This window comes from Arachis ipaensis, chromosome B1 (assembly GCF_059453495.1).
Source record: "Arachis ipaensis isolate K30076 ecotype BB chromosome B1, ASM5945349v1, whole genome shotgun sequence".
In the NCBI taxonomy this organism is placed as follows: Eukaryota; Viridiplantae; Streptophyta; class Magnoliopsida; order Fabales; family Fabaceae; genus Arachis; species Arachis ipaensis.
This window is the reverse complement of record NC_142436.1, coordinates 11,161,457-11,233,545: the sequence shown is the minus strand read 5'-3', so window position 1 is coordinate 11,233,545 and position 72,089 is coordinate 11,161,457. Positions and strand designations below refer to the sequence as shown.

Sequence of the window (72,089 nt, the reverse complement as noted above, 5' to 3'; positions counted from 1 at the left end):
TGGTGAGAGTGTATTAGAAAGGGAAAGAAGGGTGGTGGCTGGGTGAAGAAGGTTAGGGTTAGAAAGGGGTTTGGGTGAAGGAGGTGGTGTGGTGGTGAAGATAAGAGTATTTTGGGGTTTTTAGATAATTTTTTAGGGTTTGGATAATTTTGCTTGTAAAAATCATTTTTCATGGGTACAAATGGTAATTTCTTTTTTCTATGGGTAGATATGTCAGCGTTTTCAACTTTCGTGGGTACAAATGGTAGTTTACTCTTATTTTAAATCTTATTGTTTAACTTAGTTGAACTCTGTTCCTAAAAAAACATAGATGTATAACATTACTCATAATAAAATATTGTAATCGAAAAAATATAATTAAAAATTTTTTTTATTTATTTTGTATTCTTAAAACACATATTAATAAAGATTATAAAATTAAAATTTTTATATTAAAAATATATAAAATTTTTCACTAATAATAAACTTATTGTGTGTCTTTATAACACGTATTAACTAAACCCATAAATAAAATATATTATTTTAGTATGTCTAACTTAGTAACTCCACTTCTTTTTTCTTGTCATTCTCTATTTCTAATAATTTTATATTTTTTTCATAATTTCTGAAATTAAAATTATTTGACATTATTTTTGCTTACAATCAATATATTTTTTTAAAAAAATATTATTACTACTCTGAACTTGTTCTACTTATAATCTCTTAGGTAGCGTTTGTTTGCGAGACAGAGACCAAAAGACAGAGACAGAGAGATATAAATAAGTATTAGTGTAAACCCCGTTAAATTAGTAAATAATTAGCCGATAAATTAGTTTTAATAAAGAAGATTAGAAATGCAAATATTATATTAAATTAGGATAGAGCTCATCGAAACCAAAATTTTGACACTAATTTCGAAGAAATCGAGCAGACCGAACCGGTTGAACCGGGTCCAAATTAGACCGTCGGTCCAATCGGACCAACCTATTAAGTGAACCCAAGCCTTTCTTCTCCCTCATTTCAGCAGAAACGCAGCTGAAGCATTCATAGGGGAGAAGAGAAAGAAAAGCCTCCCGAACACTTATGGTGATTTTCAAATCCCGTAACTTCTTCGTCCGAGCTCCTATCGCCGTACCGTTTGCGGCCACGTGATAAATCATAATTTTGTGGTTTATCTTGTGTTGAATTTAGGGGAGTTTTATCAACTTTTTCCACATTTATTCACTAAAATAGCATGGTTTTGTAAATTCTCCTTAAATTGTGCTTAAGAGTGAGAACATGCTTTTTAGGCCCAAAAATTAATAAATTTAATTCACTTTAATTTCATTCGATGCCTTGATATGTTGTTAAGTGATTTCAGGTTTAGAAGACAAATATTGGATTGAGAAAATGAAGAAAAAAAGCATGTAAAAATGGAGAACTCATGAAGAAATGAAGGAATTGCAAAGCTGTCAATCCTAACATCTTCGTACTTAATCGATCATAACTTGAGCTACAGAGGTCCAAATGAGGCGGTTCTAGTTGCGTTGGAAATATAGCATCCGAGGCTTCAAAATGATATACAATTTGCCATAGTTACCAAGACATTTGGTGACGCGTATGCGTCGTTCCACGCTCACGCATCGCAGGATCAGCGTGGGCCATTTTAAGCAACTCGTGGCCAGCAATTTCTAGCTTATTTTGGCCCAATCCAACTCATTTCTGATGCTATTGAACCCCAAGGATTGAAGGGGGATGAACCAAGTAGTGTTAGTTTGAGTTTTCATCATGTTTTGGGTTAGAATTCTAGAGAGAGAAGCTCTCTCTTCTCTCTAGAATTAGGTTAGATTAGATTCAAATCTCTTCTTAGATCTAGATTTTAATTCTTGTTTTCATCTACTTTTCCTTTCAATTTCTTGTTGCTACATCTTTGTTCTCTTAGTTCTTCTTGTTAATTTCTTCTATTTTGCTACCTTCAAATCTATGAGCACCTTGTTGATTTTAATTTCCTTTAATGTAATTTCATGTTTTATATTCCTTTATTGTTTAATTGCTTTGTTATTGTTATTTCCTTACATTTGGTAGTGTTAGATTTTATATTTCTTGTCATTTTATTATGCTTTCCTTTTATGCCTTCCAAGTGTTTGATAAAATGCTTGGTTAGATTTTAAAGTAGATTTTTTCTCCTCTTGGCTTGAGTTGAGTAATTGGAGACTCTTGAGTTATCAAACTCTTTTGTTGATTGATAATTGGAAGTTTCTAGTTGACTAGAATGCCATTAAAGCTAGTCTTTCCTTAGTATTTGACTAGGACTTTTGGACTCAAGTTGACTATATCCACTTGACTTTTCTTCATAGTTAGATGTTAACTAAGTGGAGCAATGGACAATTCTTATCACAATTGATGATGATAACGAGGATAGGACTTCTAATTCTCATTCCTTGCCAAGAGATTTCTTAGTATTTAGCTTATTTCTTTTGCTATTTACATTTCTTGCCCCTTATTATAAAAACCCAAAACATTCCTTCATAGCCAATAATAAAGCACTTCATTGTAATTCCTAAGGAGAACGACCCGGGATTAATACTCTCGGTTATTTTATTAGAGTTGAACTAGTGACAACCATATTAAATTGATGTGAGGATTCATTGTTGGTTTAGAACTATACTTGCAACGAGAATTTATTGTGAAATTCTTCACCGACAAAAATCCCTCAGCACCACGCGTCCACCGCGTTGAGCTCTATGTTTCTACCGGAACAATTTCATAGGTAAGTCATTAAATACACCTAGCCACTCCTTTCCCCCAATTCTTGAAAGTATGGTACGGGTATTAAATTTCTTTACTTTTTGATGTTTTAGGATCCAATTAGCTTGAGAAAAACGTTCACTCTTGCTTATGTGAAGCTTGGGTAGCGTGAGGAAACTATAATTCTATTTTAATTTCATTGAATTTGAACTTTGAATATTAAATTAGGTATATATGTGTTATAAATGTGTATTAGGTTGTGAATAAATAATTGGAGCTTGAAATTGTGGACGTTGGAATTTTTGGTAAAGGTTGGGCATTAGTATTTTGTTGGGCTTTGGAGCTGTGTTTATTGTGAGTAAATTGTTTTGGTCGCTACGTGAGAATGGGCCAAGGTATGGTTTAGGTTTCTTGTATTTAATATATAATGTCCAGTGAAAACTTAGGTTAGATGACCATAGGATAAGTTGAAATGTACGAAATGGTACAATGCTTAGTATACTTGATATCTATGATGTGATTTGATTATGTAATAGAGATCATTATTATATTGACATTTCAATGAGATATGAGCAATGAGATATGAGTAAGTTGATGATTATAGGTTATAAGCATATTGAATGAAGGCTTGATGGATTTGTTAAAATGTATAATATTGATGAATGGTGGTTGATAAATAGTGTAAAGTTTTGTTGAGTTTTGTTACTAGCATATGGCGTTGGGTTTGGAAAGTTTACCAAGGAATGGAATGGAGATTTTGGAATGTAAATGAGTTTTAAAAGGTTTTTGTAAAGTTGGTTTTTGGCCGAATTTCGGCGAGGTATAACTTAGCTTTCGGACCCTCAATTTGCTTCTAACTTATTTTGAAATGAAAATTCGGTTCGCCATGTTTATGCCATTCGAAGAACGGGTGAAAAATATTTTAAATCGAAAAAGTTATGGGTGCTAGAAGATTTGAACTCAAAACTGGTTTTTGGTTGCAACTTTGCAGCTTTGCAGCTTTGCTACTGATTCTGTTTTTTCTTTTTTAAAACGCAAGCCCACGCGTATGCGTGGCATGGAATTTTGGTGATGCGTACGCGACTAGTCCCATGCGCACGCATGACATGAAGCCTTCACCCACGCGTACACATGACAAAGGGACGCGCACGCGAGTTGCAGTTTCGCACTCCCACGCGCACGCATGAGCCACGAGTACGCGTGGCCCCTGTTTAAGCAGATATGATTTTCAATGTTTTAAACTATAGTTTAAACCTCTAAACCTCTATTTTCATTCCTTTAGCCATGAATAGTAGTATTACACCTGATAATCAGATGAGGTTAGGAAATGGGGATGACTTGGAGGTGAAGTAAAGTTGAAAAGTGATGAATTGATTATGAAATGTTACGGATGATCATGTATGATACTTGATTTGATAATCAAATGAATGATCATGTATGAAACTTGGCTTGAATGATTAAATGATCTGAGAAACGAGATCCCCTGGATAAAGTGCCGTGGCTTATCACCACGTGTACCAGGTTGAAAACTCGATACTCTGTTGACCCTACGATGTAAGGGTGACCAGGCACTTATAAATTCCTGGGAATATTAACCCCCATTGAGAAATATTGATTATTTGAGAAAAAGCTATGTATAGGCTCTTGGGGATGCACGTCGAGGGATAGTCTAAGGTTTTCAGACTTGTCGAGTTGGCTGGATAACCGACAGATGAGCCTCATTAGCCATAGGACATGCATGCATCATATGCATACTACTTGAATTACTTGTTTATGTATTAACTGGGTGTGCCTAAGTGTATTTGCCATGCTAAATGTATATTTGTTACCTGCAGTATTTGTAACCCTCCTGTGTTTGCCTTTATCTGTTTATTTGTCTGTGAAACGCTAACAGAGATGGAGGTATGGAGGAATAGCAGTACGGGACTTAGATTTAAAATTAAGTTAGGTTAGGTTTAGATTCTTTTAGTAAACCACCTTTTATGGCTTCTGTTAAATACTCTAAGCTCTATAATCTGAGTGTCGGCGTTCTAGGATTGCCTCTGGCATTCCCAGGACCTTATATATTATGTGTGTGGCACCTTTACCATACTGAGAACCTCTGGTTCTCACCCTATACTATGTTGTTATTTTTCATATGCAGGTCGGGAGGCATCTCGTTAGGCGTCTGGATCCCTGAAGCAAAGTGGTCACTGGGTTATTTTGTTATACAGTGATGTGTGTATATATACTTAGCTTTCTCTCCACATAACTTATTCTTTTGATCCTCTTAGGGGTTTATGGAGAGACAGGATTTTGCTTATGTATGTTTGGGATTTTGGATATGTATGAATATATGTGTAAATATTCTCTGGCCAGCCTTGGCTTTGCGGGCTGAGTTAGGAGCTTGTTATTTTGTGTCTTTAGCACTCTGTTCCTACTTTTGTTATCTTATGTTCAATAGTTATAGTTTTCTTAACACACAAGTTAACTCGTTTCTTAAGCATTGCGCTTTTATCTCGCGACTTTTGTTTCATCTATCCTTCAAGGCTTCTAGTGTATTATAATCTTTCTGCTATTACATGTACATATTTTATTTTAGAGGTCGTAATACCACACCACCACCTCTGTTTTATGACTTAAGCGTAAAGCTCAGTGTGGTAGGGTGTTACATTTAGTATTGTGTTTGGTGTGAAAGTGTACAAGACTGATTTATGTTTCAGTATCCTGTTTTGTTTGAAATAAAAAATGGAGACTAAAAATTTAAAATTACTAAAATGCCCTTAATTTTAATAATAAACCCTAACCCCTAAATACAATTTCATTTTCATCAGCATCCAACCCTAACCCCTTTTTTCGTCTCCTCTATGTAACACCCTACTACACAGTGTTTTATGCTTAAGTCATAGAACAGAGGTAGTGTGGTATTACAGACCTTTAATAGTAAGGATATACATATAATACTGAAAGAAATAATATACTAGGAGCCTTGAAACAGAGCGGGTAAACAAAAATCGCAAAATAAAAAAGCGCAACGCTCAAGGAATAGGATTACTTGCGTGCTAAGAAACCTAATAGGAACATGATAAAACAATAAACGAAGGGATAAAGAAAAGCCAAAGAACAGCATAACTAGCCTCTGACTCAGCCTGCGAAGCTAAGGCTGGCCGGAGGATACATATATACATATAAACATACATGAGTGTCCCCAAAATATACCAAAATACCAAAGTAAACTCCTATCTCTCCCTCAACCTCTAAGAGAAGCAGCATACATAAGTTACTTGGAGAGTAAGCTACACATATATATACATATATACAAATAGAAACCAAAATACACCCAAGGACTACTTCGCTTTCCAGAATCCAGACGCTTAGCGAGGAGCCTCTCGACCTGCATCTGAAAAACAACAATACAATATGGAATGAGAACCGGAGGTTCTCAGCATGGTAAAAGTGCCACGCGTATAAGAAATACGGTCCTGAGAATGCCATAGGCAATCCTAGAACTCCGTTATTCAATTATCCAACTTAAGTACTAAACAGAAGCCATAAACAGGGGTAGGTATTCTAAATCTGCCTAACTTACTCAAGTTCAAGCTTAACCTAACACCAAACCATTTCCTCCGTTTCCTCCATCCTTTCATCATTCAGAATGCAACAGAAACAAGCAACCAAACAAGTTCACGCACAAGTAATGATCAAATAGTACAAATAGCAAGTATAACAAATAGCAGGTAATATATATCAATTAGGTATACCCAGGAAATGCATAGCAATCAATACAAACAAATGCATATGATGCATGTCTGTCCTATGGCTGATGGGGCCCATCTGTCGGTTATCCAGCCAACCCGACAAGTCCGAAAACCTTAGACTGTCCCCCGTCGCGCATCCCCAAGAGTCTATGCATAGAGTTCACATTCAATAATCATATAATCACTCAATGGGGGCTATCCATACCCGGGAATTTATACGTGCCCGGTCACCCTTACGACGTAGGGTCAACAGAGTATCGAGATTCAACCTGGAACACGTGGTGGCGAGCCACAGTTCTTACCCAGGGAAACTCGTATCTCAGGTATCATTATTCATAAGCCATGGCAATTATCATCAATACATCATCAAGTATCAAACCTTAACATTAAACTTCATTAACATCCTTATTTTCTTCATAAAAGCCACTATTTACAACTTTCTTCACCTTCAAGTTATCTTATTTTCCTAGCTTCTTTTACCTACTGGACCTAGAACCATGCTTTAAGCCTTAAAAGGAAGAAAATGGAGGTTTAGAAGTGGAAAATTTGTTTAAAAACATTCAAAACCGGTTTGGTCACCCTGAACTCAGATTTAAACACTAAACTTGCAACGTCCATAACTTTCTCCACAAAATTCCGTTTTCCACAAAGTTGATATCAATCAAAAGCTCTTGAAACTATCTTTTATTTGCAACAAACCACAACCCAATCCAAAATTTGAGGAGAATATTATGGATGTCTAAAGTTCATCAAAATTTGGTTTTAACCACTTTCAACAAAACCTCTTTTTCTCCAACTTAAGTTTCTTACCATTTAAAACTTGCATTGTAAAACCATATCAACTCAATTCATCAACAACCATCACCAATATAAGCTTTAATCAACTCAACCAACCTAGAACATCAAAATTATCCACTTTTACCTCATACATCAATAACTTTTCCTTTGTTCACATCAATTCTTCACCTATACCAATTCTCATCATATATTTATCAACCTCCCATCAACATATACTAATTAAATGCCATTAACATAAGTCAATTCTTCATACATGTTAATCCATCAACTTGACATAACAACCATTTATTAACAATCACCAACCATAATTCATCAATATCAACTTCAATATAACCCATTATAAGCAAGTCCAAAAGCATGAAATTAATAACATCAATACCTCAAAATTCCAATCTATGTTCATCAACAATTTACTCCAACAACATTACAAACTACTCATTAAATGCAATTAACAGTTCAACTTATCCTATGGTTCCTCTAACCTAAGTTTTCACAACACCGTAAATATTAAACGTGCGAAACTTAAACCATACCTTGGCCGATCACTTAGTTCACCCAAGGCAGCCTCACAACTCAAAATTACAGCCCCTCCAAACTCAAACAAACAGCCCCAAACCAAGCTTGATCACCAACAAGCCTCCAACAAGAATCAACATTCACATACACACTACCTAAACCACAATTAACACATCCAAACATAACAACTCAATACCCAAATTCCTAAATTCAGAAATTTTATTAGGGTTTGAGATCTCTTACCTTTACCCACTGATCCTTGGGCAATACCCACAAGAAATCAAGTCTAGTGGACCCCTAAAACATAGAAATCATAAAGGAATTGAGTTTCTCAAATCTTAAACTCGAAATTCATATACCAGCAGAAATGGGGCTAGGAAAAACCGATTCACTTACTGTTTTGTTTGGATAGAATTGAAGAGCTCGACGAGCCCGACGCGTGGCCGCAAACGGTGCGGCGATCGGAGCCCGGATGAGGAAGTTATGGTAGTTGGAAGGAATGGTGAGGGTTTGTGAATCTCCTCTCCCTCCCTTGCTGTAATGGCGTCGCAGCAGCTTATGAGGAAGAAAAGAGCTGCTGCCTCATTTAAGTGTTTGGGTCCGGTTGAACCCACGGGCCCGGTTTGGGTCCCGGTTCAACCGGTTTGGCCTTTCCGGTCTGTTTTTGGGCCAAATTTTCGAAATTGGTATCAAAATTTTTGTTTCGACGAGCTCTATCCTATTTTGATATTATTTTTGTATTTTTAGCTTTCCTAATTAAAATTCAATTTATTAACTAATAATTTACCGATTTTTGCGAGGTTTACACTCTACCCTTTCTCCTCTCCTCTGCCGTGAACGAATCGTGGAGCCTGACCTGCCGCCGGTAGCACCTCCAAGGGTCAGAACCACGACGGCGCCTCTCCAGCTCTCCTTGGTTCATCTTTGTGGCCCTAGTTGTCACCCTCGGTTTGTGATGCTGCTGCTGTATCCACGCCGGTGGGTGTGCGTCGCCACCGTCTCGGAGCTGTGCGTTCGGTCTCCGCTGTTTCTCTGTCAACGGAGCTGGTATGTTCTTTCAATTAACCTTATTTGCTTGTTAATTTTGTGAAGTTCAAGAGGGATTTTTTATTACCCCATTTTCTGATTTGTGAAACCCTCACCTTCTGATTTGTCCTCATGTTGATGAGAATGTTTAAATCCCTCGTTGGATGATTTGAGATTTGCCCTGATTTGCTTAAAATTGCTGATTTGTGCTTCTTCAAATGTTGAAGATTTCTGAAGTTGTTATATCCAAGTTCTTATTTGCCCTCATTTACATATTTATGAATTCTATGTCATCTTTTTAAAAGATTTCGGAATGTGTGATTACTGTTTGTTGATTCCATTGTTTGTGTATCATATAATTTTTTTTAGCTTACTTGTGCTTGTTAATTGCTGATTTGTAAATCTGTGATTGCTATTTTTTTAAATTTATCTATGATGATTACTGTATAGAAAATAAAAGAAGATGATTTGAGAACTGTTTATCATAATTATGTTCCTGTTGTCACTCTTTTTTGTTAGCAAAATTAGTACTCACTGGTGTGCTATATTGATTTGGGAATGTATTTTTATTTTTTACTACTGTCTAACATATTAGGAGTGTGAAAATTTATTGAAAAAGCTAGAGGCACCAACATTTGATTTTAAATACGACAAAGAATCTCTTCCTTGGAGATATCTTGAATTGGAAAATTTGTTTTGATTAGATTCATTGGTGCATTTTATTTCAACTAGTTGATTCATTCTTGTCTTGTGTTACTATTTGTTGTTAACTTGGTAATTGATTTTTGCTTACTGTTAACGGTATAGCCTGGTTAACAATGGCTTCCACAAGTAGAAGATCTACAAGTGGTTCGTACGGCAGTGGCAACGTAACGGGAGAATGTTTTTGTGAGTGTGGTTTAAGAGCACCGTTACAAGTTTCGAATAGCATGGCCAACCCGGGTAGAAAGTATTACGCATGTCCTACAAGGCGATGTGGATGGCTTAGATGGGCAAGTCTAAGTATCCAATATTCTGACATTGGAGATGATCACTCTTGTCAACTGAATTCTAATTTGAAGACGAGCGAACGAGTGGAAAAACTTCATACTGATATTGTGTATCTGAAATTGTTAGCATTCCTTCAACTTCTTGTTTCTGTAGTCTGTGTTTTCCTAGTTATTTTATTGTTGTGTAAGTTGTAGTATGACCTTTGAACTTAAATAGGCAAATGAGAAATTGTAATAACTAGTTTGAGAACATATTTCAATATTTTTTATTGTTAATTATAAAATGAGTACAGGTTCAACATCTCTTCTTCTCTTTGTCACTGTAGTCCTTTTTACTTCACTACTGCATATATTAAAGTTTATCAAACTTAAGAATCTAGGTCTAATCATATATATTGAAGTTTATCAAACTTAAGAATCTGATGCTCTTCTTTGGAACCTTAATTCAAAAAACCTAGTGGATTTAATTGGAAACTTAAAATGAATGAATTAATTAAGCATCCACAATTACCATATCAGATGCAAGTTCCTGCTACAAGGTTAGCTGATTATTAGAAGAGGCAAATTAAAGTAAGGGCACCACTCACATATAAATTATTAAAATTGGAGTGTCTAATAGAAGCATTATATATAGGGATTCAAATTTTTGTCACACGTGACCATAAATTTATGTCATAATAGAGTATGTATATAAAGAGAGTATGATATAATAATTAATAAACCGAATTAATCCTGTACTGAACAAAACTGCTGCTGTAGTGCTGTATGAAATTATCAAATATGTCAAAATTATAGTTTATGAAGTTTAGGCTTATCCTTCACTCCTTTAATTTGCCAGTATATTTGATATCATCTCAGCTTTCTTGGCAGTCACTAAAGATGGCAATAGGTAGAATAAGGTGAGTTTTGACCCAACCTGACTATATCCCACACACTTTTAAACAAATCTCAATATCCACCCAAGACATCTTGCAGGTCCTAAATGCAAAATCCTCACACCTTATAAACCAAGATAGAACTTAAGCAACACCGACATTAGAAGGCAAATCTCTATAAATGGAAAGTTATGGCTAGCATTTCATTATTTGCAAACTGATCATGCATTGATCATTCTTGATAATTGCGGAGCAAGATTGAATTTTAAATCAGTACATCTCATTATTATTTTGCATCAGAATACTATTATTTTGGCCTATGCCATTGAAGGAAAACTTCAAAACATAAAGTACAATATAATGTTTTAATACACAGAAGCTAAGGAGATGCAGATACTTATTATTATCACAGTGGAAGTCTCATAGAACTCTGGTATTGTAGGAACCACAATAAGGGCATTTGTGGTAACGCCAGTGAAAGGGAGCTACTCCTTGTTTCTACTAAAGTTTACTTCTCAATTTTTAAGTTAGTTTCAAGAAAATCAAAGTCTACCAAAAGATGGAGTGCCACTACTCTTTAAACTTCAACTAACCTAACAAATTCCTCTTCAATACGATTTCAGAGATCACAGTGAGTGCACTGGTTATAGCCACAACAATCATAGATTTCACAAAACAATTTATACATTAGGCAAACAGAGCATCCCAGATTTCAGAATCAAAAGATGTATAAGAATGAAAACCAAAATAACCAAGCATGACCAAAACCAAATCATAAGAAGCACATCACAAACAAAATTAAAGAAACAAGGCACGAAAACATGTACGTATATATACATCAGAACAAAGAACCAAATCGAAATGAAGAGAGAAAAACCCAGATTCTTTCTATGCATCTAGTTGAACAACGAACGAAATCCACGGAGCATAACTCGCGACATAAAAAATCAACCCAAACCAGTAATAAAATTTGACCTCAACTAACCTAGGTTGCACAAACAGTGATGACAACAACGAAGTTTGATGAACTCGACAGCAATAGCGGAGACTCTCTCAACTGGGTTCCTCGTACATTATCTTGTGAAGGAGCAAATGAAGACATGAGAACTCGCGGCCTAGGAAGAGGAACTTCAACTACGACTCACTTACCTTGCGGTGGTTACGACAGCGGCGACGACGGGGCTGTGCTGACACTGGCGACGTAGAGGCTAGAACCCACACTTTGAAGCACGAATGAGAAGATGGAGTGAGGGGCTTCTCACACTGAAGCCCTAATCTGATTTCAAGAAAGGGTAAAGTTGGCATTAGTTAATTACAATAGGGGTATTTTAGGTACAAAAATATTATTAAAGTTTCTGTCTCTGTCTTTAAAAATCTCAGTCTCCAGTGTCCCTATTTTTTGGAGGTACTGAAATACTGAAATTTTTGAGACAGAGACACAAATTTAAGTGCCAGTCTCTACCTCAACAAACATAATACTGAGTTCTTGTCCCCCAGTCTCAGTTCCAGTCTCTGCAAACAAACGCTACCTTAGATATTAGAATTAATATTTATTTTTCTCAATAAATACTATTTCTATTTTGAATTCATGCTAGTAGAATCACTAAATCTTATAATTATTAATATTCATTCTATTATATTTATTTTTCTAATTTTTTACAGAAATACACAAAAAATAAATATCTTTTTTTTGTTCTTAATTACTGTATATTACAACAACATCACAAACAATGTTATACTTAAATATTAATATTTTTATCTCTCAAAAAAATAATTTAACTGCCCTTTTTTAAAATTTTGGTCTACTTCGACAAAAAGAGTATAAACTAAAAACTTTAGTTGATCAATTAAATGACTCTTTTAAAAAATATTCTCAAACTAATAATATATTTTATTGATCTAAACTTAGTTCGTAAAATAATTTTATTCTTATATCATATTTGTAAATTTTTACTATGATATAATAAGTAATAATATATACCTGATGACCATCATAGATGATCTTACTATTATCAATAATATTTTTTTGTTGGTATTAAAAACAATATTTAATTTAAAAGAATATTTTCAGTTCTTTTTTCTTTGTATGGGTCAACAAAATGCATTTTCAATCGATAATGTTATTGGTTGGCTCACCCCTTTAAAGTAACACATACACATTATGCCAATCTATCAGACAAAAGACCACAGTGACATGCTTACCTCTACAAAACCTCCTACATCACGCTGTGGTTGCAACTCTTCCATGCAACTCCTTTTGTGCATATCAACATAATTCATATTTCCTTACATCTGAATCGATAACTTTTTTTATATTAAATCTGAATGACTCATGGTATACCTGAAATGCTTCCTAATTTATAACCCATCCTCCTTTAATGTCAAATCATAGAATTTCTCTTTATTATTCTTCACCGTGTTGTTCTTGCTCATTGTTGCAACACAATTTTATAACTATGAAAGCGTGATTAGTTATGATGAGAGTCAGGTACCAAGGAGCTCAATTCGGTCAACCATGAGGACCTCAATCACAGTAGGGTTATGAGAGTGAAGTGATGGTGTGGTTGTCTTCTTGTTCTTTGTTGGTTGTACAAACTTAACACCTGATACTGATGTTTCAATTCCAATGTTATTTTGAGTCCATTTTCATTATCTTTCTTCTTTCCCATATGCTCCGACAAACTCAAGAATTTATGCTAGAGTCAGCTTCCATGATTATTCCTATTCTAAAATATTTGTTCATAAATACCTTAAAGAGTAGAGAATTTTTTTTGGTCAATAATTTGATCTCTAACACTATTTTGCAAGCATTGCCTAACATTTTGATCTTTGAACCCATTCTACCATTTAATTTTGGTTTGTTTAAAATATTCTATCTCATTTAGTGAATTTTTCTCCTCTTTAAAATTTTTTTCCACCATTAAAAAAGATCTAGCATTATGTTTTTGCTACTCACAACCTAAGAGCTTAATAAATTTTTCCACATTTGATTTCATTTTAGAAAAAAAAAATTTTAAACAAAGTTCAACTCCACCTTTTTATGCGTTTTTTAGCCATGTCAACCATTACCTCAAAATCTATCACCTCATCGATCTCAAAAGTCACCTTCACCATAACCTGTTATCACTATTCATCCCACTCAATTCACACGAATAATGTTAGGTAATCAATTTTTTTCAGCTAATATTAATTAACATTTTTAAAATTATTTTGCTTATTTTAAATTTTAAACCTAAAATCACAAATTTTTAATACTATATCCTAAACCTTAAAATTGGTTAATATATTATTAGATAACTAAAAGTTAGTTTTCTATGCTTTCTCATCCATTATACCATCATTGCCACCACACACATGTCAAATCTTCTCACATTCACCTTAACCACATAACTCAGCCATCTTAGATTCCTTCTCTGATATGCATATCTATATATGAGCCTCTAATAACCTTTATCCTCCCCAAATAGTTGAATAATTTTTTTAAAAAAAGAGAGAATTGATAGACTTAAACCCGCCAACCCGCCAATCCACCGTTAGACGGGACGGTGTTAAAATTTGGGATCATCTCATTAGGTAGGGTAAGACGGACTAGCCTGTCAAATGACGAAATTTTGGCGGGTCGAGATGGGATAGGACAGGCTAGCTTGCCTGCCACCCCTATCTGTTATTTCTGACACTACAATAGTTGGTTAAGGTGGCAAATGAACTTTAGTAACTCAAGGTTGTCCATCTCCCCTTTAATTTATAACCCATCCTCCTTTAATGTCAAATCATAGAATTTCTCTTCATCATTCTTCACTGTGTTGTTCTTGCTCATTGTTGCAACACCATTTCATAACTATGGAAGCGTGATTAGTTATGAGAGTCAGGCACCAAAGAGCTCAATTCGGTCAACCATGAGGACCTCAATCACAACAGGGTCGTGAGGATGAAGTGATGGTGTGGTTGTCTTCTTGTTCTTTGTTGATTGTACAAACTTAACACCTGATACTGATGTCTCAATTCCAATATTATTTTGAGTCCATTTTCATTATCTTTCTTCTTTCCAATATGCTCCGACAAACTCAAGAATTTTCGTTAGAGTCAGCTTCCATGATTATTTCTATTCTAAAATATTTGTTCATGAATACCTTAAAGAGTAGAGAATTCTTTTTGGTCAATAATTTGATCTCTAACACTATTTTGCAAGCATTGCCTAACATTTTGATCTTTAAAATTCATTCTACCATTTAATTTTGGTTTGTTTAAAATATTCTATCTTATTTAGTGAATTTTTCTCCTGTTTAAAATTTTTTTCCACCATTAAAATAAGATCTAGCATTAAGTTTTTGCTACTCACAACCTAAGAGCTTAATAAACTTTTTCACATTTGATTTCATTTTAGAAAAAAATTTCTAAACAAAGTTCAACTCCACCTTTTTATGCGTTTTCTAACCATGTCAATCATTACCTCAAAATCTATTGCCTCATCGACCTCAAAGGTCACCTTCACCATAACCTGTTATCAGTATTCATCCTATTCAATTCACACGAATAGTGTTAGATAATCAATTTTTTCTAGCTAATATTAATTAACATTTTTTAAATTATTTTGCTTATTTTAAATTTTAAACCTAAAATCACAAATTTTTAATACTATACCCTAAACCTTAAAATTGGTTAATTTTTTAGATTGAGCAAACAGTGGCAACACTTAATTTTCATTATGAGATGACACAAGCTTATTCATCAAGTTCTGCATAGCACTTTCATAAATTCAAAATCTTCATGTTAAATTGCTTATGTTGATAAGAAACCAAAAAATTTTCTATTAAAGTTAATGAATTTAGACAAAAGAATCAAGTTCAGATAAATGTTATAAGAGAAAATCTAAGAGAGCATTAACAGACTGATGGATATTCTATAAGCTCATAGAAAACTTTGTACTCAGATTAAAGTTATAACCCAATATATACAATAAATCCTGTGATTTATATTACAGAAAATTTTGTACTCAAAGTTGTAAATAGATCTAATCGTGATCACTGCTTAGTTTGAGAAGGCTTAAAAAAATAATATATTTAAGGTTCTTAAATCTTTGTGATATGAGTCATTGGCTAGTCTGAAAAAGCTTTAGAAAATAATAGGTTTAATTATTCTGTTGGTCTTTATAGTTTTACAAAATTTTTAATTAGGTCCCTATATTTTTTTTAATTGGGTCCTTACACCAAATTTTTTTTAATTAAGTCCCTCTTAGTAGTAATTGACTTCATTATATAGGGACCCAACTAAAAAAAAAATTGATGCAAGGACTCAAATAAAAGGAAAAAAAAGTGTAGGGACTCAATTGAAAAAAAAAAATTGGTGCAAGGACCTAATTAAAAGAAAAAAAAGTATAAGGACCTAATTAAAAATTTTGCGAAACTATAACGACCAACAGAGTAATTAATATCTAAATATCTCATATCATTGACTTTGAGTTGTAGTAGCTTGAGAAGGTTAGTATAAATACTATCTTATATCATTTGATTAATATAGTGAAAATCTCAATAGTTGTTAGAAATTGAATGTAGACATGTCTTGACCAAACTAATATACATCATTATGTGACTTCTCTTAACTCATTACTTTACTTCTGAATGAAGTTTTATATTTATTTTAATAGGCTTCTGATATCTATTTTATCTACAAGAACTTAAATTTTTTCTAAATTCAATTCTAACATACAATTTCTGCTACTTGTAAGCCAAAATCTTGATAAGCCTTTTTTAGATTTGTTTTTATTTTAGAAAAACATGTTTAAATACAATTCAACTTTTATTTTAGAAAAAGATAGTTCACATTATATTTGTACTTGTTCTTTATTGAAAAGCTACTAGTTTCATGCAATGAATTTTTGAAATTTTGTCTTTAGATGCTGTTTAATTTATACATATGTGATGAAAGTTTTCTTATCCAAAATTATAAGACATACATCCAAATAGTTCCCATTTGATACTAAAGCACAATACGATTGACGAAAGACAATAATTACTAAGTTTATGTATATAAATAATATATAATCAACCTGGGTAACTATATATCTAATGAAATTATTTTTTGAACCAAGATACATATAGCAGATGGAAAATTAAAGTTTGCACTATTTATTATATGAATAATACTACTTGTCCATCTTCATCTCACGAAATGTATAAGGATGTTCTCCACACAAAGAAGCTGAAAAAATAAAATAAAATAAAACATTTGAATTAGGGTAACTCATAGTTCACACGCTTTCATAACTTTGATCAAGATTGACTTTTAAAGGGTATGATAGTTCTATTTTAGAGAGCATCATTCAATCATGTAATAAATTAAATTGATTGAGCATGGCACCATAGCACCAAAACGGTTAAACCATAAACTTTTACTACTTAAATCTACGCACTATGGGAAATGGCTTCTTCTTTTTTCAGCTACAATATAATAAATGGGCATGAATACCACAGGCATGCTTAAAAGGTGCATATATAAAATCTTTAATTTTAAAGAGTATGCTAGGGTTTTTATTTTTTGTATTGTACTACAAGTATTTTTCAATAATGTGAAAATTTAGTATATTTTTATTTTGTACTGATACTACAAGTCTGAAGGTCAAATTTATGATTTTTATATTTTATTTTTTTTAAAATTTACAAATTTAAGGGTTAGATTTGTATTCTAAAACCAAACATTTTTTTGAACACGCAAATCGGATCCTTCAATTTAGGTTTTCTGAATTTTTTTGTTTTTTATCCAAAGTCAATTCTCAATTTTTAATCCTCTCCAAAACCGACATTTTTTTTTTTATCTCTATCCAAAATTTGACCTTCAATTTTTTATTCCCACCCAAATCTGAGCTTTCAATTTGTAGTTTCTAATTTTAAAAAAAATATATCTCTATATCTATAAAAATATACTAACTTTTCATAACTATGCATAACACACTCCTTTAATCCATTACCAAAAAAATTAACCGAGTATGTTATCCATAATTATATTGACATTGTGGAATTGGTTGCAGCTTTTACATCTTCTTTTTTCTCTTTTTCATTTTTCTTTTGTGTTTTTTGGAAAGTAGAAATAAATGTGTTTTAACTTATTTCTCAAAACAAAGAACAAGTGTTAAATACATAATCAACTTATGATATAACTTCCATTATGAAAAATATTGGATTCACCTAGTTCTCATATTACTTTATTGTAAAGTTATTGCATACCTTATAGATAAACATATAAAAGGATTGGGAGGCATCTTTGCTCTTTAAGTCAACAGAATTAGCACGATACCATAAAATCACAGCCATGATTCCATGTGCTAAGACCTAACAAATTGAATGATATATACAACAAAATCAGAACTTTATTAAAATAATGAAGTAATCTTGCTTTCACTTGACATTAATAAAGTTCTCTATGGAGGTGCATATAAAGTACATACATCTACATGAGAAAAAATTGGTTTCTAAATTAGTATCTTAAACTCCTAATTTCGTAGCGTGTTAAACGAATTGATGAAAACTATCCTTCAAGTTAATATTTTAATATTATCCTTCTAGTGAATAAAAGATATAACTCAAACATGTTTTAAATATTTTGGAATTATACTAACAAGCAATATTAAAGTTTTATTATTTAATTAATTAGCACAATTAGGGAATTGAGGAATTCCACTAGAGCTAACATAAAGTAATTTATCTATGTATGAGATATTATATAACAAAATATTTTTTTATGTAAATACTAAATCGGTATATATCCAAAAAATTTTGGTGCGGACAAAATGATATCTTATCTTTGTTATTAACAAAATGATCCTCAAAGTATTTTAAAATTTGACAAAAGTGACCAGTCATCAAATGAGTTATCTGAAATTTAAGTTTAAGAATGACGTATCAGTTAATTGTTAGATAATTAAATCAACTTGCACTATATCACCGCTATTGGAATTATCATGAATGATGACTAAATAAGCAAATAGCTAGAGTTACATGGATACAAGAATCAAGAAACAACTAGAATACATGAGTATGCTAAAAAGTTTGAAAAGTCAAAAGAACTAGAGTTCAAATTGAAGAAGACATGAAGTACCAAAAAAAAATTGAAGAAGACATACAAGTGATATATCCACAAGCTTCCTGCCGCCAACACTTAGGATAGTTTATTATGTTAGAAAGTGCTTTAGTTAAAGTGTATTATAAAATCACCGCCTATAAACATCTATAAATAGGTGGTATCATGTCTTTGTAATGTGTGTTCCTTAAAATAAAAAATATGATTATGAGAAGTGTTCTTTTGTTCCATGAGTATCATGAGTGTTGGTAAGTTTAAGAGATTGAAAATATAATAGTGCTATTTATGTGAGTAAGTGACCTTGGGGCCAATTAAGTTGTGGGTATTTTACTTTCATTTGGTATCAGAGCTGGTTAATCCAACGCCTGGTGTTTGAGAGTTTGTGAGGTGTGGGAGAGTTCTCACATAGTTGTTTATTCATAGAGTCGGTATGGCAAATACTTTTAATATTGTGTGGTCCGGTCCCAAGTTAGATGGAAAACTTGATTATAGTTATTGGGAGACTTTGATGTCTACCCATTTGAAGGCCCAGAACCTGTGGAATTTCATTGAACCAGGTTTGCAAGAAGGAGCAGATGCTGCCCAACAGAGGAGAGATCAATTGGCGCTATCTCAAATTCATCAAGGAGTAGATTATACGGTGTTTGGAAAAATAGCAAATGCCAAAAGTGCAAAGGAAGCATGGAACACATTGAAGCTGTCATACAAAGGCGTAGATAAAGCTTAGAAAGCAAAGCTACAGTCTTTCAGAAGAGAATATGAAAGGTATGAGATGTCTAGCTCAGAAATCATTGAGCAATATTTTACTCGTGTTACAGACCTTGTCAATAAGATGAGAGTCTTTGGAGAAGATATGCCCGATAGCAAAGTGGTGGAGAAAATTCTTTGAACCATGCCGATGAAGTATGACCATGTGGTGACTACTATACTAGAGTCCCACGATATGGATACCATGACGATTGCAGAGTTGCAAGGAACCATGGAAAGCCACATCAGTAGAATACTAGAGAAATCAGAAAAATCAACCAAGGAAGTCCTGAAAAGCCGAGTGAATTTAAACAATGTTGTAGCATCAAGTTATACACAAGAAGGACGAGGTCATGGTTTTAATTTTCAAAGTAGAGGCAGAGGAAGTTTCAGAGGTAGAGGTCGTAGCAATTACAACCAAGGAAGTTATAATAATTTTACACCACCTAATCAAGGAAGAGGTGGAACAAATTTCAGGCCTATTAACCAAGGAAGAGGTCGAGAAAATTTTTATCAAGAAAGAACCAATTTCAACTGCTTTCATTGTAGAAAGTATGGACACAAAGCAGCATATTGCAGATTCAAAATGGTGAACAACAATCAAGCACACGTTGCAGAAAATCAGCATCAAAATACTGATGATAATCTGGGTACTCAGACTTTATTTTTTACGAGTAATTCATGTGCTGAAGATGAAAATATATGGTACTTGGATAATGCTTGTAGTAATCATATGTCTGGTAGAAAGGAGTTATTTTCTTCAATAGATGATTTAGATAAACTATTATTGAAGTTCGGTAATAGTACAAAGATCCCTATTGAAGAAAAAGGGCACATACCAATTAGATTGAAGGATGGTTCTCTGAGTTATATTTCTGATGTTTTCTATGCTCCTGAACTTGATTACAATTTACTGAGTATGAGACAATTATCTGAAAAGGGATATAAGATGATAACTTATCGTGGATATTGCACTGTGTTTGACAACAACGGAAGGTTCATAGATAAAGCAAAGATGACTTCAAACAAAATGTTTTCATTAAAAATTCAACATGTCAATCCCTCTTGCATGAGTTATGTGATACTTGATGATAACTGATTGTGGCATATGTGGTTTGGGCATTTTCATTTTTCTGGCCTAAACTACCTGTCAATAAAAGGACTTGTTTCTGACCTACCACGGATTCATATTCCCAATTGTATTTGTGAGATTTGTCAACTGGGAAAGAAGCACAGAGATCCATTCCCTACGGAAAAGTCATGGAGAGCTAGAAGATTACTTGAAATTGTGCATTTAGATCTCTGTTCTGTAGAAATTCTAAGCAACGGTGGTGCATGTACTTTATCACTTTTATTGATGATTTTAGTAGATATACATGGGTATACTTTCTGAAGCAGAAATCAGAAGCATGTGATGTCTTTAAGACATTCAAGGCGTTTGTCGAAAAATAAAGTGGCTGTAAAATAAAAATTTCTCAGAACAGACAGAGGAACAGAATATCTTGCGTGTTTTGAATACTTTAAGCAACACAAAATTCAACACCAACTAACAACTAGATACATTCCTCAACAAAATGGAGTTACTGAAAGAAAGAATATAACCATCATGGATATAGTCAGATGCATGCTCAAGTCAAAACAAATGCCTAAAGAGTTTTGGGCAGAAGCAGTCGCAACAGTAGTTCATATTTTAAACAGGTGTCCAACAAAAAGTGTTCGTGATAAAACTCCAGAGGAAGCTTAGAGTGGAAAGCGACCTTCCATCCATCATTTCAGAGTCTTTGGGTGTATTGCTTATGCCCATGTACCAGATCAATTAAGGAAAAAGTTAGATGACAAAGGCAAGAAGTATATCTTTATTGGCTATAGCACAAACTCAAAAGCATACAAGTTGTACAATCCAGAAACAAAGAAAGTGATCATCAGTAGAGATGTGACGTTTGACGAGAAAGACATGTGAGACTGGAACAAAAAGACAGAAAAGCAGCTAACTATAATTCCAAATACATGTGATGAAGTAGAAGAAAGGCAACCTGACACATCTGAACAACTAGAATCATCTAGAAGATCGCAAAGAGAGCAGAGACTGCCTGCTAGATTAGCATATTATGAAGTTGGCAATGACAATGATCCATCTAATGAAGAAATCATAATTTTTCTCTATTTTCATATTGTGAGCCGTTGAACTTTGAAGAAACCTCTAAAGACAACAACTGGAAGAAAGCAATGGATGAGGAAGTTCATGCCATTGAGAAGAATGACACATGGAAGCTGACAGGTTTACCAGTAGATAAGAAGCAGATTGGAGTAAAGTGGGTTTACAAAACTAAGTATAAATCCAACAGTGAAGTTGATCGTTTCAAAGCAAGATTAATTGCTAAGGGATACAAACAAAAGCCAGGTATCAATTATTTTGAAGTATTTGCTCCTGTTGCAAGATTAGACACTATTCGTATGATTATTTCACTCTCGGCTTAAAATAAGTGGAAGATACATCAAATGGATGTTATGTCTGCATTTCTAAATGGCACTTTAGAAGAAGAAGTGTATGTTGAGCAACCTGCAGGATATGAAGTTCTTGGAAAAGAAGATAAAGTTTACAAATTGAAGAAAGCTTTGTATGGGTTAAAGCAAGCACCAAGAGCGTGGTATAAGAAGATTGATTCTTATTTCATTGAGAATGGTTTCAGAAGATGTCCGTTTGAGCATACTCTTTATATCAAGTTCGTTGAACCTAGAGATATCTTGATCGTGTGTCTTTATGTTGATGATTTAATCTTTACTGGGAACAATTTGAAGATAATTGCAAAATTCAGGGAGGCTATGATAAAACACTTTGAAATGAATTGGTGAAGAGAGGGAAGTTGTTTTCGTTCTGGTATTGTTTGCCATTGTTGCGGTTCTTTGTGCACACTCTCAATTCGAGGCTCATGCTGGTTGCAATAATCAACATCTCTCTCGCGGGGGGTTTCATTCTTCTCTTGATCACTATCCGGCATCATTTCACATTGAATGTATCTGCTTTGATCATGTTCCTGCTGGTGATTGGTTCTGCCCTTCATGCTCTTGCAGAATTTGCAACCGTCTAAGGAAAAAGGGATCGGAGGGAAGGGAACCGAGACGAGTGACAAAGGGGAAGGAAAAAGGGAAATTGCTAGGGATGTGCGGTTTGAGAATTAGGGAAGAAGATGAGAAAAAAAAGATTAAGGTTTTTTAGAAAATTAAATTTGGGGAGTTTTTAAAATTACAAAAATTAAAAGTGGATTTTTTTTATAATTATGATCATCGTTGACTGACACATCACTCCTAAATCTTAATTTCAGGTAATTGATGGTTGGTGACTTTTATTAAAGAGGTAAATATCAAATTAGTACTCGAAAGATTTTGATACTAACAGAATAGTCCTTAAATGATTTTAAAATTTGACAAGTGTATCCCTAAGCTCGTCGAAACACATTTCCGACGAGAATGATGCTGAGGTGGCCACCGGAAAATTCAAGGTGAAAATTTTAATTAATTAATTAACCAATCCAACCTGAAAAATCTAAAATCTCCCTTTCTGAATCCTAATCCCCCCATCTTTTCCCCCTTTTGAACCCTAACCTCTGCCGTCTCCAATGCACTCTCTCATTCATGAGTTGCCATAAACCTGAAAATCCTCGTGAACTCTAATCTAGCAAAAGATTCTCCTTCCCCGTCACACTCTCACTTTTTCAATCATGAATTGTTCCAAATTTGTAGATTAATTTACAATTCAAAAAGATTAATAACAATAAAGCTCAGAGAAATACAAACAAATTCATATACAATAATCAAAATAAAATAAAATAAAATAAAGCTCAACATAAACACCACAGAAGTAAGAGGCAAATTTAGACCAGGCCAGAAGAATAAGAGACAGAGGAAGCACGACACGGCGGAGCCAAGATGGAACACAGACATAGGAGATAGGGCAACGACTGGCGGTGAGTAGCGAGCAGCTACGAGCGGTGACTGGTGGTGGGGCAGCGAGCAGAGGTGACAGAACCGAGGCTGATGAGTGAAACGCTGCTGTTATGTGTGTCTGTTCTTATGTTTGACCACAAGGAGGGAAGCGAGTTACCGCAAAGCATATACCTATGAGGTGACATTGAGGAGACAACAGTGAAGGTGCAGGGATGACGGAGAGTGGGTTTAGGCAAGGCGACAGCGGTGAAGGCACACGGACGACGCGACGCCGACGAAGGAGACAGACGACACAGGAGTTGGCAGACGCAGAAGACCCGACGACGAGTTGGCGACCGTACAGTGTCGGTGATAGCGGCTCTGTGAGACTGAGAAGGTTGAGCTCTACTGTCGCTTTGGGGAGAATGCATTAAGAGTGTGAGAGAGTGCGTTGGGGAGGGGATTAGGGTTCACAAGGGGAAGGGAGGGGGATTAAGGTTCAAAAGGTGGATTATAGGGGATTAAGGGGATTAGATTCTGGATAATTAATTAATTAAAAATTCCATCTTGGATTTTTTGGTGGCCACCTCCGCATCCTTTTCATCGAAAATGTGCTCCGACGAGTTTAGGGACACACTTGTCAAAGTTTAACATCATTTAAGAACTATTTTGTCAATAACAAAAGTCAGGTACTATTTTGTCAGCGCCAAAATCTTTCATGTACCGATTTGGTATTTACCTCTTTGTTAAATTTTAAAATCTTTTGGGATGGCTGGTGACTTTTGTCAAATTTTAAAATCTTTCGGAAATTATTTTATTAATAACAAAGATTAGGTACTATTTTGTTAGTACCAAAATCTTTCAGGTACTGATATGGTATTTACATCTATTTTTCTTAGAACTATTTCTTCAAATAGCTACTTGTTATAATGTGTTTTAGAAAGTGATTTTGGCCACAAAATCTATTTATTTATTTTTTATATTAGGGAAAAGGATCCTCTCCATAAGAAGCGCTTCCATAGAAAAATAGTATTTTAGTGACATATTAGATAAGATAGACAAAAGATTACTTTTGTCTAATGCAAAGCGGGATAAAGCTAGACAACCCAATGTTGGGAAAGATCCACGAATTTAGAATTGGAAAGTGTATCTCCGATTGGAGAGTGAATCATTCACAATTTTTGTGGATAATTTACCAGGCAATGTTTCGAAGAATGAATTGTTTCATATGTTCAAGTGGACAGGAAGGATAAATGACATCTATTTGGCACGCAAGGAGAAGTATGGCCGGATCCATCTGTTTGCTTTCATCAGGTATACTACAAAAGGAGGGGCATTAAATGTCATTAAGGAGATGAATGGAATGCGATTAAGGAGTAAAGAGATCTTTGTGGGTGAGGCTAAGTATAAGAGTAGGATTGATGTCCGAAAAAAAAATCACTACGCACGATGAAGATGCCAAGGAGTCTCCTAATGAAAAACAGACAAAAAATTAAAGAAAAGGATATTGAGGTGAACGAGAAAGGGAGAGTTGTCTTGGAACACCATGGAAGTGAAAAACTAGAAGCTCAGAGGGAACCGTTGGAGTTGGGATAGGATGTGGTGGCAATGATGCCACAAGAGCTACGGGAGGCAGAGCATGATAAGGATAGAAAGGTAATTACCATTGAGGATTTGGATGAATGACATGAGAATCTTTTGAAAATGCGAATAGATAATCGTTTGGTGTATCCGACAGTTATGGTGAGTGTGGAATCTATGGGATCTCAAACAATCCGTAACGAAGCAGTCTCTGAAAGAACGGAGACTTGGGAATATGGGATAAACGGAAAGAAGGGGTTGATTTGGTGTTGAACAAAAGTTCAGTTGGGGCTGGGTTGAAGCATATAAGACCTAATATGTTAGTGGGATGTGGCGGCGAAGTGGTTGTGTGGTACGATGGAGAGTACGTCATCGTGCATTTTAAAAGGGTCTCCTTGTTGGCTGCTATAGGCGATGGTGAAGAGAAGGGCGTGGCTGGTCATGAAGTTCGCCAAAGGGTTGATGTCACGGTGAACAGCGTTGACGAGACGGATCTGGGAGCAGCGCGGAAGTCAACTGCTGGTGGCGGAGGTGATAATGTCCGCGCTTAGCTTGATGGCATGGAGGGCAGGGAGGAGCATGAAGCGCCTGATGCACCCGACGAGCAGAATCAAGCCAGAAAGGAGATTGGCGGAGGTACGGAGCATTGTTCGAACAGCACAGCGGAGGAAAACATTCCACCAAGTGTAGTTAATGAGATTCACGCTAGTTTGGACGAAAGTGATAAGTAGCATGTTAGCATATGTCTGATGAGGGGTGATGCAGTGTAGGATTCAGATTTAGAGGATGAGAATACAGTGGTGGAGAAAACTGGGTTGGAGGATGAAGGGGCTGTAAGGAACTTGGAAGATTCGGGAGACTCAGAGTAGGATGCAGATGGTGAAACTACTCAAAATGAGTTAGGAGGAAGTTGGGATAAAGATATGGCTGAAAATAGGACTGCTTGGGATCTGGCGGTCGTATCAGGAGTTGTTTTATATGATGAGGATAAGGACATTATGGCTATTCTCCAAGTTCAGAATGAAGTATTGGCACAAAAAAGAAGGCAAGCAAAACAGAAAGAGAAAGCGAGAAGGAGTCGCCCCAAAATTGGAATAAGGTGTGTAATAAAATTTTTAAATGATTTAGTTCGTGGAATATGAGGGGTTTAGGGGTATTGGAAAGTGGAAAATAGTAAAAAATTTAAGCGTAAACATAATATGAATATGATAGGATTGATAGAGACAAAGAAAGAGGTGATTACTAAGTTTGATGTAGTGCAATTTTGGGGTAATGATGCGGTGGGTTTGGAATTTGTGGGATCGGAAGGTGCTTCTGGAGGTTTATTAATAATATGGGATGATATAATGTTTAGGTTAAGTAATTGTTATAAAGGGAAGAGATAGTTGTGTATAGAAGGAGAATTGAGAAACAATAATTTTCATTTGTGCGGTTTGCTTGGTGTATGGTGCGCATACAAGGGAAGAGAAGCTTGCTGTGTGGGAAGAGTTGAGTTTTTTATCGGAAATATGTCAAGTTCATCTTTGTTATATGGGTGTCTTCAATGAGGTTGTGCCGTTGGAAGAAAGAAAAGAAGCTAGTGTGTTAACAGCAATATGGAATTTGTGAATATAAAGTTGTATGACTGTAAGTTTACATGGTTCAGGGGTCAATCGTGCAGTCGAATTGATAGAATGTTGGTGAGTTTGGTTTTATTGTTATCATTTGGAGCTATTGGTTGAAAAAGAACGACAGAATCTTCAAGAATCAAGAAATAGGTGTTGCAGGAATAGTTAACAAATCGATTAAGAGTTACAAAGAGTGGAGTGATATTTTATCTTTTGGGTTGTTGATGGCTTTTGCCAAAAATGATTAAGAATTAGTTTATTTTATCTGTTTAGTACTTTTTGTTGATGCTCCACCTTATTGTGTTGAGCTTTTTGTTTCAATATATATATATATATATATATATATATATATAGTATTCTAATTGAAAATAAAACATAAACGATTAAGGAGATAATTTTGAAATTATTAAACTTTTACTTATCCATAAAAGTTTTAAACGCTGATAATTTACCCACGAAAAACTAAAATTAAAGTTGTAGCCATAAAAAATGAATTTCGTATGACAAAATTTTTCAAATCTTAAAATATTATCTAAAAATCCCAAATTACCCTTTTTAATCTTATCTAACCCACTCTAATCCTTAACTTTTTACCATCACTAAAATTTTCTAGATCTCATCTACAACTATCGGTGCTACTTTCATCACAATTCAGAAGTTAGGTTAAGAAAGATAATTTAAAATTTTTAAATAATTTTTTTAAAATTTAAATAATTTTATCAGGATCAATTTTTTATGGATATAACTTCAATTTTATGAATAAAAATAATAGTTTACACTCAGAATAAAATTATAAGTTATGCAAGTAAATATCACGTTATTACCGTAAAAATTTTACTCCATAAGAAGGGAGATATTGCTCCCATGATAATGGCAATTCCATAAGCCATTTCAAGGAGTAAAACACATGTCCAGAATACCTAAAAAAATTAACAAGAAAGAATTTAGAAATATGATTATATAATCATGAGGTATTGCATGGGATGAGAAAATACCAGCTTTGGACCTAAGCGTACTGACAAAGTTTGTATACCGGCTGCCTTGTCTCCTTCAATGTCGGGTATGTCCTATTTTATGCCAACAAATATTGCTATATTAATTAGGAAAGAAAATTAAAGCAAAAGACCCATTGGTGCTAAAAATATCTAAATTTTAAGGGTTAAATTTTTTAATAACTCTCATAGTTTTATTAAATTTATAATTAAGTCTTTATACTTTAAAAATTTTAAATTGAATTTCTATATTGATTTTAATTTTGTAATCATATCTTTGTCGTTCCAAAATATTTAACTTAATAGAATATATTGAGACGACATATCTACTAGTAATATAAGATAAATAAAAATATTTTTGTAATGTCTACTGTTAAAAAATTTAATTACAAATTTAAAAATAGTATAAATTAAAATATCTAATTAAAAACTTTTAAAATATAGAGACAATCTAATTACAAATTTTAAAAAAATTTTAAAGACTAACACAATAATTTAAGTAATTTTAAATCTATACATAAAAAGGTTTCTTACCTTAGACAATATGATGACTGAATAGTAAAAGCTCATGACCAAAATGGTAAAGACTATTGATCTTGGAAATATAGTTGTCTTCTCGAGAACATAAGTCTAGAACAAAAAATTTCATTTGAATCCAAAAATACATTAGTCTTCTTTGAATACCAGTTTGCTACATTGAAAATTGAAATGCAACAAATCTAGTATTGTTAACTTAAAAATGTTTATGCTTGTTGGTTCATTCCTTCCTTTTAATTCTCTCTAAGATGCTAGTTGCAAATATTTTTTCAAGAATTTGACCTACATGAGTAAAATGTAAAAATGTGATTCTTTTAAATGCACATGCTAAAGCTAATGGATGCACCCTCACTACCAATTATATGCCTCAAAATAGCATAATTATGTAAAGTAATACCTTCATATGAAGAAAAGGTGCAACATTATTTGCTATTAGCATAGTTGGTACACCTGACAATAGTGTAGAAATTGTAGATTTCTTCCACCTTAACAGTGGCAACTGAAAATTTTTAGATATAACATGGTTATAATATAAAACAATCAATAATGTATTCACCATAAAATTAATATTACATATATGAGAACATTAAAAAGTGTATGTGCGTTGAGCCAATACATTTAAATCATCGTATCATAAATAAAAGTATATTTTTTGTTCTCAACGTTTTCGAAATTAGGGTTTTTACGGAGGGTGGAGGGTGAGTCTGATGATATTATATCTGATCCGATTGATAGAATACAGATTGGATCGAATTTTCGGCCATATCCGATCTGATTTGATCCATGTGCAACCTTAAGTAAAATGGGAATGAATCTAAATGACAAAAAAAAGATTAGTGTTAGAGATCTAACAATAAAAAAATAATGTCTCTCTTTTTAAATGGTGATGAAGATTTTATATGAACATAATCATCAATTGCGGAAGATGACAATCTACTTAAATTACAACATAAAGTCAAATAGATTTGCCAGTGAATAGAAATACTCATCAAATGGGTATCCTTAAAAAGACATCCAAAGATTTATTAAACCAAGCTTCATTGTTTTTGAGACCGCCAAGTAAGGCACACCTAGGAACATAGGGGATGGTGGAAAGCACTCTTTTGGAAAGATATCTAGATTATGTCCTTATCCATTTGTTAGTGCTTTTCCATGGTTATTTGATCTGGAGCCAACAAAATTCTTGCATTATTGACATGGGGTGATGAAATGAGTATGAGTAGGAATGACCTTTGGAGTAGAATTACGAGAAATGTTAGGGGACATCAGAATTTATTATTTTTTGTTATTATTTAATTATTAATTTAATTTTTTTAGTCCAATAATTCAACAATATACTTTATCTCATACTTTTAAATATTTATGATTAACTGATAATCAAAAATAAAAAATTATGATGACTCTCTAACATTTATCTAGAATTATAATGAGAAGAAAGAGCAAGTTTAAGAGCTAATGAGTATTATCAATTCTAGGCAATAACTTTTGGGATAGAATATACGTTTTAATTTGTTGGGTATTTGACTCTAACAAAGAGTATTCAGTGAGCTACTTTTCTTTCTAGGTATATCCTATCTTAGCTTTAAGGAAGTAAAATATTTGTGGAATGGAGTGGCCCATGAGTAAAAATGATTGCATGTTTTGTTCATATTCAAAGGCTAAATAACAAAAAAAGACTTTGTAGACTACACATATAAGCATAGATATCAGAATCGGACCAAATTGGCCGGTTCAACAAAAAACTGATAAATTGGTAGTTTGGTTGGTTCGGTTGGTAAATTAAACCGGACATGCATTCGAATTGGTCAACAGTGGTCAAATCCATTGAAAATTGGCTGGTTCGTGCGTCAGATCGAACTAGACCCGCCGCAGATCCACGGTGCACCTGCGGACCGCCAAACCATCGTAGGAACTCCCACTGGTACGGTACCCCAAAAATGATGAACGTGGGTTTCGAACACGGGACTGCGTAAGAACACAGCCTCCCCTTGCCACTAGACCCGATTCGGTTGGTAGATTGAACCGGACATGCATTCAAACCGGTCAACAGTGGTCAAACCCGTTGAAAACCGGCCGGTTCGTGCGTCAGATTGAACTAGACCCGCCGCAGGTCCACGGTGCACCCGCGGACTGCCAAACCATCGTAGGAACTCCCACTGGTACGGTACCCCAAAAATGATGAACGTGGGTTTCAAACACGGGACTGCGTAAAAACACAGCCTCCCCTTGCCACTAGACCCGGTTCGGTTGGTAGAGACGGGACTGCGTAAAAACACAGCCTCCCCTTGCCACTAGACCCGGTTCGGTTGGTAGATTGAACCGGACATGCATTCAAACCGGTCAACGGTGGTCAAACCATTGAAAACCGGCCGCTTCGTACGCAGATTGAACTAGACCCGCCGTGGGTCCACGGTGCACCCACGGACCGCCAAACCATCGTAGGAGCTCCCACTGGTACGGTACCCCAAAAATGATGAACATGGGTTTCGAACACGGGACTGCGTAAGAACATAGCTTCCCCTTGCCACTAGGTCAAATTTGTTTCTTATTAATATATATGACAAAAATTATATATATAACAAAACATGAATGATTTTTTATTTTTTTTTATTCTTTTAAGTATGGATTCACATGGATACCAAATAAGTAATAACACATAGTATACAAATATATTGATATATTAATATTAATTGTGTTATCTTTTTTTATTTATTTAAATTGAAAAAATATTTTGTACTAGTAACTAATTTATTATGTCTTTTTGCATTATAAATTATATCTAAGAATTGATATTTAATTGTTATTAATATATTTTTGAAAATATGCATTTAACTTTTAATTCTAATTTTATTTTTATAATTTTATATTTTTATTTAATCATGACCGGATCAACTGGATAAATCAATAACCCACTGGTTGAACCAGTAACCCAATGACCCTGACCGGGTCAATTACCGATTCGGTTCTGATAACTATGCATATAAGGTAATATAGAGATTTTAAATTGATGGGATTTTACTTTTGTATGCATGAGACTCCATGGGCTGTGCTTAATGAATGGAAAGAGATAAGGTTGCTCGACTTGAAGAAAAAATTGTGGGTTACTTTACCATTGTTTGGAATATTTGAAAACTAAGAAATAGAATAGTTTAAGGGATATAAACCAAAATGAATACTTAAAACGGTAAACATAAAGTTGAGTCTTGAATGATAGGTTAAAGTGTAGGTGAAAAATTTTCCTTTCTCTGATAACATGATGATGATCTCAAAACTTTTACATATGTCGAGCTTGGTTAAGACATCAGTATCACTACAAGAAATACAACGACCAAAATATTAGCAACTATTCAAATCGGTCGTTATTTTCATAACTTCTTGTACTGTTTGGAAGATAGAGAAACTAAGTAATATACATCTATTGGTCCAAATTTAGAGTAAATACTCAACCCGCTCCTGACAATTACTTCGAAAGGACTACGAAGCTCCTAAACAAAAAAAATACTCAATCCGGTCTCTGAACTTTAATTTATTTTTATGGAACTGACGATTAGCCCCTGTGCAAAGAAAAAAAAAAGAACATTGACACATGGACTAATCGGTCCCATAAAAGTAAAGCTCAGGGGCCGAATTAGGTATTTTTTTTATTAAGGGCTCGTTGTCTTTCGAAGTAATTGTCAAGGGTTGGTTAGGATTTTTCTCCCAAATTTATGACTGGTTGCTATTCGACATTCCTAATGGCAATGCCAAAGAGATGTTTGATAGTACCGTATGGACATTGATTTGAGATTAGTATTGACCCAAATGGAGGTAAGACATATAAATGAGGAAAATTGGTAGAGATGCTCATAGTTTGATTGGTTGTTTAAGATGTTAGTGCTCTTCTTGATATTTGTTGATTTATCATGTATGAGATTATGTGCATGCACTGTGTAGTTTGTTTTGGCTTGTATGAGGTTATGTTGAGTGTGTTGTTCTATGCTTATTAGACTATGTTGTAAGGTTGTATGAATCATGTTCATTTGAATTTGGGCTTAATAATCACTTAATTATTGAAAAAAAAAAGCTTTTGAATATAACTTGGAGTAGAATATACTTTTGTATAGAGTTCGAGTGAGTATCTTTAATTTAGAAATGTATATTTTGTTAACTGTAACGTTTTTTGCATGGCAAGCTAAGCATGGCAATTTTTTTCTAGCGGGATGGGTACTCGTGTGGATTTACCTGCTGGAGGACGAATCTGGGGCATTTTTTCACCCACAGGAGGTGAAGACAGAGACCTGCGAAATAAATGGAGCGGGTTGGGGAGTGAGGTCTCCACCTCGCGGGGACCCGTTTAATACCCGTATATAGGAATTGACAAAAATTCTCCTATTATATATATTAGTTTGAGAAACCCTAACTTTATCCCTTCTATTTTCTGTGCCGTCATTACTCATCATTGCCTCTCCTTCTTTCATATTCTCTCCCTCTCATCGTCATTTGCCACCCTCCTCTACTCTCATCGTCATTCGCCACCCTCGTCCCCTCTTACTGCTTCCACCTCTCACTCTCAAGGTCACCGCAGAAGGCAGAACCTTTGTCGCTATAGATCCTTCTCCTTCTCCGTTTTCTTCTCTCTGCCACCACCCTCCACTTTCACTGCCATCCGGCACCCTCGTCTCTTCTCACTGCTTCCACCTCTCACTCTCAAGGTCATTGCAGAAGGTAGAACCATCGCGCACCTGAGGACACCATCGCCGCAGAAGGCAGAATCGTCATTGCTTGAGGAGAACCGTCGTCGCTGGAGGCAAAATCATCGTGATAGAGGCAGAAGCATCGCCATCTTTATTTTCGGCAGAGTCAGAAGCGTTGTCGTATTCATCGTGTCACCATCCAACAAGATCATCAAAGGCAGAATCGTTTTGTTGCAGTCTGGTCTCTAATGCCGCCTCTAGCAAGATCGTTCTTCGCAGTTGACCGTTTTGATAAGTCAGCTTCAATGATATCTATGATTTTCATTTACCTTGAAATATTTTTTGTTTCCTTCGTTAATTATCTTGTGTTTATGTTATTTTTTTTTGAATTCCATACAATTATCTTATGATTGTGCCTCACATATGTGTCTTTTTTTTAATCATGCACAATGGCTAAAGGAAATTGGAATTGAATTTTTGAAGTTTTTGGTTATGTTTCGAGGATTTGTCGTAGTGGATAACTGAATATTTGAAATATAAAATTTTGAATGTTTGAAATGTTTGGTTATGTTTTGAAATTGAACTAAGGTTGTTTTAATTTTTGATTATTTTCTTCTTTTCCATGTAGGATTTAAACAAATCGAAATATACATTGACTAGTCACTACCATTACATGATAAATATAAAGAAGGCTTAAGATTTATGTTTTTAGAATGTGATGCAAATGTTTAATATTTGAATATGTTTGGTTGTTTTTTTAATATGTTTGGTACTTGAATGGAGACAATATTTATGGGTAGTTGCTATTTAAGTCTTTGAAAACTATATAGATTATGTTTGTAATGATAATTGGGATTATCTTTTTTTTTTTCAATTCTTTTCTTTTTTTTTTTTTTGATTTTTTTAAATTTGCGGATATTTAGGTCTTTGACAGATACAAAATCCTCGTTACTCATGGTGGAAACGGGGCAAGGACAGAGGACAGATTATGGTGGCAGGGGCGGGAGACGGGAGATGAAAATCCGTTGCCATTCCTAATAAAGACTAAATTACAAATTTTAAAATAGTATAAATACCTTATTAAAATAAAAATTTAATTATAAATTGATAAAATTTTAAAAACTAACCCAAATAAATTAACTTAAAATTAATGAATTTACTGTGAAAGAATATTTTTATTGTAGACCATGATAATGAAGGTTTCTCTTTTCCTCTCTAGAGAGATAAAAATCATTAATTATGATTTTGATGATAGAAACAGAAAATTGCAATTTGCTATTTATGAATATAAAAATATTAATTATGATTGTATCTATAAATTATTTAAAAGTGTATCACATATTTTTGTAAATTATGTCTCAACCTATTTTAAAGGACATTACTGTATTTAGGGATAGCAAAATTCCTCAAGATGCGAGAATTTCTGTGGAAACTATCTCGAATGTGGGAAATTTTTTCCGTAGAGATGGAGACGCGGGACAAAATTTTTCTTAGGCAGACATGGAGACTTGAGCAGGGATCCCTGTCCTGTCCCTACTAATCCCCGAAATTCATAAATTTACTTAATTGTCATTAATAGTTTATTTCTCATATATATTTTTTAGTCGTCCATACTCCATTCAACCTCTCTGCAACCACCCCTTCGACACTCTCTCGTCTCACCGTTCTATCACCCTCACCGCGTCGTTCTCTATATTCGTGGCATTCCTTTTCACAAATCTGTCGTCGTGACCATTCTCCTCTCTGCTGTCACGTCCCTCACCTCGTCTACTGCTCTGTGCTCTGACTCGTTGTGGCATCCCCACTACGTCATTTTGAAAGAAGTCACCATCTTATCGTTTAGATTTTTTATATAAAATTTTGCTATTTTTGTATAGAATAAATACTTTCAGCTCTATTCTTATAAAAATTAATAATTAGTCAGAACTATTAGAAAGATAGCTAGGACTTTGCGAAAAATAGGAATAGAGAGCAATATTCTCCCATAACAGAGATAGGAATGAAGAGCAAATTTGAAAGCAAGGATGAAGAGCAAAGAGACATCCTCCGTCCCCGTCCTACCCCGTTGACATCCCTAACCGTATCATCACCCATTATAAGAAGAAAAATCATTATTAGTACATGTCAAACGTTTACATAGCACCTTCAACAATATGTATAGCTATGTATAGTCTTGTTGTCATGTGAGAATAAATTTAATAATAATTAAAAACAAAATTTTATTTAGATCAATATAATAAACTTACATTAATTGAATAACTTGTGTTTGCCACAAAATATATAATGAGACACCACAGTAATGGCTTTGATTTTGTTATCCACCCAAGTCCAAAACTCTGAAGAAACAAAGGGGAAAACATATATAAAGGATAAGTGACATTTTCTATATATTTGTTAACAACAATAATTATCTTTAAATATCTCTTGTTTCTCATATCACAAAATAAATAATGCTATATCATCAATAAAATTTATTATTTTTATTAGGGCAGTGCTATGGTGTGGAAGAGTTTTTTTTTCCGCAGGTACTGAAGAGACGTGGTGAAGGATGGACTCTACACGTGTTAATGTTGATTGGACATGCATAAACAAATTCTGCGGTAAAGTAGATTTTGCAGAATTTGTCTTTAAAAAATAACTTAACGACATTAGATTAATTTTCGGTTAATGGTGATAATTATCTTGTTGGAATTTTTTCTATCTATTGACGCTTTTTGGTGTAATAGTGGGACTGATTGCAAATTTTTGTATTATTTAGTAAATAGATTTTTAGGCCATCAGAAACTTAAAGTTCAAATAATAATAATAATAATAATAATAATAATAATAATAATAATAATAATAATAATAATAATAATAATAAAAAACCAATTTAAATTGGTCGAGTGATCAGTTTAATATAAATTTGACTGAACGTTCATTTAGACATACGTTTATATTGTGTGAACATAAATAATTATTTTTCTAAAAATGTGATAAATTTTATTCCAACTAACTCATCCATTATAAATTTTAACAATAATTTTTAAGATTTTTTTTATTAATAAATATTAGGGTTTTTATTTTTCAAATTAATTCAAAAGTATTAGGGTTTTTATTTTCCAAAAGTGTGATAAAGTCCTATTCCGACTTCATCCATTATAAATTTTAATAATAATAATTTTTAAGCTTTTTTATCAATAAATATTAGGGTTTCTATTTTTTAAATTAATTCAAAAATATTTATGATACTAAATTTTAATATTGCTGAAAATTTTTTTCCATCTCATTTGTTATTAAAACGAAAATTATAATTTTGTAAACAATCCTTTATCCTTTATTTTAAATCATACGCCATAAACACTAAATTCTCACCACGAATCCTAAAACCTTAATAATTTAACCATAAACCTTTAAATTTAAATCCTAAAACTTTAATAATTTAACCGTAAACCCTCAAATTTAAACTGTAAATCCTAATGCACCTAATTACTAAACCCTACACAACTAACATTCCCAACCTAAATTGTATACCCTATATTGTAAATTCAAAAATCTAAAATATACTATGTAAATCCTAGCATATCAAAATTTCTTCTTCCTTTGCTACAAAAAACAACTCATTTATTTAATTAAAGGCTTTTAGGTTATTACACTTTCATTCTAAACTTGATAAGCTGAACTCGTGAGCTGGTGAACTGAATTTAAGTATGAAATTGAGCTCATAAACTAAATAAACCGAATTTGAACTTAAAGAAAAAAAATAATCCAGGAAGAAATAATTTAGGAGGGTGTGTAAAATTATAAAAATTGAAATAAACAAAACTAGTAGAATGAATTTTATTTGAAATTAATAAAAATTTGAAAAAAATTTAATTTAAAATTCTTAAATTTAAAATTATTAGTAATTAACGTTGCATGATATATTTTAAAATAAGTAATTCTAAATAAACAAGTTAAACAAAAGGACTACTAAGGTTTAAGGGTTATTTATTTAGTATTATTTTTTATTTTGGATTGAGTGTTTAGAGTTTGTAATTTAGAGTTATATTTTAGGATTAGATTAAGATTGGGATATTTTGGGATTTGGGTTTAGGATATGTTTTCGAAAGTTTAGTATTTAAAAGTTAGGATTTAAAGGTTAAAGGTGTAGGATTTTTAGTTTAGTGTTTAAAATTTAGTGAGGTATATATTTTTTTTAAATTAGTTTATAAATTTAAAATTAATGAATATTAATTTAAGATTGACAAATATTTAGTATATATTCTTGAGAATTTAGAATTTTAAAGATTTAGAATTTGTAAATTAATTTGATTTTATGAAAATATTTTTATTTTTATTTTAAAAAGTTTTATAAATACATAAAAGCAATGAAAAATAAGCCTAATATTTATTAGTGTAAAAATACAGAATTTGAAATAAACAAATGCAACAGAATGAATTTTAGAAGTCGAAATTATTAATAATTTGATAAAACCCCTATATCTTTCTCTCAGGCGCATCAATTAATATTACCCTTCCACTTGCTTCTGTTATTATTATTATTATTATTATTATTATTATTATTATTATTATTATTATTATTATTATTATTATTATTAAATGGACTAGTTATGGCTACCTTTAGAACCCAACCCAACCATTAACGTTTCCAAAAATTTATTGGACAACTCCAAAAAAGTTCAACAACTAATCACTACATTAATTTTTCAACTAATTTAACATAATGACTTCTATATATTAGACCATTTCTGTCGCATCTCTGCTCTTTCACAGAATATGTCTGGGCATAAGACAATCAACTTAACACGCGTAAAATTCAGCTTTCACCACGTCTCTTCAGCACCTGCTGAAAAAAAACCTTTTCCGCACCATAGCACTGCCCTTTTTATTAATATTTTTTCACCTCTAATAAATACTAAAAACTAAATTTTGAAATTTAAATTCTAAATCTAAAAACTAAAATTTTAAATCCTAAATTCTAATGATATAAAAATAACAAAAAATATTGGCCCTTCGTCCACAAAATTGTTTTAGTAGTCTTTATATTTACAAATTGGTTGTTGTATATACTACCTTAAAATTAGAATGCAGATATTTTTGCCAAATTAAAAATATTGTAAATTTTATTAGATTTGAATGTGTTGAGTTAAGATTAATTATATTACTATTACTATGACAAATCCCGATAGCAGACTTAACAAAAATAAGAGGCAATGCAAGGACAATTAATGTGATGATCCTACAGTTGGTCTTAACGGAAATGAAGAAGATTACTTTTTTTTTTTTTATTGTTATTTACAGTATCTTTTAATTTAATAGGATAAAAATTAATTTGTTGTTGATCTAAACTTTATTTAAAAAACAAAATTATAAATTATAAAGAATAGGTCTGTTTAGACCTTAGACCCCCTTTCCTAATTAAAAAAAAAAAAAAACTACCATTATACAAAGAAACAAATGTTTAAAAAAAAATGAGAGAAACAACTAGCTAATATAAGGACTAATACTTTAAAGGTGCTGTAACAAATAAAATATTATTTGTATACTAAAATAAGTTACTAATATATTTGTGTATAAATATATATTTATTTTAATTTATTTTTAATATATATTTTATACTAATAGCTAATTTTAGTATATATATAATATAACCATGTAACAAATAATTTGTCAATTGCATATGGAACTAAAAAAGAAATAGAAATTATATTGTCACATTCTAATGAAATTGAAATTTAATTTAGAAGAGATGATAATCATGGATGTGCTGCTAAAAGTAATAACTCAATTGTACCATAAATAAACTTGATATAGTGATAATGACTCCAGCTTTGTAGGAAATCTTTCCAGATGCCAAAGGACGATATGGCTTGTTAATCTACGATGATAATAATAATAATAATAAAACATATAACATTAATATAGAAAAGTATCATAAACAAATTAAAGTAACTAATAAGCTAAAATGTGTATGTAAAAATAGTGTGACACATATATGTTCACTTATGTGTTTAAACTTTAAAAGTTGTCAACAGAAGGAAAAGATAAAGCATTGAAAGTTTTTGGATTTAAAATAAGATGTTTGTAACGTTAGGGATTAAATTAAGATTTAACTCAAAGGTTGAGAATTAAAATAATATTTTATTTTATATAATTTTAAAAATTTTTCTTTACTAAAACAAGGTATTGGAATTAAATCTATGAATATAAATGGTATTACAACAATATATTAGAAATAAAAAATGTAAGTTAAATTAGAATAAAATGAATATCTTTGAATTTTGAAGAACTAGAAAGGAGGAGTTTAATTTTTTTTTGGGTAAAGTACTAAATTGATCCCCTATGTTTGGGCGTAATTTTGTTTTAATCCTTAAAGTTTAAAGTGTTCTATTTGAATCCAAAAAAGTTTCATTTAGCATCAATTTAGTCCCACAGTCAGGTCAAACTTAAATAATTAACGGAATGTCCTGCATAACAACAGTACAAGAACAAAATCGATAATCTGGAAACAAATACAAGCTTCAGAGGCACAAAATCAACCGTTGATGTATCAATACATTTATTTATCATTCTCTTTAGTTCTATAGAAAATATTTTATTTATATTATAAGAAAAATAATAAATAAATGTATTGATACATCAACAGTTGATTTTGTACCTCTGGAGCTTGTACATGTTCTCCAGATTATCGATTTTGTTCTTATACTGTTGTTATGTAGGATATTTTGTTAATTATTTAACTTTGACCTCACTGTAGGACTAAATTGATGCTAAATGAAACATTTTTGGATTCAAATAGGACACTTTAAATCTTAAGGATCAAAACAGAATTACGCCCAAACATAGGGGACCAATTTAGTACTTTACCCTTTTTTTTTATTAAAGATAGGAAGACTCGAACATGTGACCTCTTAAGTGAGTATGAAGAGATTATACTATTTGAATTATAACTCATTGACAAGGAAGAATTTAATTAAAAAATTAACAAAATTTTAATCATATTATCTGTATATAAAAAATCAACTATTAAATCAGTTAAAACTATAATAAAATTTACGACTCGAAAACTTATAATAAAACAATCTCATAACACTTATACACCTACATATTTGAATATCACACTTTCGTGATGAATTCATTGGCGAACAAAATATTTCTATTAAAACAAACTTTGTGAAATCTAAAATTTCACAAGGCCAAGAAATCCATACCTTATCTATTTGAAGATCAGCTAATTGATTTATGCCAACTGTATACCAATGCATGAAGATCATAGCTATGATAAACTGAGAAAAGATAAGGTTAATAACACACTTCTGAAGTTATAATTAATAATCATATCTTCTAAGAGAAAAAAAAATACCTTTCATCTTCTAGGATCACCGAAAAGAAAGAAAGAAAGTTAGGAAATATTACAAAATAATACATATCATTATTTTGGGATTGTTTTCAACATCTCCAATCAATCTCCAATCAAGACTCGTAGAAGCATTCCAATAAAAATATTGTATCCTAGGTAAAAATACTAAAAAAAAAATTGAGAATCATAATTTATTTTCTTAATTATTCTCTTAATTATAAAAAAATTCTTGAATTTCTTTTATATTTTTTTATGATTTGAAAAAATAGCATATATGGTTGGGTTTTGCTGATTTAAATATTAAGAAGATAATTATAAAAATGCATCAAGACTTCCAATTATTACTCTATATGCATTATAAAATAGTAATTGTTCAATTACTATATTTTAAAAGAATGACAAAAATTTTATAAAGATATATTTATTAATAAAAAACTTTCATGTGAATTTAAAATCATTTGATATATATATATTTCATATATATATATATAAGCTAGTGACCGTAATATAAAATTTAAAACATTTGATATACTATTTTAGACACCCAAATATGATAATCAATTGTGAATCGTTTTACCGATATATTATTTTTTTGCAAATTTATTATTAAAATACCATATTTTTAAATTATTTATTTATATGCCATTATTTTGATTTGGTATTCATACATTAAAATTAATCACTAAAATTAATTATTAATATATTTACGTATAAATATATGTGTGATTTAATTTATTTTTAATATATATTATATTTTAATATATATTTTATATTAATGACTGATTTTGATAGTTAGTTTTGATGTACATATAACCTAATCGTTTTTTTAATCTCATGTAAAAGACGCCAAACGAAAAAGCGTCCTTAACTCAACATGCACCAAAACATTAGTTAATTGTACTATTTTCTGAGTTAAAAATGCTTTTTCGTTTAACATATTCTCTATAGGATATAAAAAAGAAATGTCAACATATGAGAAACAATATAGCATATAAATAAATAGTTTAAAAATATAACAATTTAATAATAAGTTTGCAAAAGAGTGGCGAATTAATAAAAAAACCAATAAATTATTTCTCGTTGCAAGATGATATTATTTATGCTATAGGAAGGATCAAGTGATAGGAGATTTTTTCTTGCTAATGTACGTAAGGTTATGGTTGTTTGTAGGGACGAAACATTGAGAGAGAAATATAAAAATATAAAAATATAATATATTTTATATTTATTTTAATAAAAAAGATATAAAATTATTAATAAAAAATATATTTTATTTTTTATTTTTTTATTATTTTTGTTAATTTTTTATAATTATATTTTATATTATATTATTTTTTTAAATTTTTTAAATGAAAAAATAAAAATAAATTAAATTTTTATAATTTATTTTAATTTATTATCAAATAGAATATAAGAACATAAAATTTTATATTTTTATTTTTTATATTTTATTTTTAATGTCTTATATATATATATATATCTAATTTGTAAAGAATTGTGAATATAGAAGGATGAAGCTCACCTTGAATAAACCAACAAAAAACTTTGGAGATATGTCTGATAAATTTTCCACTGCAAGGAGTGATGTCGAAGATATGCTCATTAACTGACCGGACATAAATAAAGTTAGTTTATCCAGAAGACATAAAAATATTTCTTGTTTCTGTATTTTTTTAGAGGAAGTTGGGGTGTCTATTAGTTTCGGTTAACTCACAAATTCTTGGATATTTTTCCCAATCCAATTAAAAAATTATGGGGTTGGTTGATTTTCAAAAATCATCAATCCATAATATGTGAGTTGATTTGTGGATTTAATATTTTTAAACACAGAACTCACTCAACTATTTTAATCTTGGACAGTAATAATTAATATATATTAACAAGTGTGTAGTAATTTTTAGGACAGCACATGGTTTGATTAATCTAAAAATTAAATCTGTATTGTTTTTGGGTTAGCCAAAAATATAATTTAGTTAATTAATCAAATTAATTTTATACGATAAACTTGGTTATTAACCGGTTATAAAAAAAATTAATTTTAAAAAATAACCGATTTTAAAAAAACCAATTTTTACATTAAAAAATTGAATTTTTCAAAAAATAAAATAAAAAATTGGTTTTTAACCGATTAAAAATCGGTTTTTATAAAAAAAATTGGTTAACCAATTTAAACACAAGAGTTACAAAGAATTTGATTTTGGTTTTGATTAATTGATTAAAAACCGGTTTTTAAAATTTGATTTTGATTAACCACTTTTTAATAATATGAATATAATTTTTAAAATTATTTTATTAAATTTGTTAACCAAAATGTAGTTATGATTTTTTAACCGATTAACCACAATTTGATTATTTTATGTACACCCCTAGTAGCTTTGAAGGTTGATTGTGAACTAACCACAGTAATTAAATAATAAGATATAGTAAACTTTTGGACAGTATGCAAGATATCTTTGGTAGACTTCCAAATGGTTTGTGTATCAAACGGTTCAGAAGTTGCTTTCATAAGAAAATTTCGTGTCTTGGGTTTATGAGGTGTGGATCCTCCATGAATGAATTTGTAAGAATGGTTCCAGTTATGCTCCAAGGATTGGAGTTTTCTCTTCTTGTGCCATAAAGCTCTTCTTGCAATTGAACCTAAACAACCAACCCACCAACCCAATTTTATATTATGCATGTAACTAAGACTATCATGCAGTTGTTTTTATATAAAATTGATAACTGTTAGAAAAGAGAAAAATTGTACCAGTTGTGATGGAAAGAGATGATCGAGTAGAAGGTGGAAACGATAATGAGCCAAGAACAAGCCCGGAAGTGGAAGCCATTCGGAATCAACAAATTTTGGATCACTTGCAATCAATTAAGACATGAATGCTGTGTGTCATGATATATATATATATATATATATATATATATATATATATATATATATATATATATATATATATATATATAATAATAATAATAATAATAATAATAATAATAACAATAATAATAATAATAATAATGTGAATGAGAAAGCTAAGTTTGCATAATCAATATTGCAGCTAATATTTAACTTAAAAAAAAATTAAAATGATTAAAAATAAGAATCTTTAAAATTTGTAGTCTCTGCCAGGTTAGTGTTCCAGAGGTTCAAATCATAAAAAAAAATCTTTAAAATTTAATTAAAAGAAACATTTAATATTCAAACTCAACAAAAATTATTTTTAATAGATTTTATAATGAGTTTATTTAACAACCTATCATATATAGTATTAGTTAAAATTAGCTACTATAATTTTGATTTTCTAGTATTATTCAATGTGAATTGTCTTTTATTTTGATTTTCTAGTATTATTCAATGTGAATTGTCTTTTATTTTGATTATAATAATCAATGTTTTTATGAATCGAATCTAGTCCTTTGAGATTATACTTAGTTAATTTTGGGTTTATGTATCATATAAAATATCAATAAAATTCTACATCCAAGTCATAATCCTAACTAAATCCAACCAAATATTTTAAATTCATGTGCCTGCCGTAACTTCTCTTTCGTTATCGTCATCACCAGCAACACCACCACTTCATTCTTTCTTTTTTCTCAATTGAGTTTCTTTTTTCCCTCCCTTTTTCTTCTCCTCCTCCTCCATCGTCATCATTGTTATTCTTCTTCTTATACATATCATTGTCTTTGTTATTGTATGTTATTGTTGAATTTTTGCCATGTTGATGATGTTGTCTGATCCAAAATTGATTTTCGATGTGTTTTTGTTCATAATTCAGTCTTATTTCTGTGATTGTTTTCGAACTGAGTTAATTGTGTCGCAATTGTTATGTAATTTTGGTGCATTTCTGAGTTAACTGCATCGCAACCCATTATGTAATTTCGGTTCATTTCTAAGTGAATTAAGGTGCATTTGGACTCGTTGTCCTGCACAATTCAAAACTCTTTCTCCTCATCTTCTACTGATTCTTCTTCTTCTTTTTCATCTTTTTCTTCTTCATCTTCACCTTCAATTCTTTTTTCATTTTCTCAAAATTTCTTTTGATTTACTCTCTTGAGAGGAATAAAACCAAGAAAAAGAGAAGAAAATATCAAACAAAAAAGAAGAAGAAACATATTAATGACAATGTCTGATCCAAAATTGATTTTGGATTTGTTTTTGTTCATGATTCAGTCTTGTTTAAATTTGTGTGCTTGTTTTTGAACTGAGTTTATGTGTCGCAATTACTATGGTAAATTTCGGTTCATTTCTGAGTTAATTGTGTCGCAATTGTTACGTAATTTCAGTTCATCTAAGTTAATTGTGTCGCAATCCATTATGTAATTTCGGTTTATCTCTGAGTTAATTGTGTTGCAATCATTATATAATTTTGGTTCATTTCTGAGTGAATTAACGTGCATTTGGACTCGTTGTCTTGCACAATTCAAAACTGTTTCTCCTCTTCTTCTTTTTCTTCTTCATCTTTTTCTTCTTATTTTATTTTCTCAAAATTCTTCTTGATTTACTCAAATTTAACACAATTTCTAAGTTTATGTGTTAAATTTGAGTTTAGCTCTTGGACAATACCTTAGAAAACCAGTAAAATTAAATAGAAAAAGACATAACAAGAAATAATGAATACACTGAATATTTTTCAAGTATTCTACAAAGACAGGAAAAAAAAGTATTTCACCAACCTTCATAACCCAGAAAATGAAATCTCCCAAACAGTTCTGATATGAATTATGAATTTAATATAAGATACCATGAATATACTCCTTTTCTCTAAAAGGCCTTTTTTTTTTTAAAAAAAAATCTTTTTATCTATTGTAGTTAAATTTTTCTCAGTTGAACTTGAAATCCACATGCAAAAATCTCTAAGTTCATGTTGGAAATCTTTTATTTTAACATCTATTGCTTCTCAAACCTGCAGATTATTTACCATTGTTCTCTTCTTCTCTTTCTTTCTAAGTTAATTGTGTCGCAATCATTATGTAATTTCGATTCATTTCTGAGTTAATTGTGTCGCAATTGTTATGTAATTTCGGTTCATTTCTGAGTTATTGTGTCGCAATAATTATATAAATTCGGTTCATTTCTGAGTGAATTAAGGTGTATTTGGATTCGTTGTCCTAAACAATTCAAAACTCTTTTTTCTCACCTTCTACTGCAATTACAGCAATAACAGCAGTAACAAAAGAATGACAATAAGGAGAAAACACGCGAAAAAGGAGAATGAAAAGGAGAAGGAGCAGGAGTAGGAGAGAAGGAGGAGGAGAAACATAAAGAAGAAGAAGAAGAAGACGATGACAATAACGTAGTGCGTGTAATCACGTTCTTTTTAATGAGAGTAATTTTTGTTAATGTTAGATATACTTGGTTAGACTTAGATGACAATATTACTTGAATGTGTAACAAATATGATAAAATATATACATTCATCTATATTATAAAGTATTTTTTATTACTTGTTTCTTCGTCTATTTGTAATTAGTTTCAAATGTCTTTAGATAGATTATGAATGAGATTTATTTAATTTAAAATTTTTTTTGAGACTTATGTAATTAATTGCTTAACTGAAAAATTTAAAAGTGATACGTATTTTAAAAAAAAAAATTTGTATATGAGCTACAAGAATATTTTGTCTCTAAAAAGCAAATTTGCGGCTCATTAATTTAAATATGGAAAGCATTTTGGTGTATTGAGTGAAAATGGAGCAACTGTGTGTATTACAAATAGATGGACGTGTCAGATGAAGGGGTAACACGCAGGTGGTGTGGTGCCTTCAACACGTGAGGGGCGTGGAGGCTAGGTGGCATGCTGTGGTTGAGCCACCTAAGCAGCACACAGGGGGCGTGCTGATGTGGCAGAGTTTGGTTGGCCAGGAGGTGCAGCACGAGGGGGCGTGACGAGTCAGCACGTGGGGGGCGTGCTGATGTGGCGAAGAGTGATTGGTCCAAGTATGCAACACGTGGGGGGCGTGATGACTCAGCACGCAGGGGTGTTCTGACACGTGTCAAAGCGTGATTGGTTGAGGCAGGCAGCACTGCTCTATATAAGGTAGAGCTCGAGAGTGTTTTCCATATTGAGTGAGATTTGAGTGTGTTGTGAGGATTCTTTGAGGCTGTTGTTGGTGTAATGGAGGGCACCGCAAATTTGGTGGTGTATCGCAACGGTGAGATAGTACGTAATACTCATGAGAGAGTGAGGTTTGTGTCCCAGAATCCGTTTTCGTTTGTGGTTCCATGCACGATGACGTTAATGGAGCTGCAGAACAGCCTCTGTCAAAGCATGGATAATGGTACGTTAATGAGAGTGAGCAGAATTCTGTACCGGAATCCGGTTGTGGTTTTTGGTGGTCTAATACAGTTTGATGCCATGCCGATCACTGATGAAGCGAGTATACAGAAGATGTTTCAAATTCACCGGCAGACTCAGATGCGACACCCACAGATTGAGGTGTACGTTGATTTTGAAACTGTAGAGGCAGTGGCGGTTCAGAATGATATAGATATACATGATGATAGAGATGTAGTGTACCAAGGAATGAATAGTAACAGCGAAGATGACTTCGAAGCCACTTATGAGGCCGGCGACGAAGATGAGGATGGTAATGTGGGAGTTAAGGCAGCAGCAGAGAATGTAGTGGTGGGTCCGCCGAGCAGTCAACCGATGGACGTTCCACCTTTTATGCGTGAGTTGGATCTCGAGGCCATGCATTCCCCCGAGTTTCCGGAATATACAAACATAGGTACGTGGTGACTAAATAATAATCTTTTGTTAGTTTATACGTTCGTTTGAGTAATAAACAGTTGTCTTAATCGGACCGGACCGGCCGGTTCGATCGAAAAACCGATGAACCAAACATTAAACCGGTCCGGTCCGTTAATTAAACCAAATAAGGAAACGAACCAGTATGAATCGGTGAAACCGAAAATGAACCGATGAAAACCGGTCAAACTCGGTAAACCGGTCTAACCGAACCGTTGAAAATTAAAATAGCTGAATATTCTTAAAATGTTAGTAAAGATATGTATTTTAAATTTTAACTTTAAATTTTTTTACTATTTTTTAATTTTGTTGACATAGGCATTGCCGATGCTGAGGACGGGGAGTTACGGATTGGAATGAAATACAGTTCTAGAAAGTCGATCGTCGCAGCAATTAGAAGTTTCACTATTGCTAAAGGAGTTGACTATGAGGTGTATGAGTCTGAGCCACAGACGTTCTATACAAAATGCAAGATGTACGGGCGTGGATGTGACTGGCTTATCTGAGCTAGCTTGATACGGAGAAAAGGTTGTTGGGAGATACGAAGATACAACGGTAGGCACACGTGCACGGTCGGAACGATTTCACAAGATCATTCCAAGTTGGACTCAGATACAGTTGCTGATGCTATAAGGCCATTGGTCGAGACGGACCCGTCCATCAAGGTGAAATCTATAATTGCGGAAGTCCAGTCAAGGTTCAACTATACCATTAGTTACCGAAAGGCTTCGTTGGCAAAGCAGAAGTCCATAGCCAATGTTTTCGGTGGTTGGGAGGATTCTTACCAAGCCTTGCCATGGTGGCTCTCGGTCATGGTGCAGAAGATGCCTGGTTCAGTTGTCCAAATAGAAACACGACCATTGTACAACGGGAATGAGGAGGCACAAGGTGTAAAAATACTTCATCGTGTATTTTGGAGTTTCAATCCATGCATTAGGGCATTCAGGCATTGCAAGCCCCTGGTTCAGGTTGACGGCACACACATATACGGAAAATACAAAGGTACACTTCTAGTCGCTGTTGCACAAGATGGGAACCAGAACATTGTGCCTATCGCCTTTGCCTTGGTGGAAGGAGAGACAGCTGATGCGTGGCACTTCTTTCTCAGGAATCTGCGAATGTATGTTGTTAGAAAAGATGGCGTGGATATGATCTCAGACCGACATGAGTCAATACGGGCAGTAGTAAATCGTTCCGGTGGTGAATGGCAACCTCCAAGAGCATGGTGGATGTTTTGTATAAGACACATCGGCAGTAACTTCTTAAGGGCATTCAAAGTCCCTCACTTGCAAAAGCTTGTTGTCAACATAGGGTATTCAAGAACGGTGGAGGAGTACAATATCAACTATAAGAGGTTGGAAGAGCGAGGCGAGGCATATGCTAGGTGGTGCGATGCCATTGGACTCAGACATTGGGTATTGGCATTCGACGAGGGACATCGATGGGGCCATATGACAACGAACCTTGTCGAGTGCATTAACTCAATGTTGAAGGGTGCCCGTAATCTACCTGTGTTGGCGTTGGTCCGAGCAACATATTATAGGTTAAATGAACTTTTTATGCGGAAGAGTGTCGAGACTCACGAATGCAAGCGTGCTGGATATACGTACTCCGCATTTGCGCAACAGCGGATAGAAGCAAGTATGCAACAGGCTGGGAATATAGTTGTGCACCGCTTTGATAGACGAAATGAGGTGTTTGAGATGCGCGAAATGACTACTGGAAAGGTGCTAGTTGTTGATCTTGCGCGACGGACGTGTGACTGTGGGCACTTTCAGGTTGAACGAATACCATGTCGCCATGTTATTGCTTGCTGTGCTAACCAGCATCTCGATTGGCAGTTGTATGTGCATGATGTGTACAAGATGACGTAGGTTCATAAAGTATATAGGTTTGAGTTCACACCATTAGGTGATCCCGATACATGGCCTGCTTATGAGGGACCCACATTGGTCACAAATCCCGTGCAGCGGCAAACGTCTAAAGGCAGGCCCAAACTGACTCGATACTTGAATGAAATGGACTCACGCGACATGCGTGGTCCTCGGATATGCCGTCTCTGTGGTGCTCAGGGTCATAGTCGGAGTAGGTGTCCTCAGCGTGCTGGACCGAGTGGTGCTAGTTCGTAGTTTAATATTGTCATGTTTGTATTTTTTAATTTGTATTTTGTTAGTCGATGCTTTTGAAATTGGACGTGTTTGTATTTTTCAATTGAAGTCTATCCATTGATATTAAAATGGTCACTTAATAAAACATTAACTGATTACATAAGTTAATAAAACAAACATTAACTGATTACATAAGTAAATAAAACAAACATTAAACACTATTTACATACGTTAACAAACCAAACATATAACACGGTTTACATTAAGTTAACAACCAAAGCTCACTTCTTCCCAACAAACCAGTGCAGTCTCTTACGCATAATGCCCGTCTCTAACCGCGATGGAGTATACCTATCAGGTGGATTTCGCTCCGTCCGTAGGTCATATGGGTGACCTCGAACTGAGTCATCCACCCCCGGAGCTCCCGAACCTCCTGCCTCTGTAGGAGTGGCCAACCCACCTGCCTCTGTCGGAGCGGCCGACCCGCCTGCCTCTGTCGGAGCGGCCGACCCGCCTGCCTCTGTCGGAGCGGCCGACCCGCCTGCCTCAGCTGGAGCGGATGGACCGGGGTTGAACGTGTCAACAACTGCGTATGTCCGCTGACGCTGGATAAAACCACTATCACATGACGCACTCTCTGACGTGTGGTCAGAAGTACGACCCCGTAAACCATATCCCATATCTACTGATGCCCTACGTGGATCAGCCGGCACTGACGGTGAAGGGATACCACTAAAATCTGACCAGCCACCCAAACCAGCGTCAGTCCAATGCTGTAGTTGCTGATCTCCGGGTCCGTCACTGGAGAAGTCAAACCAATCATGACCGGAAGGAATGGTAAGTATGGGATCATGATGTTGAGAGTGGTGGCTGTGCTGGGACTGCTGAGAGTGGTGGCTGTGCTGGGACTGCTGAGAGTGGTGGCTGCACTGAGACTGCTGAGAGTGGTGGCTGCCCTGAGTGTGATGGCTACCATGACTGTAGGCCGGTGGCTGTGGTATATAATAATGAAACGGCTCAAACACTACATGCTGAGGTGGCTGAGGGGGAGGTGGCTGTGGGGGAGGTGGTTGTGGGGCAGGTGGCTGTAGATGATGAGGAACGTACACCGTCAATCTCAACAGATGTCCGTAGGAGCGCATGTACCAATCCCGGTACTCAGTCGTCAGTAAAAAATCCCAGGTCGGAAGGGGGTGCAGGTCTCGCAGTCGGCTGTGTCGCCTGTTGGCCCACTCCACTATCCATGGCCCATGCAAAACTGTCCAGTCATGAAGCTGCACTCCGCGTAGAACGATGCAATGCTGGTCAACTGGAATATCCCTTGGAATATCCCTGGTCAACTGGTCAAAACATTTAAATAACTCATCATATGTCAAACATCCATCATGAATATAACACATAACTAAAATAAGACTTATTACCTCCTGGCGACTGGTATCTCAGCCGGTGGAAGCGTTTGTCTCGGTACGGGAGCAAGACACGGCATTTGCTCCCATGCCCAAACAAACAACAGATTCAGAAGGCCATCCATCTCCTTTGTATCATATCGTGATGCACGACATAGTGCTCTGTAAAGATGTGCCAGACATGCTGACCCCCAACTATAAGTATGGATCCACTCGAAATCGCGAAGCAATGGTAGATATTTCACATGGGCATATGCGGTCGACTTGTCCGTGAATAGAGTCGATCCTAACAAACAGAAGATCTGACATCTGACGTATCGCCTGATGGACTCCTCAGTGTCCAACAGCTCTGCGTCTCTAATACGTCGAACCCAACCCAGCTTTATATAGGACTTCGCATTCTGACTGACTAATGGCACACGACCGAATACCGCTATGCCCTGACTTTGAACGAAGTCGTTACTACTATCTGTCCATCCACTGACAGGCTCTCCATCAATGGGTTGGCCGAATATATTAGCGACATCCTCTAATGTCATTGTAACCTCACCGATCGGCAATACAAAGGTGTGGGTCTCAGGCCTCCACCTTTCAACCAGAGTAGCTAACATGGGGTGAAATTCTCCTATGACTCCAATTCTAGAGACGTGGTAGAATCTCGTGGCACGTAAGTAGTTCTCCACCATCGAATTCCGCAGATCCAGTTTACGCACCAACAAATTCCTGTTAGGCTGCATCAACAAAGATATCTGTTACATTAATTAAATAATAATCCTTATAAATATATTAATAAACATTCACATATTTATTTTAATATCTTATTTATTAAAATATTCAACATAGCTTATATATTTATTTATTTATTTATTTATTAAAAATTTAAATTTCTTATTTATTATAATATTTATTTATTAATATACGTATATTTATGTTAAAAAAGTCAACACATTTTTTTTAATATTCATAACAACAAAAATTAAAGAAAAAAAATAATTAAAAAATTACATAATATAAAAACTATTATAATATTTATAAAATATTTATAAAATATTACGAAGGAAGGAGTAGTAGTATTAAGGTTTATTTTATAAAAACTATTATAATATTATTAAATATTTATAAAATATTTATAAAATACACACAATAATAATATTCTCATTACAAAATATATATACATTAAAAAATATAAATACATAAAAAATAAATAAACTTTAAACACAGAAAAAAAAATTAAAGTCTACCAATTTACATAAATGGAATGATCCAAATAGTTGATAATATGCTCTTCAGATGCTAAATAATTACGTACCATTTTTTTTTAACTCTTAAACTAAAATTTTTTTCTTTCACCGTATAAACTTAGCTCACTAATACTCACTATTACTCTTCAATACTGATCACTATCACTCACACTCTCCTACACGGATACACTTCTTTCTTACCTTCTCTCTTGTTTTCTGCTTTCTGTGTGAAGCCTAGCCATGGGAGAAGAAGAGTGAATATATATGCCCATGGAGGAGGACACTTGCGCTGGTTCCCGGAGGGGGGCTGTCCCCTGCATGCAGGTAGGCCTGCACCACGCCCCCCGCGTGCTGCGTCAGCAGTATTGGAACTCCGCAGGCGTTCACGGGCTTCCAGGCACCACGCCCCCCGTCGTGACTCACCACGCCCCTGGCGTGACACCACGTCCCTCGCCAGCTAAGTCACCACGCCCTGGGCGTGTTGAATGGGCGCAAGCCACGTCCCTCTCCGGCTAAGTCACCACGTCCCTGGCGTATTGAGGGTGACCTCCACCCTTCGGGAATTCTCCTCTTTAGCCAATATCCGACCAAAACACCACCCATACAACCATAAAAAAATAATTTCTGCAAATTTTGCTGAACATGTTTATCATCATAAATGAAGTCTGATCTCTCATCATGCTATTTGGCAAATGGTCAAATTTGTGGTACAAAGTCTCTCTCATCATGCTATTTGTGGTACAAAGACAGGTCAAGAAAAATAAAAGCAGCAAGTAGCTAGAAAGAAGTAGACAGATGCAACTATACAAGATAGATAATACAAAGTTAAAGTTTTGGTCCAAGGAGGTATTTTAATTAATTTAAACTCTTCTTTTCTAGCGTGGGTCATGTCTTCGTATAGCCACAAAGAAGATTTCCCCGGCAATCAAACATATATAAATTAGGGTTCTTATATGTCCATTAGTATGTTAAGTTTTTCTTTTTTTTTTTTTTTTTTTTTTTTTTTTTTTTTTTAATATCAGGGAGCGAAAATTAAAAGAAATATTAGTAAAATTTTTTATATGCGAAATTTTTTTAATGAGTGTAATTTTTATAATATATAGGGTATTATTATAAATTTCTTTATACATTTTAAAAAATTATAATTTTTATCATTTAGTATACTATTTTTATTATTGTCCAAATTTTTAGTTCAGTTCCGTTCATTTTTCGTCAATAATTTTACTTGTGTGTATCTTGAATGGAGAAAAAGACTCTTCCAAAATAAAATCAGAACAAATTGAACAAGAACCAATTAAAATTTATAGAACATGCGAAATAAGAAGACTATTGTGACATATTGATTATGTCATGACATGCCATACTGTATATTATTTTATTTTGTTAGCGAAAATGGAGAACCATCAATATTTTAAGAGGCCGTAAAAAATTCATATTCTTCTTTTATGGATGACCACCACCATGTAAAGAAAAATAGAAGTACCACGCAAAAACAAGACAAGGAAAGATGTTTCCATTCCCAGATGGAAGGAAAGTCGTTGGTAGCACAAATGGGTCTGCAAAAAAATAGTCATAAACAAATAGAATTTTATCGTGCAAGATTGGTGGTGAAAGGATTTTTTTCTAAAAAGAAGGTATTAATTTTAATGAAATATTTTTTTTAGTAGTAGGAATTTCTAAAATTGGAATAGTTCTTGCCATAATGCCATATGTGTTATATGTGATTTACTTGTAAAGTAATTAGATATAAAAACTGTTATTTTTTACGGTAAATTTAAAGAAGAGATATATATGCTCTAACTAGAAAGTCTTGAAAAATCTAAAAAAAAAAGAAAATTAGAATACAGGTTAACCAAATCTTGTAGGATGTTAGTACGAGAGATTTGATTCCTCCATTATTATCTTTGATTACAATAGATTTCAGTCATACCATTATATTTATTACAAGAATTCTAATAATAATGATTTCATCATTCTGCTGTTGTACGTTGGTAATAGGCCCTAACAGAGTCCAAGAATTAAAGACTCAGTTGGCTAAAGAATTTGATATGAAGGATTTGATATCAACAAATAATATTTTAGGGATGTAGATTTATTGAGAGAGAAAAGATAGGAAGATTTGGCTATCGCAAGAAAATAACTTGAGGAATGTATTGCGGTGTTTCGACATGTAAGAATATAAGTCAATATCTATCCCACTTTTGGTCAATTTTAAATTATCCTCTTATATCTGTCCTAGCAATGAAGAAGGGATGTTAGAATTGTCTCGATTACTATATGCATCTACAATCGAAAGCCTTATGTACGTCATGATTTGCATCATACCAAATATCTCTTAATAAGTCAAAATGGTCAGCAAGTTGGCAAATCTATGAAAAGAGCATTAGAATGCTGTGAAGAGGATCTTGAAATATATCAAAAGAACCTTTGATATTGCATTATATTTTAGAATATCTGAATTTACCATCAAATGATATGTTGACTCAGATTATGCAAGCAGGTAACCTTGACAAAAGAAATAAAGACCACTATAGGTGATGTGGCAGGAGATGTAGTAAACTAGTTATTTAAATTACAAGTTATTGTAGTATTATCAACTACAGAAGCTTAATATATAGCAGTGATTGGTGCGAAAATTCTCTCGGTATGTTAAAAAACAATCTCACTAAGTAACCAATTAGTTTATGGACTGCAAAAGAAGCCCAACAAGAAAAAACAACCCTAAATTAAGAGTAATCCTAATCTCACTTTCACTCTCATTTATAGTTAAAAAAAGAAACAACGCTGCATCACCTCCCATCATCAGCAATCGCACATCCTCTTCCACCAGCTACAACCGCGGGTCGTCCGCCGTCAACGACGCATCACCTTCCGCCACCTGCAGCCGTGCATGACGTCCCGAATGTGGTAATGCAAACCTCTCTTCTCTACTTCTTCTTCTTCTTCTTCTTCTTCTTAGAGTAGTCCTTCTGGCAGTTTTTGACCATCAATGGACATCGAAAAGCTGAGGTGGACTGATTCTTGCCACGCTGGCATATCAACGGCTAACTGACGTGGCAAACAAAACTTTTTTACTTGCAATGTGGTCCCTTTCTCTTTTTTAAACCCTAATCCTAATTTTTTTTCACTAAATTCTCTTCCTATTTTTCAACCCTATTCTCTACTCTCACTCTTCCAAATTCAATCATCAATACAACCACAAATTTTTTCTGTATTTTCTAGGATTTTTTGTGTTCATCTATCTTCGATTCACCTCATCTAGGATTTTTAGTTCTTTTTTTTTTACCTAAATTTTCTCTATTCTTCGTACTCAGCAATTGGATTCCCTTCCAATTTTTATTGTCTCTTCAGCTACGACAATCCTTTCTGATTTTGTTTTGGATTTTTCTGCATTTTTTATCTCATCGAAAAAGGTCAATTTCTTTTGTTCGAAAAAAGTATTTTCTTCAACCCTGTTGAGGAAAAAAACTGCGAACAACGCCTCAACGAACACTGAAGAAAGGTGCTGCGGTAAAAAGAGCAAAGACCTCCCTTGAAAACAACCATAATGACAACCTTGGGCAAGAGTCTGAAACTACGGAAGTGGTTGTGAATAATCATGAAGAAAAAGAAAACATAGTTAATGATGAGAAAATTGTTTTTTTTTTTAGGAGAAGCTCAATGATGTGAAGAACAAAGAAGAGGAGGTTAAGGAGTCCATAGATGAATATGAAAAAGATGAACATTTAGCTTTCGGGGATAACTATCTTGAGTATGAACCTTTAGAGGGGTACAATGGAGTTGATTATGATGAAAGGGAAATTGAACAAACCAAGCATCAGGAGGTTGGAGATGAATTAGAGGAAGATAATAACTTTTTTATCTAATCAAAATTTTGGTACACTGAAATTTCATTATTTATTCTATTGTATAAGAGGTTATTCCAAAAAATAAATCATGATACATCACTAAACAAATTTCCTTATTTATCCTATTGTATCATAGGTTATTCTAAGAAACAAATCTTGATACATCACTAAATAATTTTTCTTATTGGTTTAGAGAATATGTCAGAGTACATCTAACTGACACAACAAATTGAAAACTAGTTGCACTTAGTTGAGACTCAATGAATAAGAGCACAAGCTACCCGATATACAGTGTTAATGGATATCGGCTCCATTATTTACAATGATTGGTGGGAAAAAAATAGATAACACTAAAGTTTGGGTTTGTAGGGATGCCGGCATTGGTCATTCTAATTGGTATAGTGTGTTGCACCATATGTAAACCCCGTTAAATTAGTAAATAATTAGTCAATAAATTAATTTTTAATAAAGAAAATTAGAAATATGAATATTATATTAAATTAGGATAGAACTCATCAAAATGATAATTTTGACACTAATTTCAAAGAATTCAGCCCAAGATTGACCGGACCCAAACCGAGCCCGTGGGCCCAACCGGCCCAGCACTTAAATGAGCCAAGGCTCTTCTTCCTCCCCACTTCAGCAAGAACACGCTGAAAGCATAAACAGGGGAGAGAAGAAAAGAAATTTCCCTAACCCCTTACGTTACTTCAAATCACCGTATCTTTTTCATTCGAGCTCCAATCGCCGCACCGTTTGCTGCCACGCGACCATCGTGTCGAGCTCTACGATTCTACTGGAACAATTTCATAGGTAAGCTACTTTATTTCTCTCAGCCTTTCCTTCCCCCAATTTTCGAAAATTATGTAGTGGTGTTGAATTTCTTTGCTTTTTGATGTATTAGGATCCAATTAGCTTGAGGAAAGCGTTCACTCTTGCTTATACGAAGCTTGGGTAAGGTGAGGATACCATAACTCTATTCAATTTTCTGAATTTGTGCTTTGGGTATTAAACTTGGGTGTACATGTGTTATGAATATGTATTAGGTTGTGAATAAATAATTGGAACTTGAATTTGTGGATGTTGGAACTTGGTGGTGGTTGAGCACTAGTGTTTTATTGAACCTTTGGGGCTGTGTTTGTTTTGCTAAGTTGCCTTGGTCACTACGTGGAAACCGGTCAAGGTATGGTTTAGGTTTCTTGCATTTAATATATAATGTTCTGTGAAAATTTAGACTAGATGACCATAGGATAGTGAAGGTTATGGTAGGCTTAGAGAAGTGGGGTTGAATCTATGCCTTCCTTTTAGTTGCTGTTATTACCCTTTTAAACAAATTTGCAATTCTGATTCTGTTTGAACTCAGCAGCGGAAATTTATGAGATAATTTATTTTTGTCTCATGAATATCAGAAAATAGAACACAGCAGAGAAGAGAAAAGCTAACACCAGCATGTATCCTGGTTCAGTTGCCTTGTGCTATGCAACCTACATCCAGTCTCCTCCACAACTATGGAGGAATTTCACTATAGTTAACAGTATTACATACACCAATAACACAGGATTGAACCAATCCTTTCACACTCAAGTTCTAACCTAACTTGACATTGGCTATGCTAATACCTAACTATACCTCTTAGTGCTAACCCAACTAAGAAAGGGATACCTCACAGGTACAAGATACAAGACATAAACACACCTAAAGAAATCTAAAAATAACTCTAGGCTTTTCTCTCAAGTGTATCACTCAGCCTTTTTCTACTCATGGCTTTTACTTGAGCTTTCTCACAATGCCTTTTCTCACAAGAAATTACAGAAAGATAAACATAGAAAAGTACATTACAATCTGTAAAAAATGAAGGAGATTGACTTCATCAACAGCCTCTGTGCTATGCGAAAAACCAGATTAGCAAGCCTCTGATTCAGTTCTTCATACTGGCGGAATGCACCTTTGATTAGGTTACACTGTCCAGTTAGTTAAACTTCTTCAAAGAGCTCTCTCAGAACAAAACCTCTATTCACTGGTTTTCTCTCCTTACCTTCTGAATGAACAGCAAGCTTCTTTTATCTTCTTGCATGTTGCTGGGTTCTTCTTCCAAAGTCAGCACCTTGAGCCTTGAGCTTCACCAACTCACAGATTCACTTTTTCACCTTAATCCTTAGAGAAGAAACTTTCCCTCTGACTTCCTCATCTTGACCGAAAGCCACAAAGCAGTAACAATAGAAATCTTCTTATGGTCAACTTGATCTTAGCCATTGAAAAACTACTTGGTCCCCAAGTATCACTTGTGACCGTAGATGTGAAGCAGAATAGGGCAGAGAACAACTTTCCCTTGAATGCCATTTTCGGATAGAGCAAAGAGTTGGGAAGAAGGGAAGAAGATTTGATGCAAGCAAGATGAGATGGATTACCTTTAACCTAAGCTTGATTTGGTTTAGATTTTCTGCTTTAGCTTCTGTGCTTCAAGCTTAGATTTTCTCTTTCTTGCTTCTTTGGTTACTGGCTTATGGAGGAAGCTTTTCTTCTCTTTCTCTTTCTTACTTTTTCTGAAGTCTTGATTTGACTTGATTAGAGAGGAGAGGAACGTTGCTTTGGTTGGAGCAAGATGGAGAGAATTGAAATCAATTTGGGCTTGGATCGGGTATCCATTAGCTTGGCCCGTTTTGATTTCTCAGCTTTGAATCCTTTTGGGCTTTGTTTATTTCATTAACCCATCACTCTTGTTTTATTTTCCCTTCCATTTGGGCTGTAAATCAGATTTTGGCCTACAACAGTTTTATAAATAATTAGTAATATGCAATTATAATTAATCAAGACTAATTATTTATTTTCCCAAAAATAATGTTTGTCATCACTAATTAATTTAGTTAATTTCTTAACTCAACAATCTCCCCCTTGATGACAAACATGATTTAAGCAATAAGCAAAAGAAATGAGTTTGAGTAAGGTTTAGAAACTCCCTTTGATTTTTGTCATTTGCTTTTATGTTGCTCCCCCTTTCTTTTTCAAGATTTGCTCCCCCTGGATTTATGCTCTTCTCTTCTTTCCTGTTTACATATGCTTTTATGGAACCAAACAGATGCTATGTACCAACCAAAAATATAGCAAACAGTGATAGTTTTAATGGCCAAAATAGAGCTTTAACACAACAGGGTCATGGTCAAGATAGCAACATATAAAGTAAGTTTTCAACCTCATTCACAACAGTTCACAACATTTGCAAATATTTGCAAATCAAGCTTTTAAAATCTGCAGCAGTCAAACAAAGTCCTAAAAAAAATAGTAATCTGCCAGCCATTGCTCCTATTACTCCCCCTTTTGTCATCAAGGGTTGATAATAAGCAAGATCCACAAAAATATCACAATAAACCCTGCAAGAAAGATTAGTGCACAGTCCAAATAGCTAACTAAACTACCACAGGTGCAGCAATATCTAGAGTTATTACAGTTATCCAAAATAAAACAGTTCAAAAGTAGCTAAAGAAGCAGAATTCATGAGACAAAAAGAGAACAGCAGCTGTAGTTTTTATGAGACAAATTCTAGGCATCAGAACCATTCCCCTCTGAAGCAGCTTCCTCTTCAACATCAGTGGCAATGTCTTCATCATTGTGAAGGTTATCAATGAAGGTTATCAATGAAGGTCATAAGCACAGCCACCCTATCCCTTGATTTCTTCAGAAAGTTCTCATGCTTGCTAGCTAGTTTCCTTTTTTCCTTGCTCATGGCAATCAAGTGATTTGATTGGGAAAAAAACTCTTGAGCGACATCCTTGACCACATTCAGCAGAGTGGATTTATTCCCTGTGGAAATGGAAGTACCCTCGGTGGAAGGAGCAGGAGAATCCTCAGGGACAAAGTCCTCATCTTCATCATCTAGGACGACTCTTTCAGATCTAGTGGGTCCTTTGTTCTGTTTCACTGAACCACCTCCCTTTAGATATGAATGTCTATTTTCATATTTCTCATTGGTCAAGTCAACACCAAAATACTCAAAAATGCAAGTTAGAAACATGCCATAAGGAAGAGCTTTGTCCTTTTCACTTCTAACAGAGTCAAACATGTATCTAACCATCAAATATGCAAATGAGATTTCAGTTTTGGTGAGAAGGGCATATAAAACAAGAGTATCAGTGTAGGAAACCCTTTGATATGAGCCGCTTTAAGGCAGAATAATATGATTGACTATTCGGTGCAGTTGAGCACGCTCATATCCTAGGGCTTTGTGAGTGGGTGTAATGCCATCTATTAAGGAGATATGTTCACAAATACTAGCCAGGGCATCATTGTAAGAAACACCAACTCCTTCATCCCACTTGACTGACGTGTAGGCACAGGGCCCAACATCAGTATACTTCAAAGCATCACTGATGGTCTCATTGTTTAAAACGATATCTCAGCTCTTGACATACGAATGAGCAGTGCCTTCATGATAAGTCATGTTTGCATAAAACTCTTTGACCAACAAGGGATAAACAGGTTTTTTGATGTCAAAAAGGTGATTCCAGTCCATAAAAATTAAGTTATCAACAAAAAGAAAACATTTTCTTTTCAAAGATGGCAAATTAGCGAGAAATGAAGGGCATAGGGTACGATACTGGATGACTCCCTCATAAAAATTATTATTCATGGCAGATTTGAATCTATAAGGATTATAGTTTGAATGAGAGGTCAAAAAGTGAGCTTTGTGATCAAAAGGTCCAATTTCTGGTTCTTTAACGTTTTTGAGAGGGACTCGTGTGTTACCTCGTTGAGAGCGCATTGGAACCGATTTGGATTTTGGTTGTGTTGGTTCGGGAATGGGTTCCTCAATCGCCGGACGTTTGCCTTTGGAGGAGCTAGGCTTTGCTGAATTCGGTTTTGAGGAGCCAGGCTTGGAAGGTGTGGCCTTTGGTGGTGGCGTCGGCTTGGCAGAGGCAGGAAACCTTGGAGTGTTTTTGGTCCGAGCCATGGGGTCACAACGAGGAGGAGAGGTAGGAGGAGAAGGAGAAGGGGTAAAGGTGCGGTCTTGAGAGCGAGTGGAAGGCTTTGTGGGTAGCTTGAAAACCTTTTCACGAGGAGCCCTTTTTGCAATGGTTTTCTTCCTCATTTGGTTAGTTTCAATCTTTTGAGGGAAGAGAAGTAGTAAAGTGAGTGGGAAGAAACCGAAGAGAGTGTGGAGAAGTTATGGAGGGAAGAGAGGGAGTGTTGGTAACCGTACCCAAAAGCAAATTTCTAAAACCATGCAACTGCATCACCATTTGAAAAGACTTGAAAAGACATGACCTCATACAAGAAAGGTTTTATTTGATTTAAAATTAAAATAGGAAGTTAATTTAAAAAATTGAAAAACAATAAAATTAACCTGAAACACTTTTTGGGCCAAAATTAACTCCACTTGAAAACCTTTTGGGTCCCAAAACATTTAGTGAAAACCTTTTATGAAACACACAAGTCATCAAAAATAACAAACAAGATTGTAACATTCATGTTAGGGCCTTGAAGTGATATGAAATTAATGAAACACATTTGGACCACTCTTGATCTGATTATTGAGGTTGGCTCAGATTGAGGTTCATTTGAAACAAGCCCAGAACACGCTGTTTTGATGGAAACGTTCATCACCTGCCCAGAATTGTCTCATGCCTGTTTATGAGACAAAAAGTTCCAGCAAATACATCAGCATTTTTCAAATAAAGAATCATAACTCAAAATTCCTAGACAAGTCCTAAGCATGCAGAATCTATCCTCAGCTAATGGTTTTGTAAAAATATCTGATAATTGCTCCTCTGATTTAACAAATTGAATACTAATATCCCCTTTTTGGACATGTTCTCTTATTGAGTGAAATTTCACTTCAATATGCTTAGTCCTAGTGTGCAAAACTGGATTTTTAGAAATATTAATGGCACTCATATTATCACACATTAAGGGAATATTTTCAGCATTTAATTTGTAATCAGCAAGCTGCGTTTTTAACCATAAAAGCTGAGAACAACAAGAAGAAGCAGCTATATACTCAGCCTCTGCAGTAGAAAGGGCCACTGTTGGTTGCTTCTTACTTGACCATACATTTAAGGACTTCCCAAGGAAGCAACACAAACCAGAAGTGCTCCTTCTATCAACTCTATCACCAGCAAAATCTGCATCACAATAACCAACTGCAGAAAAATCATCAATCTTAGGATACCAAAGACCAAAATTAGATGTGCCATGAACATATCTAATGATCCTTTTAACTGCAGAAAGATGTGACTCTTTTGGTTTGGATTGGAACCTAGAACACAATCCAACACTTTGCACAATATCGGGTCTAGAGGAAGTTAAGTACATAAGAGAACCAATCATTCCTCTATACCTAGTCTCATCAACATCTTTCTCAGTTTCTCCCTTATCTAATTTAGAATTAGGATGCATGGGAGTTCCCATGGGTTTGGCATTTTCCATACCAAACTTCTTAACTAATTCCTTGGCATACTTTTCTTGATGAATGAAAATACCTTTTTCAGTTTGTTTAATTTGCAGCCCAAGGAAGAAATTAAGTTCACCCATCATACTCATGTCAAATTCACTTGTCATGAGTTTTCCAAATTCAGAACAAAGGGATTCATTTGCTGATCCAAAAATAATGTCATCAACATATATTTGGACTAGAATAAAAGAATCATTAGAGTTCTTAATAAATAGAGTTGTGTCAGTGGTGCCTCTTTGAAAACTATTTTTCAAAAGAAAAGAGCTAAGTCTCTTATACCAAGCTCTAGGAGCTTGTCTTAAACCATAGAGAGCTTTAGATAATTTGAAAACATAATCAAAATGCTCTTTATTTTCAAAATCAGGAGGCTGCTCCACATACACTTCTCTATCTATCACTCCATTCAAAAATGCACATTTCACATCCATTTGATATAATTTAAAACCACAATAAGCAGCATAATCTAAGAGAAGTCTTATGGCTTCCATTCGTGCAACAGGGGCAAAGGATTCATCAAAGTCTATTCCTTCTTCTTGATCATATCCTTGAGCCACTAGCCTTGCCTTGTTTCTTGCAATGCTACCATCTTCTCCCAACTTGTTCCGAAATATCCACTTGGTGCCGGTCACTTTCTTTCCACTTGGTCTTGGAACCAAAGTCCATACTTGGTTCTTTTCAAACTCAAAAAGCTCATCCTCCATAGCTTTAACCCAAGAGAGGTCACTGAGTGCTTCCTTGACGTTTTGAGGCTCTATTTGTGAAAGAAGGGCAATGTTTGATCCTTCATTTGCCTTTCTAGTGGAAGACCTTGTTTGCACTCCATGAGAGATGTCCCCAATGACAAATTCCTCAGGATAATTCTTCAAGAATCTCTATTCACGAGGTCTGGTGGACTTGGAGGCAGATTCAGTCACCAAGGGATTCTATGTGCTGCTGTCTGAAGAATTTCCTTCAGATTCATGAGACAAAATGGAATTGTCTCTTGAATTTTCAGCATTTGCTGTTTTTGGTTCAGCTTGTCCAGAATTTTCTTTTCCATGATTCTGAGCAGTTTCATCCTCCTTTTGAGCTTGATTTCCTGCATCACAGTCTTCCAAAATGCTTTGTACCAAGTTAGTATCACAAAATGTAACATGTATGGACTCCTCAATAATCCTAGCATCTTGATGAAAAACCCTATATGCTTTACTAGTTGTGGAATATCCTACGAACAAACACTCATAAGCCTTTGGATCAAATTTACCCAAATTTTCTTTGTTATTTAAGACAAAGCATTTGCATCCAAAGATGTGTAAGTAATCTAAGTTTGGTGGGTAGCCTTTCCAAAGTTCATAAGGGGTTTTCTTCAAAAATTTCCTTATGATTGTTCTATTTAAAATGTGGCAAGCTGTGTTAACCGCTTCAGCCCAAAGGAATTTTGGAACATTACTCTCACAAAGCATAGCTCTTGTCATCTCTTGTATGCTTCTATTTCTTCTTTCCACAACACTATTTTGTTGTGGTGTTCTTGGACAAGAGAAGTTGTGAGATATTCCAAATTCCTCACAAAAGGATTCAAATAAATTGTTTTCAAATTCAGTTCCATGATCGCTTCTTATAGAAGAGATTTTCAAATTCTTTTCATTTTGAATTTTCTTGCAAAAGGGTTCAAAGACCGAAAAGGCTTCATTTTTGTGTGCAAGAAATAAAACCCAACCAAACCTAGTATAGTCATCCACAATTACTAAACCATAATGTTTACCACCTAGGCTTTGAGTTCTTGTTGGACCAAATAAATCAATGTGTAGCAACTCAAGTGGTCTTTTAGTAGAGATGTCTTCCTTTGGTTTAAAAGAACTTTTTGTTTGTTTTTCCATTTGGCAAGCATCACAAGTGATGTCTTTGTCAAACTTTATCAAAGGAAGACCTCTTACTAATTCTTTCTTTACAAGTTTGTTTATATGAAACATACTTGCATGGCCCAATCTCTTGTGCCATAACCACTTTTCAGATTCTTTAGAGTGAAGACAAGCTACATTTTGATCTTTTAGTCCATCAAGAGTAAGTCCATACATATTATTGAAGCGCTTGACAACAAACATCACTTCATTTGTCTTTTCATTAACAACACAGCATTCAAGCCTTTTGAAAACAACTAAATATCCTAAATCACACAGCTGACTTATGCTCAAAAGATTGTGCTTTAAACCACATACCAAAAGTACATCATCAATAAAAGTAGATTACTCATTACCTACTTTTTCAACAGCAATGATTTTACCTTTACCATCATCTCCAAAGGTCACAAAACCTCCATCATACTTATTTAGTTTGATGAAGTAGGTTGACCTTCCAGTCATGTGCCTTGAACATCCACTATCCATGTACCACATGTCCTTTTTGTTCTTGGATGCTAGGCAAATCTGCATGATGAGTTTCAAGTAGCCTTAGGTATCCAAATTAATTTGGATCCTTTGAAGTTAATCCATCTTGGTTGCCCAAGTGCATTGAAATCGCAAACAACATTGTAAACTTTGTTTCCTACAACTCTCTTTTCAATGAAGCATTGTGCATATGAGTGACCAAATTTCTTGCAATTAATACAATGATTTTCTGGTGTGTGTTGCTGAAACTGATGTGAGTTGTATTGCTTGAAATGATTAAAGTTTTGAAATTTTCTGGTTTTTGGAGGAAAAGCATTTCTTTTAACAAACTGATTTTTATTAAAGTTATTCCTCTTTGCAAAAGCATTTTCACCAGAATTTTTGAACATTTTTACTTTTCGAATATGAGGTTTTGTTGTAAAATGGTGGTTTCTTGAAAACAGCCTCATTTTTCGAAATGTAACCCAAACCTGGCCGGTTAGAACTCGGTTCAGTTCTTGGTGAAGGCTTAGTTTCACTTGTGTATACTTCATCAAATTTTTCTTCAATTGTTGGAGTATTTTCAATACCAGATTTGTTTGATATGGTTTTGGTATTTGATGAAGAAGCCACAAACTTTATAGAGGAAACATTAGAAAATGCATCTTCCTTTGCTATGTAGCCTAAACCAGATTTTTCAAACAATGGTCTTTGACTTGCAAGTAATTTGTCCAAGTTACTAGAACCTTGAGCAAATTTTGCTAAGTCACCATTCAGCCTTTTAATCATATCATTTAATCTTTTATTTTCAGCAATTAACTCATGTGAAGGATCCACAATGTGCTTTCCTTTTAATTTTCAAGTTCAGATTTTAGAAATCTGTTTTCTTCAATGATGTCCAAAGCACATTCAGTTTCCTTCACTTTTTCTTTTAAAAATTCATTTTCAGCTCTTAACACATCTCTTTCAGATCTGCATTCATTGTATTTGTCAAGAAGTTTTGAGGTGTTTAAAGTGAGGTCATCAATGATAACATGCAAGTCCTCAATGGTCAAATCATAATAGTTTACCTCATCAAGATTGTTGTTTCCAGCCATGAAGCAGTCTTTGTCATCTCCTTCAGATTCTTCCTCTTCATTTGATTCATTCTCAAGATCCTCCCAAGCTGCCATGAGTACTCTCTTCCTTTCCTTCTTGCCTTTATCCTCCTTTTTGAGCTTTGGACAGTTTGACTTGAAGTGTCCAGCCTCCTTGTAATGATGGCATGTCACCTTGCTCAAGTCTATCTTTTGCTCCTTTGAACTTGAACCCTTGTATTTGCCCTTGCTTTTCATCATCCTTCTAAATCTCCTAGCAAATAACAAAAGCTCGTCATCTGAAATACCATCACTAGACTCACTCTCTTTTGGTTCTATTTGTGACTTGAGGGCTATTCCCTTTTCTTTGAGTCTGTGTTTGTGTGTGTGGCTTCATAGGCAATGAGTTTTCCTCTCAGCTCATCATAGGTTATGGGCTTATGTTGTTACTCTCGGTTAGGACAGTGGCAGTGTTTTCCCACTCTTTTGTGAGGCTTCTAAGGAGTTTTCTCACCAAGGTTTGTTCTGCATAGTTTGTACCCATAGCATCAAGGTTATTGATTATGATTGAGAATCTCTCAAATGCTTCATCAATGCTTTCTCCATCCTTCATGCTAAACATCTCATACTCTTTTCGCAGCATATCAATCCTCGTTTCTTTGACTTGTTTAGTGCCTTCATGTGTAACCTGGAGTTTTTCCCAGATTTCTTTGGCTGTCTTGCATCTAGACACCTTCCGGTACTCTTCAAAGCTGATAGCACAGTGAAGAAGGTTGATTGCTTTAGCGTTCAGCTCTATCTTCTTCTTGTCATCTTCATTCCATTCAGCTTCTTCTTTCGGAGTCATCACTCCATCAGCACTTATTTTTGTTGGGATCTTGGGACCACTCACAACGATCTTCCATAAGTTGTAGTCAATGGATTGGATGAAGATCCTTATCCTTTTTTTCCAGTAGAAATAGTTCTTTCCGTTAAAAAAAGGTGGCCGGTTGTTTGACTGGCCTTCAGTGAGGGTGTAGGCAACTGTGGTTGTGCCCAGATTGTTCGCCATTGGATCTTTGCTCCATGCGGTTAAGCTTGATTCTTGAGACCTTAGCTCCTGATACCAATTGAAGGTTGTGGTAGGCTTAGAGAAGGGGGGTTGAATCTATGCCTTCCTTTTAGTTGCTGTTATTACCCTTTTAAACAAATTTGCAATTCTGATTCTGTTTGAACTCAGCAGCGGAAATTTATGAGACAATTTATTTTTGTCTCATGAATATCAGAAAACAGAACACAGCAGAGAAGAGAAAAGCTAACACCAGCATGTATCCTGGTTCAGTTGCCTTGTGCTATGCAACCTACATCCAGTCTCCTCCACAACTATGGAGGAATTTCACTATAGTTAACAGTATTACATACACCAATAACACAGGATTGAACCAATCCTTTCACACTCAAGTTCTAACCTAACTTGACATTGGCTATGCTAATACCTAACTATACCTCTTAGTGCTAACCCAACTAAGAAAGGGATACCTCACAGGTACAAGATACAAGACATAAACACACCTAAAGAAATCTGAAAATAACTCTAGGCTTTTCTCTCAAGTGTATCACTCAGCCTTTTTCCACTCATGGCTTTTACTTGAGTTTCTCACAAAAAATTACAGAAAGATAAACATAGAAAAGTATATTACAATCTGTAAAACATGAAGGAGATTAACTTCATCAACAGCCTCTGTGCTATGCGAAAAACCAGATTAGCAAGCCTCTGATTCAGTTCTTCATACTGGCGGAATGCACCTTTGATTAGGTTACACTGTCCAGTTAGTTGAACTTCTTCAAAGAGCTCTCTCAGAATAAAACCTCTATTCACTGGTTTTCTCTCCTTACCTTCTGAATGAACAGCAAGCTTCTTTTATCTCCTTGCATGTTGCTGGGTTCTTCTTCCAAGGTCAGCACCTTGAGCCTTGAGCTTCACCAACTCACAGATTCACTTTTTCACCTTAATCCTTAGAGAAGAAACTTTCCCTCTGACTTCCTCATCTTGACCGAAAGCCACAAAGCAGTAACAATAGAAATCTTCTTATGGTCAACTTGATCTTAGCCATTGAAAAACTACTTGGTCCCCAAGTATCACTTGTGACCGTAGATGTGAAGCAGAATAGGACAGAGAACAACTTTCCCTTGAATTCTATTTTCGGATAGAGCAGAGAGTTGGGAAGAAGGGAAGAAGATTTGATGCAAGTAAGATGAGATGGATTACCTTTAACCTAAGCTTGATTTGGTTTAGATTTTCTGCTTTAGCTTCTGTGCTTCAATCTTAGATTTTCTCTTTCTTGCTTCTTTGGTTACTGGCTTATGGATGAAGCTTTTCTTCTCTTTCTCTTTCTTACTTTTTCTAAAGTCTTGATTTGACTTGATTAGAGAGGAGAGGAATGTTGCTTTGGTTGGAGCAAGATGGAGGGAATTGAAATCAATTCGGGCTTGGATCGGGTATCCATTAGCTTGGCCCGTTTTGATTTCTCAGCTTTGAATCCTTTTGGGCTTTGTTTATTTCATTAACCCATTACTCTTGTTTTATTTTCCCTTCCATTTGGGCTGTAAATCAGATTTTGGCCTGCAGCAGTTTTATAAATAATTAGTAATATACAATTATAATTAATCAACACTAATTATTTATTTTCTCAAAAATAATGTTTGTCATCACTAATTAATTTAGTTAATTTCTTAACTCAACAGATAGGTTGGAATGTATATGTATATATTTATTGCTTAGTATCTTGTTGAGAAGTATGTTTTGGTTTGATGCTTGTTGACTAGTTGGTGATGCTTGATGACTAGTTGGTGATTTAATGAATTGTTGATTAATGATTTGAGGATATAAGCATATAAGTTTAGAATATGTGAGCTATGGTTTTGGTTGATGGATTTGGGAAGTGTATGTGTATTATTGTTGATTTGAGGTACGATTTATTATGGTGGTTATTTTGGTGATAAGGAAGGATATACCATGTTGACAATTGCAGGTTTGGTGATGAATGGAATGGGATTTTTCAATGAAAATGAGGTTTGGGAAGTTTGTAAAATTTTGGTTTTGGGCCAAACTTCGGCGAGTTATAACTTGGCCTCCGAACCCCCAAATGATTTCAAACTTATTTTGATAAAAACTTGGGTTCGTGAAGTTTATGCCGTTCAAAGAACGGATGAAAAACGATTTAAAAAATGATTGAGTTATGCACATCGGAAGTATTGGTTTGGAATATGTAAATTCTGCAGCTTTCTACTTAAACAGATTTTTGGAAAACGTACGTCCACACGTACGCGTGACCCATACGTACGCGTGGCATGGAATTTTTGACTGACCTCCTTATATGCGTATGCGTGACATGAGATACTCACCTACGCATACGCATGATAAGGGGATGCGCGCGCGAGCTGCCTTTTTATACTCCCACGCGTATGCATGAATCACGCGTACGCGTGGCCCCTATTCCAGCAAACATGGTTTTCTGAGTTTTAAACCCTATTTCAAAATCCTAAACCTCTATTTTCATTCTTCTAGTCATAAATAATAGTATTAAGTTTGATAATCAAGTGAAGTTAGGAAATGAGGATAACTTGGAGGTGAATTAAAGCTGAAAAAGTGATGAATTGACTATAAAATGTTATGAATGATTATGTATGATACTTGGCTTGAATAATCAAATGATCTGAGATATGAGATTCCCTGGGTAAAGTACCGTGGCTTGCCACCATGTGTACCAGGTTGAAACTCGATACTATGTTGACCCTACGACGTAAGGGTGACCGAGCACTTATAAATTTTCGGGAATGTTAACCCCCCCATTGAGCAATTATAATTATTTGAGAAAAAGCTATGCATAGACTCTTGGACATAGACTCTTACCCTAATTCATCTTTTCTGTTTCACCTTTCACCTCCCCTACTTTTTCACCACAGTCACCTCGCACCCCTGCCCCTTTCAGCCTCCGCTCCTTGTATCATGTATTCTTGATGACGAAGAAGCATCGTACCACGCCTCGTCGCCTTACTGCTCCACGTCTTAATAAGCAACGCATCGCACCGCCTCTACTCCCTACAGCTGCGCCGTCCCTCTGTTCCCTGCAACCGACGCCGCCGTTGCACCTTCTTCTCCCCTACATCACGTCGCGACCGTGCTCCTCACAAGCAACGCTACCATTCGTCCTCTTCTCCCTTGCATCGCACCGCATGTTCAAGACGAGGAAGTTGGTCATCTTCTCCCCTGCATTAAGCTGCGTCTGTGCTCCCCAGAAGCAATGCCAACGATCGTCCCGAATCCTCCCTTGTGCCACGCGTTCCTGACGATGAAGAAGGCAAGCCCCTATTTCGCACCACTTGAAGAATCAACGCAGTCGCTCATCTGTCCTGTGGGAGTAATGGATGCTTCTTTTCATTTGAATGTTTCTTTTGTGCTTTAGTGGATGTTTCTTTTATTCTCATTCGAATGCTTCTATTTTGCATTGGCAAAATTTCTTTTAAGCATTTGGATGTTTCTTTTGTAGCATTTGGAGGTTTCTTTTCTGCATTAGGATTCGACGCTGGACCTTGCAGAAACGGCGACACGACGATGAAGCAGCGTTGCAATGGCATGTTGCTCTAGTTCGCAAGGAGTCCTGCATCAATGGCGGAGGATGTGGCGGTCTACAACAACGATAGGGCGTGTGAACTCCGGTCGGGGCTTGGAAGAGAGGAATTAGGATTTGTGTGGATGTTATTTGCCTAATTATTCAAAACCTAATTAGTATTATTCAAATTCTGATTTTTAAAAAATTTTAAAATTAATTATTAAATAGAGTTGTTTAAGTTGGCCAGTTTAGGTGTTGGTCCCCTATATTTTTTTTAGATAAATAAGGCTAATTACTAATTTGGTACCAAAAAGATTTAACCGCTGACAAAAAAAAATCCTAAAAGATAATATCGAAAGAACCAATAAATATTATTTTTTTTAAGTAACAAACAAACTTTTATATTTAGCAAATGGTTTATTTATATTTTTGTAGAAACATTTAAATAAATATTTAGAAGGTGCACAAAAGAATTCAGATCAAAATATGATCTCTAATTTTTTTTTAAAAAAAATATGGTTATTCACAATAATTTATTTTTTCAAAAAATTTACTTGACAAAAAATTATCAAATTTTAAAGAAGAAAATGTAAGGCCCACATCGGTTGGGAGAGAAACGAAGCATGCCTTATAAGGGTGTGGATACCTCTCCCTAGCATGACGCGTGACGAATGGATTTTTGACGGTTTAGAATTTCACAAATGAATTCTCGTTGCAAGTATAGTTCCTAAACCAAACAATAATCCTTTCATACAAAAGATTGTTTGTCACAAGTAACAAACCCCTAAAATTAATAACCGAAGTATTTAAACCTCGGGTCGTTCTCCCTAGGAATTACAATGAAGTGTCTTGTTATCGGTTGTGAGTTATATTTGGGGTTTTGATATGAAGCATGAAAGATAAATGGTAAGAAAGTAAACTAATGGCTAAAAAGGTCTTGGCAAGGGTTGGTGGTCAAAGATCTCTATCCTAATCACTAACCACAATATGAGAATTGGCAAGGATTAATCTCATTAAATCATCCTCTAACTAGTAGTAAAGGAAAGTCAAATGAGCTATATCAATCCTAGTCCATAAGTCCTAACTCTCCACTAATTCAATTAGTGAGAACTAGAGTCAATGAATCCCAATCATCAATTACTTGGACATTAGTAACTCAAGAGTTCCTAAGTTACCTTTCCAAGCCAAGAACATAAAACTCTACTCTAAAATCCAACCAAACATTTCATCAAACACTTGGAAGGCATAAAAGGAAAGCATAGTAAAATTGCAAGAAAAGTAAATCTACACTACTCAATTTGCAAGGAATTAAACAACAACAAATCAAATGAACACAATTATTATGATTTACCTTGAATTGAATTGAAAGAGAAAGGAAGGAACAAAAGTAGATCTACAACAAAATGCAAGAACAACATAAAGGAAATTACAATAAAAGAATAGAAGAAGATTGAATGTAGCAACAAAGAATTGAGAGATAGAAGTGGAAGAAAGCAAAGATTAAAACCTAGATCTAAGAACTAAACCTAATCCTAATTCTAGAGAGAAGTGAGAGCTTCTCTCTCTAGAAACTAATTACAAAGCTAAACTAAACTAATTGGTAACTAACTTCTAAAGTATGAAAAGTCTATAAAAGTATGAAAAGTCCCCCATTCCCCCTTCAATCCTTGGCTTAAATAGCATCAGAAATGAGTTGGATTGGGCCCACAAGGCTTCTAAAATCGCTGGCCACGTTTGCATTAAGTGGGTCATGTGCCACCATCGGCGCGTCCGCGTACCTTGCGCGTGCGCGCCCCTATGCGTGATGCAACTATGGCAAATCTTATATCGTTTCGAAGCCCCAGATGTTAGCTTTCCAACCCAACTGGAACCGCATCATTTGGACCTCTGTAGCTCAAGTTATGGCCGATTAAGTGCGAAGAGGTCGGCTTGACAGCTTTCCGGTTCTTCCATTTCTTCATGAGTTCTCCAACTTTTCATGCTTTCTTTCTTCATTCCCTTGATCCAATCTTTGCCTCCTAAACCTTAAATCACTTAACAAACATATCAAGGCATCTAATAGAATCAAGGTGAATTAAATTTAGCTATTTTGAGTCCTAAAAAGTATGTTTTCTCATTCAAGCACAATTAAAGGAGAATATACAAAACCATGCTATTTCTTGAATAAAT

At 34.3% G+C, this 72,089-nt stretch overlaps 4 protein-coding genes and 1 long non-coding RNA gene across 5 annotated transcripts; 2 read left to right on the top strand and 3 right to left on the bottom strand.

Moving 5' to 3' along the window:
• Positions 1–5,835: 5,835 nt before the first annotated feature.
• Positions 5,836–8,300, bottom strand: LOC107624873 (uncharacterized). Its single transcript, XR_015902669.1, has 4 exons — positions 8,154–8,300; positions 8,001–8,054; positions 7,775–7,912; positions 5,836–6,085 (listed from the first exon to the last, which is right to left on the bottom strand). It is a non-coding gene; the product is annotated as an uncharacterized LOC107624873 (long non-coding RNA).
• Positions 8,301–13,671: 5,371 nt separating this feature from the next.
• Positions 13,672–42,948, bottom strand: LOC107646183 (naringenin 8-dimethylallyltransferase 2, chloroplastic-like). Its single transcript, XM_088502510.1, has 13 exons — positions 42,870–42,948; positions 42,522–42,760; positions 41,646–41,729; positions 39,975–40,049; positions 38,558–38,641; positions 35,028–35,117; positions 28,506–28,607; positions 28,106–28,201; positions 27,575–27,646; positions 27,404–27,499; positions 17,868–17,972; positions 15,083–15,145; positions 13,672–13,764 (listed from the first exon to the last, which is right to left on the bottom strand). Exons 1-13 carry the CDS (start codon positions 42,946–42,948, stop codon positions 13,672–13,674), a joined length of 1,278 nt encoding a protein of 425 aa, XP_088358636.1.
• Positions 42,949–45,843: 2,895 nt separating this feature from the next.
• LOC148575706 (uncharacterized) lies at positions 45,844–49,070 on the top strand. Its single transcript, XM_088503268.1, has 2 exons — positions 45,844–46,842; positions 47,181–49,070. Exons 1-2 carry the CDS (start codon positions 46,230–46,232, stop codon positions 47,366–47,368), a joined length of 801 nt encoding a protein of 266 aa, XP_088359394.1. The 5' UTR covers positions 45,844–46,229; the 3' UTR covers positions 47,369–49,070.
• Positions 47,675–48,736, top strand: LOC148575707 (uncharacterized). The gene has a single exon (XM_088502509.1). It carries the CDS (start codon positions 47,675–47,677, stop codon positions 48,734–48,736), a length of 1,062 nt encoding a protein of 353 aa, XP_088358635.1.
• On the bottom strand, positions 49,057–52,245 carry LOC148575705 (uncharacterized). Its single transcript, XM_088503267.1, has 3 exons — positions 51,819–52,245; positions 50,392–51,107; positions 49,057–50,310 (listed from the first exon to the last, which is right to left on the bottom strand). Exon 3 carries the CDS (start codon positions 50,110–50,112, stop codon positions 49,252–49,254), a length of 861 nt encoding a protein of 286 aa, XP_088359393.1. The 5' UTR covers positions 50,113–50,310; positions 50,392–51,107; positions 51,819–52,245; the 3' UTR covers positions 49,057–49,251.
• Between the last annotated feature and the right edge of the window lie 19,844 nt (positions 52,246–72,089).

Coding starts and splice junctions, on each gene's coding strand:
- LOC107646183 (XM_088502510.1), bottom strand. CDS start 42,948: ATGGCTTCCACTTCCGGGCTTGTTCTTGGCTCATTATCGTTTCCACCT. Junction 40,050..41,645: donor TTTTTGTTGGTTTATTCAAG/GTGAGCTTCATC, acceptor ATCTTTTCTCAG/TTTATCATAGCTATGATCTT. Junction 35,118..38,557: donor CTATATCAAGTTTATTTATG/GTACAATTGAGT, acceptor TTGTTTCTTCAG/AGTTTTGGACTTGGGTGGAT.
- LOC148575707 (XM_088502509.1), top strand. CDS start 47,675: ATGGTGCAGAAGATGCCTGGTTCAGTTGTCCAAATAGAAACACGACCA.
- LOC148575705 (XM_088503267.1), bottom strand. CDS start 50,112: ATGCGCTCCTACGGACATCTGTTGAGATTGACGGTGTACGTTCCTCAT.
- LOC148575706 (XM_088503268.1), top strand. CDS start 46,230: ATGGAGGGCACCGCAAATTTGGTGGTGTATCGCAACGGTGAGATAGTA. Junction 46,843..47,180: donor TCCGGAATATACAAACATAG/GTACGTGGTGAC, acceptor TTGTTGACATAG/GCATTGCCGATGCTGAGGAC.